The sequence below is a fragment of the Rhipicephalus sanguineus genome, chromosome 10, assembly GCF_013339695.2.
Source record: "Rhipicephalus sanguineus isolate Rsan-2018 chromosome 10, BIME_Rsan_1.4, whole genome shotgun sequence".
NCBI lineage: Eukaryota > Metazoa > Arthropoda > Arachnida > Ixodida > Ixodidae > Rhipicephalus > Rhipicephalus sanguineus.
This window is the reverse complement of record NC_051185.1, coordinates 57968541-58040629: the sequence shown is the minus strand read 5'-3', so window position 1 is coordinate 58040629 and position 72089 is coordinate 57968541. Positions and strand designations below refer to the sequence as shown.

At 43.5% G+C, this 72089-nt stretch overlaps 1 protein-coding gene and 1 long non-coding RNA gene across 2 annotated transcripts; both read right to left on the bottom strand.

Moving 5' to 3' along the window:
• Positions 1-41178: 41178 nt before the first annotated feature.
• On the bottom strand, positions 41179-46560 carry LOC125760168 (uncharacterized). The gene is made up of 3 exons (XR_007417807.1): positions 46459-46560; positions 44332-44455; positions 41179-42281 (listed from the first exon to the last, which is right to left on the bottom strand). It is a non-coding gene; the product is annotated as an uncharacterized LOC125760168 (long non-coding RNA).
• Positions 46561-48519: 1959 nt separating this feature from the next.
• Positions 48520-50816, bottom strand: LOC119372660 (zinc finger protein 574-like). Its single transcript, XM_037643116.1, has 2 exons — positions 49973-50816; positions 48520-49659 (listed from the first exon to the last, which is right to left on the bottom strand). The coding sequence occupies exons 1-2, from the start codon at positions 50613-50615 to the stop codon at positions 49655-49657; spliced, it is 648 nt and encodes a 215-aa protein (XP_037499044.1). The 5' UTR covers positions 50616-50816; the 3' UTR covers positions 48520-49654.
• Positions 50817-72089: the final 21273 nt, after the last annotated feature.

The window sequence follows — 72089 nt, the reverse complement described above, 5'->3', positions numbered from 1 at the left end:
GAGGGTTTGACCTCCTCCTGGCGAAATCTTTCACGGGAAAGTTCTTGATAAAAATATCTCGCGTGAGTCATCTCTTTCAATAAAAATGTCCTTACTGGATTGCAACCACTGATAGCTCATATTTGAAGGTACGAGACCAAAAAGCACCAAATAGAGCACCGATTATGCGAGATATTGGTGTTAAAGAGCATTGACACCTTGGTTTAAACAGCCAATTATACGCTAACAGACTCATGAGTCGACTCACTGAGACTCAGATAGAGCCGTGAGTCTGTGTCTGAGTGAGTAATATTTTGGTGAGTTTGAGTCCGAGTGAGCTCGGCTGGGAAAATTTTCAGTGAGCCTGAGTACAAGTGAGTCCGGTTGAAGAAAATTTTGGTGAGTCGAGTCCAAGTGAGCTCCAAGGGCAAAATATATTTTGTGAGCGAGTCTGAGTGAGCTCCACACTTTTTGAGGACCTATGGTTGTCGGCCGTCAAGTAATCTGATCATCGGCGGATCGCGTTGTCTTTTATACAGCAGTCATCGAACCTTCTAACGTTATCGCTGTGCTCGCAAAAGCTCTTGAATAAACTTGACTATTCATGTCCTACGCGTAATCTTAACAGAATGATCTCAAACAATCACAAAGCTTCCCAAACACTGTGGCGCGGTCTGTGCCGTGCGTTGCTAACAGCTTTGTGGCTAAAACCCGAATACATCAAAATAAAGCAATATATATATAACACGTGTGGAAATGTGTGTTGCCCCCCAAAAATGCACTGCTGAGGCAAGGATGTCGGCCTTTGTACTCCCAAGCAAGTCCATAAAGGAGCTGCCCCCTTTTTCTGTTGAAAAGGTCTGCTAGAAGAGAGCGCTCGCAAAGATAACAGAAACTCGCGACGCAGGTGGCTGTTGGTTGTTTACGTTAAAACCAAGTTAACAATTGGTTTCAATGTCGTGAGATGGGTGTTTTCGCATGCAGCTGTGCGACACGTACTTTAAAATTGATTTTAAATATGTTCTAGGCTATATTAGCCATTGATATTTTGTAGGTGATGCATGTGTATCCATTCATGTGTATCATGTGTATTCATCCTAACGAGGGGGGGGGGGGGGAGGAGATGAGAGGAGAGGGCGGAGACAAACCTCCTTCCCCCTTTTGAGCAGTGGTAGCCGAGATAACCTGAGAAATGAGGTGGTCGAGTCAGGCACTGAAGTTAGGGAGGGAGGGGGGGGGGGGGGGGTGCTGACACAGGCTTTGGTGGCGGCGATCGTCCCTACCGCCCCCCCCCCCCCGCCCCTCTGGATCCGCCACTGGTTGTAACCATAAGTTTCTTCCCAACCAGACAGACTTCTGACGAATGTTCACCACTTGTTAGAATACGAAACCCAAACCGCACCTGCGGCATTGTCAGCATCCCCACTGCCAGTGCATCACCATCACATTTTTGTTGGCTTGTCGATGACGGCGCGCCACATTCATTGTCGACACTTATTTCTTAGTTCTCTTATTTGTAAAACTTGCCTACATGTTTTTGATATTCCCGAGTCTCTCGCGGATAGCTGGGAGAACGCGCGAAGCGATTGAGCCAAAGTTCAACACGGGTCGCGGTGCTTTTGGGATCGTCGCAAAACGTGCGGACTGTCAAACGCTAAGTACGGCTCATGGATGAAGACCGTGTTGTGCATCGAGTGTTCCGTTTCATCTCCTCCCCCTTTCTATGAGTGCGCAAATGGGATGCACGCTGTCTGTTTCTGGTAGTTAGAAAGGCTGTGTGTAGCGTTTAGTCCAGATTGGAGCAAGTGCTAAAGTGCCGTCTAGACGGAACCGAAACGAAAGCGTCTAGCGTTGCGTCCAGTGCGACGTTTCAGCTTGCGATAAACCGGCTTCCAAGTATCGGAGCCCGTTCGGGTTCAGTGGCGTGCTGCCGAAGAGTCCGGCTCTTCACTACGAGGACCGAGGTTCGATTACGGAGTATCGACGGATTGTCAGATGTAATCAGTACTCCTTCCGATTTGCATCAAGCGCAAACAAATGTTATCATTGTTCAAACCGTTCGAAAGCGCAGTTCCGGCAACATCAGGTTGACGGCGCGAGAGTGCGTCTGTATCCACGATTTTCCGACCAGCATCAACCGACTACAATTCTCCCACTACCTCTCTTATTCTTTTATTGCTTGATTTGCAACTATCAAAACAGTATTTCAACTTAATTTACTTTTCCGGAAAAGTATGCCACCAGGATTAATAACTGCAGTGCTTCTTTTAGGTGTATGTGTTGTTTTACTATCACCCTATTTGTGTTGCAGATTTCAAGGGGAGAAGGAACTGTATATCTGACACTATGGAGCTTTTATTCCAATATCCCCATCACTTCATGCACATAATGCTTGTGCATGGTGATTAAGCTTATATATATATCTTCTGTGCTCCTACAGATCCGTCGTCTGTGCTCCTACAGATCTGTCCATGCATCCTAAGAAGTGTGGACGGAGCCGTGTTGTGCAGACATTGCCAAGAATCCTGTCATGAGCTTCCCAGAAAGCTCCAACTTCTTTGCTCTATTACGTAACATTGCAGTTTGATATGTGATTCATTTGCAGTTCACACCTTGAAAAATAGTTAATGCGCATGCATGAGCAAGCTTGTTTTCCACACGAACAGCCTTGACGATAGACTAGCAGGCAAACAATTTTTTTTTCCATTCAATACTCGTCCCCTCCTTTCCTTTCTTTGGTTTCTCTCTACACTGTAGAGCTTACTATGAAGTATGACATACTCGCGGTAATTTTTGAAAAGTCTCTGTGGTGCTTGCGCACCTTCGCTGGAATGCGGAGGGGTGAATGTACTTACAGTGAGAAAAGCAGTCTTGGTACAAGAGGTTTCCTCTGTAAAATATATCTGTAGGAAAGCCAGCTTACAGATGTTGCAAAGTGTGTTCGAGAGGGCACTCACTCAAGTGTCAATTGTGAAAGTGATACAACTGTTAAGCTTTTTTCCCCTGTATCGTTCTCTTGTTTCGACAAAGTGTAAAGGACATATTGTTCATATGGCCTGCCATTCTACTTAAATCATAAGAAGAAAATGGTTTTGTAATGGTGACTGATGTGCTGTTGTACTGGTAAAGAAAGAAAACACTGCAGTGTACCAGTGGCAACATAATTCAGTCTAGGTAGTCTAGAGATAGGAATTAGGCTCATCTTTACGTATCGGTTTCATAGATTGTGTATGTACACATAGTACTGTCAGTGATAGCTATTCTGATTGATGAACAAATTATCTTTAGGGCTCTGTTGTGTCATTTAGTTTGCATGGGTTGAAAGAAAAAACAGCCGTGAAACAAACAGTAAGTTCAATAAGAGAGACAACTTTTTGTTCAGTGAACAGAAATCTGGCAGCACCCTTCTCCAGCTGCAAATGTGATGCCATTCGTTCCCTGTAAATCTTCTGTATATACTTCTTATGTACTTGCAAATGCTTTTTTTTCCCCCAATTATGTATTCTGAGACATTTGATGTGTTCAAGCTTTGGTTCATGGTTTTTTTTATGCATTGTATGCATGCTAAATCTGAACTCATCTCTATGTATTGTGAGCTGTAATGTATGTATTAAGGGTAGTTATAGCACAATCCCTTATGCACTTGCCTCAGGTGACTCGAAGGCAAAAGCCATCTGCTGCTTTTCCTTCGTCGATTGTATTCATCCCCACCCCCACCCCCCTCCCAAAAAAAAGCCTTCTGCACCCAATGTGGTTTTGCACTGCCTCTGGGATCGGAGGCATTGGAAGCTCACGTGATTGATGCCTCACCACACCTCACGTGATTTTGCAGTGCCTCCGAGATCAGTCCACCTTCGACCAAGCAATGTTGTCGTGTGATGACGTCATCACGTGAGTCCGTTTGATGAGGCATCTAAGGCTTTCGCCTTAATAACAGTTTGTCAGGCATGTGCTGCATCTCTGCACCGATTATTGACACGTAACATGGGTAGTATGAGGCAATCGCACTCTTTGTCAAGAAGCACGGAAGTCATCCTCAATTTCCACATGTAATATCCATGCACCGTAACGTTGCGCAAGCCGTTGTTTTTATTATCTGTGTGTCCACTCTGTCACTTTGCAGATTCTCTGCCGTTGGGCTCCCTCGAAGTGTGCCACTCGCGTGTGTCCGCACACGGTCGGCTGCATTCCTGCTGGCTTTGCACATACGCAACTGTGCATAAGCTGAGATTGAAAGCCCACCTGCGGAGGCACACGGGCGAGTGCCCTTTCCAGTGTTACACGTGTCCAGCCCCATTCTCCGAGAGTGGCAACCTCAGGCGGCACGTACGCATCCTCACAGGAGAGCATCCCTTTTCCGTGCGTCCGCGGCAATGCATCCCTTTCGCGAAGAGACCACTATATTAGCCATATGTCCAGTCATTGGAAGAAGATGCCCTAAAGGTCAGACACTAGCATTTTTCTTGTATATCAAACGATCAACTGAATTCCTTTATGGTAGCGGGTGGTATACAAACTGAAAGGTTGCTGGCTCTCCAACGACAGCATTTCTTGTACCGGGAGGTAGTTGATTACACTGTCTGGGAGAATACTCTAGGAAAGGCCCTCCTCATCAGGCCCCACTGCCACAAGCGGAGGCGAGAGAAATTTCCTGGGACAAAGGCATTCTTGGAAAAGATTTCAAGGCCAGTAAAAACAGGGTGTTGTGTTACGTGCGTGCACTGGATTTTCTTACGTCGGTGGGCATCAATATCGCAGAAATATCTCGAAATCTATGAAGAACTGCTTGTGGCTTTTCATCGACATGCGATGAATGCTACGTTAAGAATGTCAGTTTTCAGCTGGGCCACATCGGCAGTGCGGATCGGACGTCGGTGTACCTCTACATGATGTGATGCTCATAGTGCGGAAGAAAAACTCGAAACAAGCTTTGACCGAGGTCGAGTGGCATTGAAGACACACAGGTCCTAGTTATGTTACCCTATTTGGCGGATGGTGGCAAGCCTCCACCCCACATAATGCTTAAGTAGCAGACACTGTGTAAAAACAAAGTTTCCAAGAAATGTTGCTGTGTGATGCTGGGAGAAAGGGTGGATGGATGAAGCATTGGTGCTAGATGGGATGAAGTCTGGTGTCGGCAACCCGGAGCACTGCTGGAGTTCCTATCGCTATTCGTGTTGGAAGCTTCTAGCTGTAACCCAGCCAATTCTATGAAATAACTGCTGTGCATATCTCTCACAGAACTAGTCATCGTTCTGAGAAAGGTGGCGTTCCAGTTGCAACCACTGGACATTTCCATTAACACGCCTTCTTAAAGATTGGATCATGTGCAGCTGCCTAGAGTGAATGTTGTCGGGAGACCCAAGAAGTGATGGTTACCAGGCAATTGAAACAGGCCTCTCTAGTGGTGCTTTGTAATTTAATTGTGCACACTTGAGCCAGTATCGGTGAGGAGCTCGTCAATTGCTGTTTTAAGACATGCGGCATTTCAAGCACACTTGATGGCCATGAAGATGACTTTCTTTGGGAAGAGATCTCCGACAAGAGACTGTCTGAAGACAGTGCCATTGAAATGGACACTGACTGAACGTGAACTGCAGTGCAAATAAATGCTTTGTGAGGTTTCCTCAGCCACATTACATATAGACAAAAACCTTTCTTTTTGTTTGTGTTATGCCCAAATTGCACCTTATAATGTGTGTTGATTTTTATGGCATATTAAACCGAAACATTTCAAAGTAAAGAAATTTTTCTTTTAGGTTTCCCACACAACATGGAGCACCAATATGAGGAGTCCAATGAACTGCAACACTCTACCAACAGAAACAGAACCCTTCTCACTGCATGCAAGAAAGCACATATGGCCCTTCCACCGAAAAAATTCTTAATCACTCGGTCAATAATATTGTAATGCCACAATACTGAGTTAAGTTAACATCAAGAAAAGACAAACTTAGGAATTCAGAGAGGAAAGGAGGCATTCTCTGAAACACACATGCACAGAGAACTATGCAGCAGATGTGATAAAATATGTACTTCAGGACAGCTTACCACTTCAATAAAAATTTAGATTTATTGATTTGGTCTTCAGTTACTTTAGAAGCACCTCTACCAGTGCACTCACTGATAAAACTTATCTGCTCTGCGAGTATTGGTAGCAGCACCATGGCCCTGAGCTAGTATATCTTCATCAATACAGAGGGAAAAAAAAGGGCGTACTATTGTACCGCGAGTGTTTGTACAGGAATTGACAGTGATCTTTGTCCTCTTCCAGATCTGTCCCTGCCAGATACAAATTGACCAAGAAGTCGTATTGTTTCGACTGTGCCAAGATTCCAGCTCACTGGCTTCTCGGAAAGCATCTCCAAATTCCTTTGTTACATGACACAGCAGTTCTGTATGTGGTTGATTAAGCACTGTGATAGCACCTAATATGACTGTTTCCCTATTACCATCTATTGCTTTTTGCTGTGAGATGATACAGGGGTTCAACGTGCTATTGATCTACTATTGTGATAATGGCATGACTGTTTGTTTATAGGCTCCATGAGCCTGTTACCTCTGTTATATGTTACATCAGTTTGATACATAGCATAGTTGGTTTTATTATTGTGACAGTGACATGACCCGTTGCCCCTATGCTTTTTTTCTTGTATGGGCAAAGTTCATGCTTGGCCATTTTTTCAAAGTTGTGAGAAAAAGAAAATGGGCTTCATGATGCTGACCAGTATTCATTTATCATGATAAAGAAAAAACTCTGTGATGCACTAGCAGACAACATAGTTCAGTCAAGCTGAAGTATTGCATGGAATTTCGCCTATCTCTAGATATCTGTTCAGTAGTTCGCATCTATTTTTTGGAGTACTGTCACTGGTAGAAACACTGATTGCTGAATGTGCTTTCTTCAGCATTCTCGAGCCATATTTAGCCTGCATTGAAAGGAGCAAGAAACAATTATGGATAAATGTACTTGTGGCAGCATCCTCCTCCACTAGAAAATGTAATCCTATTCATACCCAAGAAATGGCGTGTATTCCTTGTTTATACTTGCATATTTTTTTGTTTTTTATTGTGACTTCTTATTGGATTGTGACTTCTCTAAATGAGTTTATGATTATGTTATGCCATATAGCACGAGTACCATTGCATGCATGAAGTACTTCCGCCATTTTTGGCACAGTATCAAACTGTGTACTATATTTGATCCGTATCTCTATGTATTGAAAGCAAGAAATATGTCCTAAGTGCAGTTGGCCGAGTACAGAGAGATAATATCTCGCGTGACATCTGCTGCATCATTGCACTGTTGGCATAACATTGCAAGTTGAGTAGTATAGGTTATCACTGTCTTTATACTAAGAAGTGTGGTAATAGGACTCATTTTCTGAGGGCAGCACTCTCCCTTCGTTGTGTTTCATGGGCCCACTGTTTGCATCATTTCTTGTGTTATCTAGGTTCTTGAACATGCGCGGTTGTTGTCTATGGCATTATTTCATGCCTATCTATAGTCGAATACAACTTTAGAAGGCAGCGGCACATTCCCCCTCAAAGGCGGATGAACACAAGCCTGCACCATTGGTCGCACACTCGGGACTGTCGTCATGAGCGGGATGCCCGGTGGCTCTGCCTTCGGAGAACATCGGCGTGTGCATGAGCGGGACTATTTCTTTAGTCGCGGAGGTGATCGGTTGCCGCGCTTCGGTCGTCTAGGCGGAGCCTCTCCTGACTTCCTAAGTTGTATCCGACTATAACTCAGTTGCAAATTGAGCATCTCTTCTGTCTGTACTCCCTCTCATCAATGTAATTTCATTGTCAAGTTTTTTTTTTCTTCAAAACCACACATTTCTTGTGTTCCGTGTCACTCTGCAGGTTCCTCGCTGTCAGCGTCCCCGCAGTTGTACCAGTCGCTCGTGTCCGTGCAAGGATGCCAGCATTCCTGCCGGCTGTGTGACTACACGACCGAAAGAAGGGACCACATGTACAGACACCTGTACAAACATACGGGCGAGCGCCCCTTCAAGTGCCACCTGTGCACAAAGGCATTCACTCAGGAGTTCAAGCTCAACCAGCACATGCGGACCCACACAGGAGAGCGCCCCTTTTCCTGCGACCTCTGCAATGCGTCCTTTTCGCGAAGAGACCACCTCAATTACCATATGACCACCCATGCTAAAAACAAGCCCTGAAGATCACGTGCGTGAATTCTTTTGTAGATCAAGCACTTTATTTGAATTTTAACACCGGAGCTGTTTAATCTCAGAGAAACTCTGTTAGTGACGGACAAATATTATAATCGTCACGAACCAGCATGCTCTCTCTCTAACCTCTTCTTCATCTTCTGCTTCGCTCCCAGAACACGTGTGCCGATTTGTCTGGCGTGGGATGCAATAACTCTGATGGGTGAGAGAACGAGTGCAGAAAGAAAGGGAAGAAAGACGGAGAGAAAGAAACACAAAAAAGAGGTAGAATAAACAGAGGTCAAAACAGAAAGAGAAAGAGGAAGCAAGAAATAGAAAGGCAACGAAAGATAGGAGCGAGAAAGAGAAATAAATAGATAAAGAAAGCAATAGAAATAAACAGAAACGAAAAAGGGAAAAAAACAGAGAAAAAAAATGAAAAGAAACAAGGAAGGCCTCCCAGCTCCGCACTTCCTTCTGGCTTGGCACCACCAGTGTGAAGCTGCCTTATATATATATATATATATATATATATATATATATATATATATATATATATATATATATATATATATATATATATATATATATATATTAATGGCAATAAATGACACATATAAATTGTGTGAGGTTTCTGAGTTTCCTGAATTCCAGCAGTGCTGTGGCCTTGAGCTTCTAATATTACCTGGAGGGAAGTAGAATATGCTTTTCTTCGGGATTCCCTAACTATAGTCCCCCTAACCACCCTCTTATTTCGAGTTTTCATTATACACTATAGGTTTCAAAGGGCCATCTAGGGAGCACATTAATAAATGGGATTTTTCCAATCGGTTTGTTACTTGAGGAGTTCGAAGCAGTAAGCATGTGTTGTTGGTGTTCTGGCTTTGATAGGGATGTCTATATGTTTACAGACTCTACCCTTGCCTCCCACAAAACAACCAAAGAGTTGTGTTGTTCAGACTTAGTCAGGAATCCAGTTCATCAGCTTGTCAGAAAGTGCCCACTTGATGTCTCTTGTTTCCTGGCATTGGAGCTTTATTAAAATTGATTTGCCGCTGCAACAGTTATACGACTGTCCACCTATCGCTTCCTCTGCTTTTCCTGAGCTCCTCAGAGAGCATCTACATGTTGCTTTGCTACACGACACAGCCCTTTTATATGTGATTGATTTGGCACCGTGACTGCGGTATAACTGTTCCCTATTATACTACCTATGCGTGTTTGCTGTTAGACTTCACTGCAGCATGCAGAATTGCACCACAAGTCAGAGGCGTTCACACAAGCCTGTCGTCTTCAAAAAGCACAAGAGTGCGTTCACTGTCTTGTGGGCCGTCGAGAGATGTGGACGGTGCTGTAGTAGCTTCCCTGCCCTCCTCTCTCTCATCTTTTTACTCCCTTTCCCTAATCCCCCAGTGTAGGGTAGCCAACCGGAAGTTTTTCTGGTTACCCTCACTGCCTTCTCCTTTTCTGTTTTCTTCCTTGCTGTTAGACTTGTATAACACACCAGTTTGACATGTGATTTATTTATCATTGCGATAATGGCATAACTGTTTGTTTAATACCCTATGTTCCTGCTAGCTTGGTTGCATGGTATAGCAGTTATACATATAGTTGATTTATTTTTGTGACAGTGATATTATTGTTTACCTATTGCCACTATGCTTCTCTCTCGTTGGAATCAAGTGTATGGGCAAAGTTGTTTACGCTTGGCCATTTTCTTAATTAAGTTGCAAGGAAGAGATAAAGGCTCAGGACACTGACTGATGTCAAGCTGCTGTGGTAAAAGAAAACAATGTGATGAGCTAGCAGACTGTGTTCAATCAAAGTGGTGTATTGCATGCAGTTTTGCCTGTCTTTATATATCTGTTCATTAGTTTGCATCCATGGGGGGGCTAGTGTCACTGGTACTGAGACTTATTGCTGTGCGCATTTTCTTCAGCACTCTCAAGTGACATTCAGCTTACATTGTAGAAGGCAAGAAACAGTTATGCAATAGTGTATGTAGTGTACGATGAAAATTTACCACAGTGCTACCACAGTGCTAAGCTACCACTGTGTTAGCCTAGCACATACGGTGTCGCGCTTCTAAGCTCTAGAGCGCGAGTTCGGTTCCCGGCCACGGCGGCCACATTTCAGTGGGGGCGAAATTCAAAGAACACCCGTGTGCCCAGATTTAGGTGCACGTTAAAGAACTCCAGGTGGTCAAAATTAATCTGGAGTCCCCCACTGCGCACGCCTCATAATCATATTAAGGAAAGAAGATTACCTTTAAGGGCTCGTTTTTTTTTCTTTGTTAGACACAATATTAATGAGAACTGACGGCAATGCCAAGGAAAGTATAGGGGGTGCTATTTGTAGTGATTAGAATATAAATGTGAAGAAAGTAAAGCGGACAAAAAGATAACTTTGCCGAATTATTATTACTATGAAAATTACGTCTTCAATAGTGCTCAGAAATCTGGCAGCATGCTCCTTCGTCAACAAATGTGATCTCACTCATGCTGAAAAAATGCTGTGCATATTCCTTGTTTGTACCCATGTATGTTTCTCTTTTTTTTATCATTGTGATTTTTTATTTGTAATTTATTTTATACACTTGACATGCTTGTAAACATCAGTTTATGATATTGTTATGCTGCAATATGCATTTTGGCACAGTAGCAAAAATCTACCTGCTGTATCTGATCTGTGTCTCTATCTATTGCAAGCAGAAAGTATGTTTTAAGCATAGTCGGCCGAGTACAGAGAAATCAAAAAAAGTTCGGAGGAAGGTAGAAGCGTGAAGGGATGGAAATATGTCAACACGGGCTGTTGCTAAACTGCAGCCTTGAAGAAGACAAGTCCACTTGTTGGAACGTCGGCTGCAGCGACACCCCGTGTTGACGAATTTTCATCCCCTAGTGAGAAGTAATATTTTGTGTGAGACGTGGCATCATTGAAATGTTAGCGTAACAGTGGTATGTGAATTGGGTAGTACAGTTCACCCTTGTAACAAAGTATCATCGGTACCATAAATTAGTTTGTCATGTCTGATATTCAGTGTAACACTACAGATAAAATTGGGTCAAACAAATCGGCAATCTAAATCATGCAGAAATCCTAGATACAAAACTGCATTATTCTAGGCTTCAAGCTCTTTACAAATGAGACAACTTTACCTGTATTCTCGTGACATTTCAAACTAAATAGACTGGAATCATTCTCTTCATACGCTTCAGATGGCGCAACCAGCCAAATACGCTTTCTTGAGCTGTATTACCAAAATTTCCAGCACTTTTTTAACCACAGTATTAACCACATTTTTTAACATCACAACCATTTCTTTAACACCCTTTATATCTATTTTGATTTTCATGCTACCTTTCAGGTTTTGAGCCTCGTGTGAACCAAATACTTTATTACAGCTGATATTGCGGCAGCTTTCACGTTTTTGGTTTCATTATATGAATAATAAAAGTCACTGAAATGAAGCGTGACCAACCACAGTTTGTATTTAGTTTGCTATTACTGATAATTCGCTATATCAATGTTCGCTATAATGAGGTTCAACAGTACAAAATTATCGCTGTCTTTGCAAGAAGTGTGGTAATCTGTCTCGATTGCTAAGAGCAACTCTCTCCCTTCATTGGGTTGCAGTAGCTGCTGTTTACATCGCCTTATCGTGTTCCTTGCGACCTTGCAGGTACAGTGACGTCGGGGTATCCGCAGGTACAGCAGTCGCTCGTCTTCATGGAAGGCAACCTACGTGCCTGCCGGCTGTGCCCTTATACATCTGCTAAGAAGGACCATATGGTTAGACATCTACGCACCCACACGGGAGAGCGTCCGTTTTCCTGCGAACACTGCAGTGCCTGCTTTTCACAGAAAAGCCAGCTCGTTCGCCACCTGCGAACTCATGCAAAAACGAAAGACAAGTCTTAATGGTGAAGTACATACAATATTTTTGAATATTGTACACACTTCATTGATTGTCGAGCTTTGTTTTGGGACATTTTTGAAGAGTGCTTTGACTTTCTTTTTTTTGATGTTGGCAAAGTTCCTTCTTTCAAATAAAAAGAAATCCAGAAATCTTAAGCTTCGCTTAAGCAACTCTTAAGCTTCGCTTTTAAGAGTTGTACACGATAGCGATATCTAGCCCCATCTTCATCGTGCTCTATTTCGCTTGTCATTGCGTTCACTCGCCCAGCCAGCCACACACACGCACGACACACGAAAGGTAAAGGTTTCCGCCCTCTTCAACAGCACTTTTATGAAAACAGTGTACCCACTACATGTGTGTAAGAGAATGCGCACACTAATGTGTGTGCCCTTTGTAATGGGTGGCATGCTTTAAACCAGCAGCAATTACACGCGTTATACTTTTTTGAAGTTACGATGCACCCACTACGTGTTCGTAAAGGAATACGTGCAGTAATGTGTGTGCCTTTTGTAATGGGTGGCTGGCTTTAAACCACCAACTCGTTATTAAATTCACATGGTGGGACACCCAGTGGTAATGTACACTTGTACCATGTTTTATTGTGATATTACATTTCGTACTGTTACACCTGTACGCAGGACCCGTATGTTTGTGAAGCATAAAAGTTACTTTCAGTGCACTTCCAAGCATTGGCGTGGCTCTGTGGTAGAACACCTGCTTGTCACGCTGAAGGCCTGGATTTGATTTCACCTCAGGTACTGTCGGCCGCAAAAGCTTGCGGGATCTGCAGCGCATGGCGGAGCGGCGGAAAACTGCATTGCTGCGTCACCTACCGTGATGTGGCGGGTGTAGGTGACGCAGCAATGCAGTTTTCCGTCGCTCCGCCACGCGCTGCAGATCGCGCAAACTTTTGCCGCCGACAGTACATCATTTTTTATTATTTGCATCCATGGCGATTTTTCGGTCACGGACAATGATGATTTTTCGCTTACAACCAACGATGCCGACACTGACACCGGAATTTCTGAAACACGGGCTCTTAAACGCTATTGTGTTAATAATAGACATGGTGCACTGATCTTGCAGGGACATAATTGTCTTTCTTTTCATTCCAATCATAAATACTTTCTTTTACTTATTTATTAAACACATACAACACATACTGTGGATTTGCTTCATTATTCTACAAACTTATTGGGCAATAAACAGGTGTATATGTGTCTTCTTTTTTTTTTGCACACAATACGTTGCCTCGCTTATCGCCAGAACCAACCTCATCTGCACAATGCCAAGAAGCAGGGCTGCTGACCTACAGCAAGTGCACAGAGATCTCTCGGCATATGGCTACCCAAAGTTGTCGTTGAATTCGGCGGAACGCCAGCTGTCTCAGCCGCCAAGACATCACCGTGTGTTCCCAAAGAAAACGTGCCGCTATACTGTACATGCCTGGCATGAGCGAGGGTTTCGTCCACGTTCAACGCCATTACGACGTTGAAGTAGCTCATGCTCCTACACAGAAATTACGTCATCGCCTGGTAAATGTGAAAGACAAGCTTCCAAAAGAAAAGTTTTTGTTGTTTACCGGATCCCTTGTAAAGACTGTGATTGTGTATATATTGTCGAGACGGGTAAAACAGCATGTCGGACGTCAACAAGAAAAAAGTGTGTTCGAATGCCTTGGCAGAGCACGCAGAAAACTTGAGCCATCAAATCGATTAGGATAACGCCATGATTTTGGAAAAAGAGAAAAAACGGTCCTCAAGACACCACTTAGAATCCAGTCTGATTCAAACGACGGATAATACATTGAACCGAAATGACAGAACCCTTCCTCATATCTGCACCTGCCGCTTACGTCACATTTTAAAGCCTTCGTAAACGTCGCTTCACTCGTCCTCGATTTCATTGGGAACAAGGCTCCCATTAGGGGACCCGATATATCTTTTTTCATATTCTTTTTCATGGTCGGTGTCCTTTTAATTCTATGATGTTAATTCCCGACCAGGCGGGATTCCGTCAAAACCTTGACACAGCATGTGTTGCCAGGCTTGCAGTGTTAACTTAAGACTCTGTAATTGTGCCTTCTATGCAAGTGTACCTTGAGTCCCCATGCACTCACTTGTACATAGCATACCTTCATGGTGTCCTGCATAGTCTTGTATCTTGTGCTATGACATAATGACCTCTTTTTGTTTTCGAAATAAAATTTGTTTGTTTTCTTCCCGAGTTCGGGCTGTCTGTAAACATGGTTGTTCATCAAATGAAGTTGTTGCCTTGATGGAACCTAGTTATTGTATTCATAATTGACAAGCAAACAACAAATAGCACGTAATGTGGCGATTCTTTATGTTTACTCATTTGCACCTGTGCTTTGTCCTTGGAAGGGCATAGCAGAAAAAATGGGAATGTGTATTCCCGAAATTGCGGTATAAATACTAGGGGTGTGCGAATATTCGAAATTTCGAATATTTTTCGAATAGTGTTTGCTATTCGATTCGATTCGCACTGAAATTTTACTATTCGAACTATTCGAACTTCCCAAAGATTTAAGTGCAGTCAACATCCGGTTGAAAGTGATCCCTTCAGATTTTCAATATGCTTCACCTCATTACACTCTCGTATTGCGGCAAAGCTGCCTTTCAAGCTCCGTTACGGTCGAACTTAGGCAAGAGACAGTCAACATCCAATTAAAAGTGGTCCCTAGATTTTCAATATGCTTCACCTCCTCACACCCCCGTATTGCGGCAAAGCTGCCTTTCAAGCTCCGTTACGGTCGAACTTAGGCAAGAGGCAGTCAACGTCTGATTGGAAGTGGTCCCTAGATTCAGGGGCGGATTATCCAGGGTTCAAAGGGTTCAAATGAACCGGGCCCTCCGGTTTTAGGGGGCCCCCCAAGGGCCAGAAAAAATGGCCGACTTCGTTGTTTTGTTCGAAAAAGTTTAACCCTCCTGCTGGATTCCCCTGATAGAAACAGAGTGTCTATTTCAATAATCAATATACATGCTTCTAAGAGGTTGTTCATTGCATAACGTGCATAATCTTGAAGTCAGCTCACAGTTCTGCAGTCTGTGGTAAAAACCTTTTACTCGCCCAAGACCATGCATCGTGTAGAGGGAAGGAGCTGATCCAGCGGATGGACACATAGAGCAGCCTGACGAGGATTTTAGCAGCTACGGTCCAACACGCAATGCGAAGGCGCATAGAGAGTGGTTCCTGTTTGAAATATCGTTTAATGCGCTGAATGAAAATAACCGGTATGAAGCTGACGCATAGGTATGCTATAGTATGCCTTCATTATAGTGTAAACAACGTACCATGAAATATTTGTATGGTACGGAACTTCCTGATTATGCCAGGACTCCGAAGGAGTAATGGTTCGATTCTTCGCTTCTGGCATTGCCGTTCTGTCTTAATTCCTGCTTGGTGGTTATATAGGGAAACTTAAGAGACCATCACTTGGTAAAGGTTGTGCGCAGGAAATATCTACAACATATATCCACTATCTGGCCGCCAGCAGACCCTCACCGCAATTGCTTGAGCGTTGTGGTGGGGGTCTTCAACTGACCATCACTTTTGAACTTCTTTTAACCCTTTTGAACTTCTAATTCGTAAAAAGCTTGAAGGTTCTTTCCCTGATGTCCATGTGGCTCTTAGAATTTTTTTTGCTTAATGGTCACAAATTGCACTGGTGAACAATCATTCAGCAAACTGAAATTGATCAAAAACAGGCTTCTATCAACGATGACCGACAGCCGCCTCAGTTATTTGTCACTGCTGAGCGTAGATACGGAGGTTCTTAGGAGGGTAAATGTTGAAGAGCTGATGAACAAACTGTCTCAGCAAAAGACACGAAAACGCTTGTAGAAACGTACATACCTTCTTTCTCTACTTAAAAGAATAATGAAAACAGAGAACATGCCCCATTTCAAGGTTGCATTTCTGCGAAAGAGTTCACCAATTTTGTACACTGTGTTTAAAAAGAAATATTTCGTAAAAATATCAAGATATTCCGCAGTTTAAACGCAGAAAAGATGTGTGCAATGAATGTGTTTCCTTCTCCTATAGCCCTATGAAAGTGAATATTGCCTGCAAAAATGTAACCCTATTACATGTTTAAAAGCGACCGATTTGTGCATAAATGAAAATATGTGTGGTCGTTTTTCGAGTCTTATCAAAAACGTTTTTGTGAAAGTTCTACACGGATCTTATTTTTTATAGGCGCCACCTTATTTGGCCCACCCCCTTCCCATATTGAAGATATTTTAATTTTAAACCATCTGTATTACTTGTTGTGATCAGTAGGCATATACAATATGCATAATAGCACTATATCGAAATGCTGCCTTAGAAGAGCTTAAATGTGTGTTGTTGTATGAAATCAAAAGTAGCTAGACGATTGGTAGCGTATTTACTGTAAGTACGTGCGAACAGTTTCTGAAAAAGGCCCACCTGTCAACTTCGGCAGTGCTCGCACGCAGGCAACCAAAGCGTGCGCTACCGAATCAGTGAAGCTGAAGCAGATAGAGGAAGCTATTTTTCACAAAGGCGCTCCCTGAATTTCGAGGGAAGATGTGCTCTCTTGAAATAAGGGTAAACAACGCTATAGGTTAAGACAAATGAAAGAAACACACACGGCGCTTGGACTGCACTTCTAAGTGTCGTATGCATTCCTTCTTTTCATCTTAACTTCTCGCAGAGTTTAGTCTTCTTTCAATATGATCCAAGGAACCAGACAAATCTTAATGCTGTCCATGTGTCTTCGTCTCCTGATATATGACAATCTCTCCACGTGCTCCGCAAGAAAGAAAACGCCCAGGTGATATTACACAATCCGGAGAGGCTTAGAATAAATATGGCTTGTGTTCGTTGCAGCTAAATCTAAAAAGCGTCAAGTCTTAAGCATGACCAGATGACAAAGTGGGAAAGAAAGGGGGCGGGGCGAGGGGGGAGGGGCCCCCCTTATTTTTTTGAACCGGGCCCTCCACACATTTAATCCGGCCCTGCCTAGATTTTCAATATGCTTCACCTCCTCACACCCCCGTATTGCGGCAAAGCTGCCTTTCAAGGTCCGTTACGGTCGAACTTAGCCAAGAGACAGTCAACGTCCGTTTGGAAGTGGTCCCTAGATTTTCGATATGCTTCACCTCATCACGCCCCCGTATTGCGGCAAAGCTGCCTTTCAAGCTCCGCTTGAAAGGCAGCTCGTTCCAATATGGAGATGAAAGATGTGGCAGAGTTGGGGGCTCAATTAATGCTGTTTTGGACCTGAAATTTGGGCAGGAAGTCCGAAAAATCGGACGCCGAAGCTTTTTAGCATCCAAAATTTCAGATGTTCTTATATATCGACGTCTACGAGGCAGATTTGGAACTCCGGACTTGAAGGGAGCACACCTTTGTCCGCCACATCAGTTGGCCTTCCACAGCAGTTGAAAGAGAAGGAGAGGCTGAGGAAATGGCGTCTCTGCCTATCACGTATAAAGTGTTGTCGGCAACACTTTGGTTGCACCAAATCATGTACATAAATACAATTCGGCCTCTACATTTTGCCTCATTCATGATAAGAAAGACAACTATGAAATATGACCCCACCAGCGCTTCATCAACCTAGCGAAAAGAAACACTTTCATGTTGCGATCTCATAAGAACGTACTTAGGGATTCTCTGCAACTTTTTCTGTAATTTCACTTCGAATTATTCGAAAAATGTTTGAGAAATATTCAAAAATTATTCGAAATTATTCGATTCGATTCGCACTCAATCTTTATTATTCGAATTCGCTTCGCACCCAAAATTTTGCTATTCGCACAGCTCTAATAAATACATATGACACTGGTCTGTCAAAATCCACGCAAGTGCAAGAAGCATTGAAATGCGGTTCCCACTTGCAATACTCGTGGGTTAAAGAGCATTTTTTGTTTTAAGCATCCATTGAGTTGCCGAAAATAGCAGATACTCTCAGGACGTCCAATTGTAGTATGGCGGTAGCACAATTGTGTCCATTGCCGTACCACAGTACATGTGGTATGGCAGTGGATGAAAAGCTCAGAAAGTGTGCAGCTTGACCCTGAGTTTTATGGCACAGGTACAATGCAATACTAAAAGCGAATGGTGAGGTACGGGCACAATGGAGGCCGTATGCTTTGTTTAATGTACTCCATCCACTTCCCGGGAATGTTACACGAAGCTTCGATATGCAACAGGTGTTGATACAAAAGTTAGAGAGATCATGAACTGCGCATACCGAAGTATGTTTCAGCGGTGCAAACACACCCTACATTGCATAAACACACCAACATACAACGCTGGGATGAGTGCATTTTTGTACAGAGTGATAAACATCGGGTGTTTAAAACTAATCCGGAGCCCTTTACTATGGCATGCTTGCTAGTAATGCTGCAGTTTTGGCATCAAGAAACCCTGAAGGATTTATTTAGGTGTGTCGGAGGCTACCAGGCAAAATGATTGGGGGTGGGAGGATTGGTAAGCATTAATTTACACGGAAAGTGCATATGGAAAAAGATGGCAGAATAGAGGACCAGTGCATTCCCATTCCAGTCTTTTAGTGCCACCGTGGTCCCTTCTCCCATTTTGTAATAATGAAAATTAGGGTATGTCCGCTGTATGCAGATAAATCCATTACTGATGAGTGTCTGTGCAGCAATCATCAGTCACCATATTAATATAAGATCCCCCTCCCTGAAAGAAAAAAGAAAACGTGCCACGTGCCGGGGGTCAGATTCAAGCAAGTCATGCTTGTATTTGACAAAGCCCCTGAAGCCTGTGCCTAATTATATGTGGGCATTTTCATTTTGCCAACATAGTTGCCCTCTACAGTTTGTATTTCAGCTGGACGCCACCGCGCTCCGATCCGCATTGCAACAACGTGGAGACAGCTCTTGATACGAGCCAGATGACGTGTGTCCGAGCCAAATGTGCAGCTGCTCGCCAGGGCAATATAAGGCCACAGGGGTGTTATTCTGGACTATAGGGTGACCCAGAATACTGGGGGAGTGGCCAAAGCACTGTGCGAATACAGGTATGAAGGAACACTGGTATCGAGGCACCCTAGACCCAGTAGAGTTACTCTACAGGGGCGTAGCCAGAAATTTTTTTCAGGGGGGGGGCTCAACCATACTTTATGTATGTTCGTGCGTGCGTTTGTATGTGTGCGTGCCTATATACGCAAGCAAAACTGAAAATTTTCGGGGGGGGGGGGTTTGAACCCCCCCCCCCCCCCCTTGGCTACGCCCCTGTTACTCTATGTGCACCCTCTAGGTAGCAGAGTTTTGTGTCTGTCTTCCAAACACCGCTAGCACCCATGCATTGCAGAAATACTGATGTCTGGGCCAATTTTAAGTGTGGAGCACTTTAGCGGCCAGGGCTGCTGTCTCATATCATCTGCTGTCATCTACGTCGTCGCTTGGCATTACACAGGAAAAACCATGCATAGCATAGCAATGTATAATATAGCATGTGGGCAGGAAAGGGAAGTGAGGACGATGGTGTGAGGAGAAGGGGGAAGGTAAAGCAAGCAAGGGGTGGGAAAGGAAATTAAGTGAAGGTAGGGAGAATGGAAAGGAGAGGGTAAAACATAGCATAGCCACGTATAGTATAGCAAGGGAGTGGAAAAGGGGAGTGAGGGTGTGGAGGATGTGAGGTTAACGAAGAGGGAAAGCAGGGGGCGGGGCAGGGTAAGGCATAACATAGCAATGTATAATATAAAAAGGGAGTTCAAAAGGGAAGTGAGGATATGGATGGGAAGGGTAAAACATAGCATAGCTATATATAGTATAGTACAGAAAGGGGGTGGGGAAGAAAAGTGAGGAGGAAAAAAGGAGGAGGGGAGGGAGCGCCACTGCATCACAAATGAAGGTTTTCTTTCCCGCCAATGGACGCCGAGCAGGCTGAACGCCAGCGTCGCGACGCTCTCGACGCCACCGCTGGTGCAGCGAACTGGATTGATCGGTGCTTTTTTGGTTCCACAACTTTTCGTGACTGATGCTGGCACCAGTGACAACAAAAAGCTTGGAGGACGCTGAGAATTCGCCTTCAAAAGTAGAACGCGATAGCGTAATCGGGCCCCGTGCGTATCGCCTTCTCAAGTGCTAGCCTAGCTTCGATTCTCGCGGTGCATGCCTCAACCGTGCCGTAAGGAAATGGACGATTGTGCTTGTAACATTGGCCGTTTCAAACTATCCTAGAATGCGAATCGGCGATCAGGGTGTTGCGAATCAGTGTGTTGCCTACGCGAGAAACACCCACTCGTTGCGCAAATCCCATGTTTTGATGCATTCATATAGTGTTTTCTGGAACACCTGCTTGACGCACAGAGGGCCCCGCGTTTTATTCTCACTCGAACCCAATATTTTTATTATTTATTTTATTTGCATATTTCTGGATTTTTCGGTCACGGATAAGATGAGGATTTTTCGCCCACAACATATGACACCGGAATTTCTGCGAAACGAGGTCTTTAACGCTATCACGTTAAAAACTCTTGATTTTCCCGCAAATTTATTACGAAACCGAAACTGCGCTCAAACAAGTCGCGAGACGGCGCAGAACGCGCGTGGGTCGCGTTTTGTTGTCCATGTCTTCCTCCATGGTCCATGTGGACGCTGTGGCTGTGGTTGCTGTAGTGGGGTGTGGACAGTGTGGACGTGCTCATGGAGAAAGGAAAGATTAGCAGTGTAGTTTTTCCTTCCTCCGTGGGACGCGCCTGTTTTTCGAACTCGTTGAAAGAAAAATTTGGCCGCCATCCCGCCCTGCGAACGTGAATGTCCAACGAAGCTGTATCAAACACCACACATGCTGAGGGAGGGGTATGTTTCATTATTACTTTAGAGTAATATGGTAGTGATAATATCTTTGTGGTCGCTGTTGTAGACCTTGATTGGTTCCACGACCATTTTCAGCAAGACGAATTCGTTCCTTTTGTCGTGCATTGTATTCCCGCTGTTCATCTGCCTTCTTAGAATGAACTGAATGCGAGGAGAAGGAAGGGCCGTTTGACGTCAGTCGAAGCCCTCGTGTGAAGTGCAAAGCAGCTGCAACCTAATCTTTACCAGGAATGCGTGGGAGGGTGTTTCCATTGTTCATAGGCGCCTTTATCATCCATCACGCGGTTTTGGTGCTTGTTTTTTGGTTTTACTTATTGAAACGAATGAGGTCTATGCTGTATGCCTGATTGCGAAGAAAGATATGCAGTTTGCCTTCGGTTGTTAAAGGGCACCTAAACCACACACAGGTCGAAATTTAGTTGTGACGTTGCAGTTGTGCTACGCTGCGTTCGTCGGCTCGTCTGTGCACCTCACCGAATGCTCTTCCTCAGCGTCCGAGGTGAAAACGAGAGGTATGTTGATCTTTAGTGGACGAGTGGTGACTTGCTCAATTTCAATGCTATACCATTTCATTCATTTAAATTTTCTGTATTTATTTAATTATATTATTTAACACTCGTTTTATTAGTATTTCATAAAGAAATCAAAATTACCCCTAACATTTTTGCTTTACTATAGATTATCTTTTTCGCATATTCTTTTTATTTATTTTTTGTTCTATTTTTCTCACAAATTCTACTGCCGCACGCTTCGTGGCCGATCCCCCGTAGGGGGTTGAGCCATCCCCCTAGGATCCAACCAACCAATCCCTAAAGAGGCATCCGACTTGTTAGGAGACATCGTGAAAGGACTTGAAGCATGTCTTGCCTCGACATACTTGTTTAAGACTTATGATGTTCAAAAGTTCGACATCGAACTTTCGGATAGTCACTATGGCAAAACTGGCGGATGTCATTAACTGTAAATCAAGCGGCTCCTGGACCTGACCGGATTACAAATTATATGATTAAATTAATGTTTAATTTCTATCCCGATGACCTTTTCAATATATTGAACTGCTCCTTACAGTACACACGGGTTCCGAGCTCACGAAAAATTGCGAAAGTTGTGCTGCTAACGTAAAAATCAAAGTCTCGGATATGTCCTGGATAACATTCGGCCAATCTCGCTTACTTCAAATCTAGTAAACTGTAAAGATTATTCATGTTTGGCTGAGTAAACTTATTTCTTATCAGGGTATTCTTTCTTGAAGACAAATAGGATTTAGAGAGGCTTGCTCAATATGGTCGGCTAATGTTGATTTGGAAAGCCGAATTCTAATTGCAGGAGTATCTGGTTAGATTTCTGCATTAATTACATTAGATATTGCAAAAGCCTGTGATAGTGTTTAACACGGTATATTGATTTCTGGATTAGTTAGCTGTGATGTGCCAAATTAAATTGTATCCTGGTTACAGGAGTTCCTCTCCAAGAGACAATTCTTATGTTGTCACGAGGTGGTTACGTCTGGCTCATATAAGCAAGCAGTAGGTGCTCCGCAAGGATAGATTCTTTCTCCACTTTTATTTAATATTTTGTTATCTATCCCAGTTCATCAAGATGTTCACCTTGATGTCTCTGCCGGCAATATCGTATTTTTCTCATCATCCCGAGATATCAATACTTTATACCAAATTTTACAGTCTTATTTGGCTGCGATTGAGGTATGGCTTGACAGACTTTTTCTTGCTCAACGTTAGCAAATGCGCCGTACTTGTATTCCCATTATCAGGTCCTGTTTCTGTTTCACTTCATTATTGACACGAACAGATGCAAGTACCATCATTAAAATATCTTGGCATTGTTTATGTGGACAATTTAAATTGGCAACAGAAAACTGAATTAAACACTCGTAAAGCAGAACACGCCATGGGATTGTTGCGCTGGTTTTGTTACAAAAATTCAGGGATGCATAGAGCAGCTTTGCTTATGATGTATAAACTTTATGTGCGCCCCATTTTGGAATTCGGTTGCGTTCTTCTTTCCGGATCTGCTGCTTACAAATTAAGATCTCTAATATTGTTTGGAAAGCAAGTGCTACGTCTGTGTCTTGGACTACCGAGTTATGTTGCTAATAACGTGCTGTATTTGAATGCTCGAATCATGCCACTTGATTCAAGATTCAAGCATCTTACCATGCAGATATTTTAAAGCTCTACAATGCTACGTAGTTTGTACAGTTTTCACCTGGGGTGGAACTGGCTTAGATTTTTTTTTTTCCTGCCTGGACGTGACATTTGGGACGTCACGTGTGACCAGGTATTTGGTGGCATGCAAAGATCAATGGGACAGTTACAAAGGATGCACCCCACCATCCGTGACGTGCTGGCAGAAAATCACAGGAGACTGAGTTTTGACCTAACCACTTGATAAATAAGTTGAGAAAAAGCACGGCTTCAGTGTTTAAGAAAGGTAAAACCATAAGGAAAACACTGATGAAAAAAGCACACGTACACACGTTATATGTGCTTTTTTTTTGTCCGTGTTTTCCTTGAACTTTTACCTTTCTTAAAAGTGAATTACCAACATGCCCAGTCTGCCACGTGGTTTCAGAAACGGGTATTCTTTAATTGGCAGAGAGCTCCCTTGAGACAAGGTGCGCAAAATTGGTTTCGCAAAATTTACTTCTGTAACAGCCGTCTGCGTAACGAACTAATCTCTAGCCCATCCTATCGTTCTGCACGCATTGACCAGTCCCACAAAGCTGGATTTATTTCTTGTATTGATTGGTGTTCCCATAGTTTTATTCTGCAGAAATCACAGGATTGGAACAGCCTTCCCGGAAGCATCGCCGCCATTGAAGACCATCAACTGTTTAAAACAACACTAGCCAATACTGTGTAATTAGGAGCCAATTTGTACCTTTTTTTCTTGTTTGCAGCATTTTTTTGTTGTTTTTGCTTGTATTATTTGTTTACTCATTCCCCTTTGTAATGCAATTGGCCTTGAGGGTATCAATAAATCAAATATGTTTATAACATCAAAGAAATTGCACGACGAAAACACGGACAGAAGAAGACAAGTAAAAACACAGTGCTGTGTTTGTACTTGTCTTCTCCTGTCCGTGTTTTCGTCGCGCCATTTCTTTGATGTCATGGAACACCAACTAGGCCAAAATGCTGCTCTCATCAAGTTTATAACATATTTTTTCACATTACAGAAAGTGAGTAACCACATAAATGACTTTTTTCAAATAGTAACTGACTGAAGTTAAAAGTACCTGCTTTAAGTCATTGAGCAAGTATCGAGGTAATTGATTGAACTTGTGTTGTTTCATTACAAATGCCAATGTTCCAGCAAATGAAATTACCTACCTTGGCTATTTAGGTGCATGTTATGCAGCCCTTCATAGGCTTTTTATCTTCACTACAAATTGCTTTTTATAATTTGTGTCAATCCTATTGTGTCATTGCGAAAAACCTCTGCAATGACAATGAGAACCCGCACTGTGTGCCCACAGAAAAGCAGGCCAGTGTTGTGCTGAAACATTGCAGACAAGATTTCACTCACTTAATGGCTCGATTCTTACACATGTGTCCTCCTTGAAATGCACCACTTCATTATTACTGGTGCTGAAAAAAGACACTTTCGGTAGGTCCAGAAAAGCTGTCAAAAATTGCCAACACAGAGTGCTAAGATGATCATGCGCCGTCGTGGACGCAGCATTGTTAACATCAAGCGTCTCTAGCCATACTGTGATCCACTGTCAAAATTATCTATATCTTAAGCTAAAATGTTGGTCATTGTATAACTCTGTCTCCTGCCTGTACTTTATGTATGCTATAGTTCCATGGATCCATACTAGCATTCTGCTAAGGGTCCACATGTTGCTAACATGTTTTTGTTTTACTGTATTTCGTTTAATAATAATAAAGTTCAAAGTTCACTCATAGTGACGAGCTGCTAGGTCGTTGGACGGCTCCCTTTTTGTCCCCAGGGGTAATTGTACCGAAGAGTAACTCTACAGTGGGGCATCCTCGCAAGCACCATCTATGTAGTGGGTTTGTCTCTGCCATACATTGCTTGTGGACGCCGCTCATGCTCAGGGTCCGTGAATTTAGCCGTTAGTTGAGCTACCGGTCAACCCTAATGCCAACGTCCAATAAACGCCTTTACAAAACAAATACTGGGCACCATGATTTGTTGTAACGTTTGCATCCCATATGCTGCTGCATGGCGTCAACGCAGATGTTCTAATGCACACTTTCTGCCAAATACAAGCACGCAGATATGCGTCACCTGCTACAGCTTGTCTCCTCAATAATTAACTGGTTATGTGTAAATATGCAATGAAATTAATGGATCACTTGCAACATTAACAAGGCATGTAATTGATTACAAACAGTTAATGTGCAAGTCTTGTTGATATCAGTGGTAACACTTTGTGTAGGTTTACTGTGAGTGTTTATTTGTAATAAGTGCACCAGATCATACATTGGAAAGTGTAAATGTGCATCTCTAGCATGATTGTTTTTTTATACCATACCCCTTCACACATTACAGAAAGTAACCATACACGCATGCTTCATTAAACATGCAACCGACGGCAATTACGCATGACTGCCTCAAATTGATCAGTTATTAAGATGTCGTCAATCGAATTTGCGTTGTTTCCCAACCTTAACACTCTAAAAAAAATGTGTCCATGTCTATCAGTACATCCATGACAGTGGCTCAGCCGTGGGTGTTGTCTGGGTGTTTAAAACCCACCCCCTTGAAAGTTTTACATTTTGTTCATGCACAAATATGCAAACACATGCACAAAGGTAGATAAAGGGAGCGGGGGATCAGACCCCCTCCTTCCTGAAAAAAAAAAATTTCTGGTAGTGCTCCTGATGCTTTACAGCCCATCGCATGCTCTTCATCTTCGCTTAGAGTTGTTTTCCAAAATTTTTATATTGCTCATCTCATTTCATTGTGAAAACACCAGAAGAGACACTGAAAAATCACTCCATCTGCTTGCAGGAACAAAAGGACACCATGATGCAATAGCATTGCGTACAATATCATATTTACATAATGGCTGAATTCTCACATATGTGACCTCCTTGAAATGCAGCACTACATTATTGTTAGGCCTTAAAGAAGACACTTCTATCTGGTTCAGCAAAAGATAAAAGAACTGACCGTACTTGATATCCTAGCATCCACAACCAATCTGGCCATTTTTATCAAGCTATAGCATCTCCAACTCAAATAATTGGCCTATACATGGAGCTTAAGATGGAGGAAATAAATACTAAGCACCCCAATTTGCTTGTCTGAACATTGACATTCTATGTCCTGCTACATGACATGACCTGCTATTTTTCCCACGAAATTCAAGTGCTGAATTTGTGATCACTCATTAGAGCTGGTCTCTTCAATAATGTAACTACTTTCATGTAATTGATTACAAGCAATTTGTTAGGTGCCAGACTCGTTATTTCAAGAAGTGTACTGCGAGTGTTTGTGCTTGTTTTAACAGTGGTCTGTTGTTTTGCAGATGTGCCCATTCATCCTGCAGAACATCCAAGAAGTTGCATGCTTTGTACATTGCCACAAATCTACTGCACCAGCTTCTTAAAGAAATTCTTGGTTTTCTCGCGCTGTTTTGTAGCAGTTTAGCACAAATTTTTATTGTGACAGTGATGTGACCATGTTTACTGACTACTGCCTCGGATTAGATATATTGAAACAAGTGAAACCAGATATTTGTTGCTGGCATTGAAATTGTGAAGAAAAGAAGGGATTTCATGGCAGTGTTAAATATTCAGTCATCACAATAAAAGAATCTTGCCTCTCCTTATGAAGCACTGGTTCAAGCCATGTAGTTGGCAATGCATGCTCTTGTCTTTACTAGTGTGTTCAACAGTGCACGTGTTCATGCAAGTGTAGCTGAGAGTAATAATTTCGTAGATAACACTTTCAAGCGATTTCTTTTTGCTCTACAGTATCTTGACTATGATATTGAAATAAGTCTACAACAGAAAACTCCTTACTTTATTTAGTATATTTGGTCCTGTAAACCTTTGTGTTTGAGTTTTTTTTTGCTGTGGTTTTAAATCAGCAAATCTTGAAATTAACATCAACCAACCAGCTTCATGTGTTTTCTTCTTACATTATGTGCTACTAAGCGAGAAATGATTGTTTTCTAGATATACTTAAATCTAGTTCTATTCTGTTCCACTCTTGAATGGGGCACCATTCATACTTTTTATAAAATATTTGAACATTGGAGCTGTTTAAGCTTTCGTTGCGTCGTAGAGCATAGACCAGAAACGGCGCCTGGCTATGAAGTCACCGCGCATTGCCTAGCAACCACCTGGCACAGCTGCGCCTCTCCTTGCCTGGCTCCGATGACGCTCTGCATAGCATAGCGTAGCATAGCCATGTATACTAAGGAGTGGGAAACAAAAGTGAGGGTTAGGAGGAGGGAAAAGAGGGGAGAGGGCAAAGCATTGCATAGCCGTGTATGGTATAGTATAGCAAGGTGGTGGGAAAGGGAAGTGAGAGTGAGGAGGAGGGGAGATGGTAAAGCATAGCGAAGCCATGTATAGTATAATATAGCAAGGGGGAAAGGGAAGTAAGGTGAGGAGGAGGGGCGAGGGTAAAGCATAGCATAGTCTTGTAGGGTATAGTATAGCAATAGGTTTCGAAACATAAGTGAGGAAGAGGAGGAGTGGAACGGCACCAGCTCTGCTGTTTCCTCAGTCTTTGCACCACTTGTGCATAGCTTCCGCAATTTCTTTCACCTTTCATGTTATTGCGTGTTTATTTTGTTCATGTTATGCTTTTTATATCATCACTACATTCGGTGTTCACATGACATGAATACAGCGATGCCTAAAATGCTTGTATTGCTTTGTTAAGTTGATTAGCATGTTGTGCAGTGTTACACATTGAAACACTTTGATTGTTCGTGCATGTTAAGATTGCTATTCATTCAGGATTGCCACTGATATACGTTGATAAAGTGGAATGTGTGGTCGTGCAGCCGACTGAAAACCTTATCTGGGGAATAAGTTACTTCTAGTATTTTGTGGTGTCATTACCCTTTCGTGGAAGCAATATAAGAACATTAATAGGAAATGTGGGAATGATGCTATTACATATAAAGAAACGATTCCTTCTGTAAAGCACAAGAAATGTGCCTGTATTTTTCACCTACGGACATTTCGGTGCCATTCTAATCCTTGTGAATGCTTCTTTTTTTTTCATATTTTTTAATTTGTTTCATATTAAATTCTTTCACTCATATATCATTTCATATGCTTCATGCATTCAAATATAATGTTATGCTTTTTTTTACTGTGAATCAGTGGGCAGATGTCTTTTCCGCAAAGAAATTTGCAGTAATTAGGTAGTTCAATGCGTTTGTGCTTACCGCAGTGGCACATCTAGAACGGTACTTTTCTATTTAGAAATAATATCGGAATTGCATCTAAATCAGGCCTCTATGTATTGGCAACAGCTTCTTGCACGTACTAGGTATAATATGTATGTACAGAGAAATGGGAACATAACGGGTCAGTGAACCAATACCAGTTCAGTAACATGTAATTTGGGTAGGCCAGTGTCATCACATACTTGAATTACATGTGCTGCAATCCTTCTTTATTACCTAGTGGCGAAGTCCAGTCCCATACAGTGTGTGACACATGCTTTACATTACCTTCCTGTTCTTGTGGCTTTGCAGGTTCCTTGTCTTCGGCATCTCAGGAGCAGTACCATTCACTAGTGTCTGTACAAGGCCAGCTGCATTCCTGCCGGCAGTGCACCTATGTGACAAAAACCAAAGGAGATATGAAAAAGCACCTGTGCAAACACACGGGCGAGCGCCCCTTTCGGTGCAGCGTGTGTCCGGCTGCATTCACCCAGAATACCAATCTGGTGACTCATATGCGCACCCATACAGGAGAGCGACCTTATTCTTGTGTCCACTGCAATGCATCCTTTTCGCATAACACCACACTCAGGAGCCACTTACGCACCCATACAGGAGAACGACCTTATTCTTGTGCCCACTGCAATGCATCCTTTTCGCAGCGATCCACCCTCACGCATCACATGCGCATCCACAGAAGAGTGTGACACTTTTCCTGTGTCCACTGCAGTGCATCCTTTTCGCAGCTATAGCCACCCTCACGTACCACATGCACATTCACACACAAGAGTGTTCTTTGTTCCTGTGTCCTCTGCAGCGCATCCTTTTCGCAGCCAACCACATCGGAAAGCGTCCTGCGGCCACTGCAATGCGTCCTTTACAAAAATACGGAGCATTATTCGCCACCTGTCCCATTTTCGTGCAAACAGGAAGCCCTGAAGGTCAAGGGCACACAGGATCCTTATTGCTGGGCTTAAATGATTGATTGATTCATTTTTTCAATGTGCATAGCAACGTCTAAAGTGCCTTCAAAATTCTTGGGTCCCTCAGCTATTGAGTTTCTTAAGGTATATACATATCTCAGAGTGGTCTGTCATTCGTAATGAGAAATTCTCAAGTGTCTTTGAGTGACTGTCTCCATGCCAGAATTTCGAGGGTTTGGCCTACTTTGAATGTGCATTATGTAGTCTTGTGCTGCAGTGCTGAGCACAGGAAGGTAATAAACTTGAATCATTTGTAGGTGTGGTAGCTCATCCATGCATGTCAGTCTCATTGATGTAATCTCAATATTCTTGATTTTTTCCCGCATTAATAAACGGGCAGATTTTGTCGGCAAGTTTCTTCCAACAAGGAGCATAGCACGTGGTAGATAAGGCATCTATACATATAAGATCGCGAAAGGAGCCTATTTACCACTTCCATGAGCCCCGACTATCAATATGCTCTTAAAACCGGTGCTCTGATGGTGTTCTTCAGGCTAGGTGGTTCCAGGGCGCATGCATGGGCATCTTTACAACAGCTAGCCTGACTTTGCAATGTTTCATTTTGGTTTGTGCAGATGCGTCCTACTTACGCAGAAGTGTCTGTTTGAGCATAAAAAATAAACATTCAGCACGAAATCATACGATGATTTCAGGTACAGGTGGGTGGTTATTTTGGTCGGTGATATACTATGATGGCATGAAAAAGATTTAGGGGTGGGTTTATGCCCTTTAAGTTTATTCTGCAAGAGAAAGAACTGTATGTAAAAATGTGTACGTACAAGACATTCCAGCAGTTTTTAGCCAAAGAAAGCTTAAAGTGGATGCTTGGGTGTGTTGGTACGACATATTATAAAACAAACAAACAGGTCAGTGTTTGAATCAGTGACTAAAAGAACATGCTTACAGCGCTTCAGCAGCATCTGGTGACATTAGCATCCACTGCGGAAGCTGTGGCTGCGTTCCCGATTTCCAGCACTGTGCGGTTGTCATGCGTCATTGGGACCAGCTGACTCGAGAAATCCTGGAGGCTTTAGAAATGGCAAGGCTAGGCAGTGTGTGCATGAGCAAGCCTTCGATTACTTTGTCAGACAATGAAGTTGATTGCCTTTCACACGGTTGTATGCGCAATGTGCATGGTGTGCAGGGGTGATGCTGACAGGTTGTTTATATAATTTTTTTTCTTGTTCCTTCCTTCTTTTTGTTATAGATCGCGCAAGTATATATTGCACGGTTTTGATGAATAAACCTTTGTTGTAAGTCAGTGCTGTTGTTTGTGTCCATTTTTCTGGTGCTCAGTCCTTTGCTCCATTTGTTTTTATAGCTTTAAGAATCCCTTTTTCTTTCGCAGTGTGGTGCTGCGTATGTACAGTGATCAGCATTTGAAATGCAATGATTGGCCCATATAGCAGCCGCCATTATGCGCCACCATTGAATGCTGGAAAGAGTGAACTGACTCATTATGGCACAAAATAATGACGCGTCTTGGTCCTGGTGTATGACAGACATGAACTCCACGGTGATCTACATCTGCCAGTGCTCATCGGTGGCACAAAAAAAAGTTACACCACTCGCTATCCGGTCAGTCGCTGAGCTCTACATACATATATAAACTGTAAGTACCTAGCTGGTGCAGAGTTGTTTTGTAGGCTTTAATTCGTGTCTCCTTTATGTGATAATATCAACAAATCACTTAAAGAGATCTCAGGCGACGGTTAATGGGGTCCTGGACCATTTTCCGAACTAATCATCGAATGACTTCAGTATCGGAGTTTACTGCACACATTTTTCAAATCCGTCAAGAACGAGCGGAGTCGCAGGCACTGCACTGCATTGTCTCTGCACTCCTTGCTTGAGTAGTCGTAAATCATTGTCACTTGCAAAGCAAAAATCACGTACAGAAGGACCGTTCCGATCAAAGGATTTGGTCACTCAGCGTGGTAGTATTACAGGACCGCACTTTTCATTTAGAAATGCATGTTTTTTTTTTTAATGATTATGCGTAAAGTGAAAGTTGGAACAAATACGGAACCGAAACCGTCCGCATTGTCAGCAGCCTACCGCTAGTGCATCAGCACTGACACGTGACGGCGCCGCGCACATTCTTCGCATTGTTCTACATTGTTCGCATGTGCGCCGTGCATTTTGCGAACTTATTCGAATAAGTTCGGGATGTAACGCTGGTGACACATTTCTGACGCGGTGGAGATTGGTGTGTGTCGCCGGCCGAACTGGCGATGCGGCTATCTGTGTGGGCGAGAACACCGGTCGCTAGGTTTTCGGAATCGCGGTATGTCGCATATGCACAAGAACGTGTTGTGCATCGTCCGTCATGTGCTGTGTTGACGATGAACAATGCGTGAAACAGGTGCTGTTCCGCGAAGGTAACGTATGCGCGGTTGTTTCTAACAGCGGAGCTGCTTAAGCTTGTAGTAACTCCGCGTGGCGACCGCAAAATGTCTGCCGGATAGCCCCACCCCACTACCGAGTGCAGCAGGCGCGAGGGAAAGCGAAGACAGTGGAGCGAGAGAGCGGTGGGGAGGAAGGTCGGAGCCGGGGGTGAGAGAGAGCAAAGCCGAAAAAACCAGGAACGCCGAGCCAAGGAGCCGGGAAGGAGGGAGGCGAGCGAAAACCGCTCGGCGAAATGGAGAGAAGAAATGAATAAAACGAAGTAAAATTTCTCGGCAAGGCGGGATTCGAACACGGGTACTCGGGTTCTCAAGGCATGAGTCGTAACCACTCGGCCATCCAGGCACGCCAGCAGAACACGCATTTACGGGAACCACATGATTGCGTTGCTGTGGGCGAGAGAACGAGAAAAAGAAAGAAATAATGGACAAAAATAACGAGAAACAGAGAGACCGAATGAAAGCCTAGCATAACCATGTATAGTATAGCAAGCGGGTGGGAAAGGGAAGTGATGGTGAGGAGGAGAGAGGGTAAAGCGTTGCTATGTAAACTACAGTATAGCATTGGGGTGGGAAAGGGAAACGAGGATGACGGAAAGGAGGAGGGCAAGGCCACCAGCTCCTCACCACGAGTGCATAGCTGCCCCAATTTTTTATGCTTCGTAATAGAAAAAAAAATCTGGGGGTTGCTTATTACTTTCTAAGGAGGTGTGAAAGTGAACGCCTAGTTGGACCTATAGTGATGTGGAATGAAGCTCTAAGCCCACGCGGTGACTCATGGGCATCGTGAAATGGAGTTTTCAATGTCCGACAGCAGCGCAAGAACCTAGCGAGCAGAAGCAACTCAAATTGGGCTCGGCCCCGACTAGACAGCGAGTGCGACTCGCGGTCTTCCCCTGTCTAGAATGCGCATGCTTGGCAGGGCCATTGCTGCAAGACTGATGCGGAGCACACGTCTCACCTTTCACGCCCCTACTGCGCTGCTGCTCAAGTGAATGGCACAAAAACAAAGTGGACGAAACAGACGTGCAGCTCATGCTATTTTTATAGCTAGGTTCTGGCAAATAGCATCCATCAGCAGAAGATACGTAGAACAACTTTCGACGACCCTCGCAAAACGCCCACTCGCCATAGGTTCCCCTCGCCACCCCCGATGCCTCTTTCGCTAGTGTCAATAGCTTTGATATCTGCTCAAGTGAATGGCACAGAAACGAAGTGGACGAAACAGACGTGCAGCTCATGCTATTTTTCCAGCGAAGCTCTGTATAGCTAGGTTCTGGCAAATAGCATCCGTCAGCAAAAGATACGTAGAACAACTTTCGACGACCCTCGCACAACGCCCACTCGCCATAGGTTGCCCTCGCTACCCCTGATGCCTCTTTCGCTAGTGTCGATAGCTTTGATAACTGCTCAAGTAAATGGCACAGAAACGAAGTGGACGAAACAGACGTGCAGCTCATGCTATTTTTACAGCGAAGCTCTGTATAGCCAGGTTCTGGCAAATAGCATCCATCAGCAGAAGATACGTAGAACAACTTTCGACGACCCTCGCACAACGCCCACTCGCCATAGGTTGCCCTCGCTACCCCTGATGCCTCTTTCGCTAGTGTCGATAGCTTTGATAACTGCTCAAGTGAATGGCACAGAAACGAAGTGGACGAAACAGACGTGCAGCTCATGCTATTTTTCCAGCGAAGCTCTGTATAGCTAGGTTCTGGCAAATAGCATCCGTCAGTAAAAGATACGTAGAACAACTTTCGAAGACCCTCGCGCAACGCTCACTCGCCATAGGTTCCCCTCGCCACCCCCGATGCCTCTTTCGCTAGTGTCGCAATACTCGGTGACAGCACTTACGACCACTGGTTGTGCCTCTTTGCCACCTTTGTCTCTTGACGTAAAGATTGCACTAGCACTGTTATTAGCAGTAGCCTTTTGGACTTGCTGTGGGACACACACACACCATTTGCTTCGTGGAAGAACAATGGGAAGTGAAGGAGCGCCTACGGAGAAGAGCGAATGGGCGCGAAAACAGCGTTAAGCCGCTGTCTCACAACGTGCAGCAGATATTTAGACAAGCACAACGTGCAAAGATATTCTAGAGAAGCTGAATATCATGCAGTAACAGAAAAGATGCCACGAGCATTAAATGTGAAATTAAGTAGTACCGGTCATGCAATGTGTTCAGCCAGACAACAACTTTTAATTACCACTAAGATATCCGTGCAAAATCGATAAATTTAGCTAACAGTGTTTTGTCTTCGTAATATTTCTTTAGGTTTGTTTCAGCATTATGTGAAAGAATTGTGAAGTGTTTGCGTACACTGTAGCTGTTAATTTCAAATTATGCGCTCCATAAAGCTACAAATTTCGTTGTAGTTGCCCAATACCTTAGGTTGTTCTTCTAGTGCCTTTGGTGTTCTTTAATATGCATGCACGTAGGTTGGTCCCAGACACATTGAACACAAAGGGCACAATAATGCGATAACTGTCTACATGCCTACAGTATATCTTCAATGGAAACAAAAGAAATTTGTGTGATTGTGCTGCGAGTATTTGTGCTGACTTTTACGGCTGACTTTCGTTCCCTTAACAGATGTTACATGCCTCCCACAAAATGACCAACATTTATTCGACTTTGCCGGGAGTCCAGCAGACCACCTTCTCCTTCGGAAAGCATCTAACTTATTTAAGCTCTATGTTACAGCAAGTTCGTAAGCATGCGATTGGACCATTGTGATGGCGATAAGACTGTTTATCTATTATCACTTCTGCTGGTTTGCTCTGTCATACAGTGCAGCAGTTTGATATGCGATTGATTTACTGTTTTAATAGTGAACATGACTTTATCCACTACTACCAAAGATTCTCTTCTCTTCTTTGAAACAAGTGTAATAGTAAATTGGCCTCCCTCACCGAGATTTTATGAAAGCACAAGAATTAGAAAGGCTTTAAGTTAGCTGTCTGATATTTAATTATCATAGGTGAAAAGAAAAAGAAACTCTATTTGCAGCTAATGTAGTTCAGTAAGGTAATGTATTGGGGCGACTTGTAGCACACCTTAAAAATATGTTCAATTAGTTCAGGAACAAACAGTGCTAAGACACTTAGTGCTTGGAGAATTAGCCATCAGTATCAAGAAACCCGTTGAATAGAAATTTTTCAAACCAATGAAGCTTTTACATTTTAAAATGATGTTATATTAGTCTTATTAAGTAGGCAGTTTATGAGTGTGAATAATTGCTCAGAGTTGAGCACTGCAATGCTGCTATGTTGTGACACATTACAACTCTTTCTTGAACTAATGTGTTTATGGATACAAGAAAAATTTTGTGTGTAGTAAGTGTAAGCTGGCCTTGATAGTGATGTCTATACCTTTGCAGATATGTCCATGCCTCCCAGAGAATGACCAAGGAGCTATGTTGTTTGGATGTTACCAGGAATCCAGCTACCGGCTTTTGAGAAAACCCCCAGCTGATATCTTTATTTCGTAAAAATTGATGTACTGTTGTGACAGTGATGTGACTGTTTACCTATTGCAAGCAGTAAATATGTTTTAAGCATAGTGGACTTTGTACAGAGAAAGAGAAAACAAGTCTGGGAATTTCCACTGCTTACGTGAAATTGATGCTTGTGTTGGGAAGTAAAGCTCAGCACACTTGTCTAGAACACTGGAGCAGCGCATTCCGGGCCGCATAAACAGCATTTACGAAGAATGTGTGGTTGAGGTAGCCCAAATATACACTTGCACTGCCACCGATGATGCGTGATGAGATACGGGCTGTCTCAAACCAGGCGTACTCGGTAGACATCGCCGGTGCAGTCCAAAATGCGCTGCTCCGGCATTCTGGACAATCATGTTGAGCTCTGTACAAAGTTGTCACATGCTTTGTCAAGAAACAAGAGAATCCTCCTCGATTGCCAAGTGCAGCACTTTTGTATCATTACGCTGTATGGTCCTATTGTTTGCATCATCTTCTGTCCTGCGACCTTGCAGCTTCGCAGCCGTCGGGGTCCCTGGAGCGGTATCAGTGGCTTTTTTCATAACGTGATGAGCTGCATTTCTGCCAGCTCTGCCCTTACACCATGTCGACCACATATGCTTGATACCAGTCTTCTGACAGCAGCTTTGCTAAAATTTATTCACGATTATGACAGTACTTACCTGATGCCTTCTTTTCTTTCCTCTTGTCTGATACAAGTGCGATGGCAAACTTTGTAGAATGGTTTCATTGCAGTGCTTGATATTTAGTTGTCAGAGTGAAGTAAAAAGTAGGAAAAAAAGTGACTTCGGTGTACTAGCAGAGAATATAGTTAAATTAATGACAAATATTGTATGCGAGATCTGTTTCCGATATTTATTGCAAGCGGTAAGTATCTTTGAACTTTGCTGTGTGTGAAGATAATACTTTATGACAGGCGTGTTGAATCATTGCACTCTTAGTGCAGCATTGATGTGGTGGTTGGGTAGAACAGTGTTGTCGCATGACCTGTTGCGGTGGTATATTAATGAGAACTAACAGACAATAACGCCAAGGAAAGTATAGGGGGTGTTAACTGTAGTATTTAGAATATAAATGTGAAGAAAGTAAAGTGGACGAAAAGATGACTTGCCGCCGGCAGGGACCGAACCTGCGACCTTCGAATAACGCGTCCGATGCTCTACCACTGAGCTACGGCGGCGGTCATCCTCCCGTCCACTTTCTGGGGTATATATGTTGATTTAAACCTAGGAGTGTTAGTCAGCGCCAATCACAGCCATGGCGGCGAGTGTGGAACACTCTTTTCTTGCCTGTTGGCGTCACGTAGCACGTGATCTTTTTACGAGCTGGCAGCTGACCAATAATCCCTCGCATACTACCTGAAGGCATTAAGTCTGCCAGGACGAGACCCTCGCTATGAATGAAGGAAAGCAGATGATTTTTCAAGGGCTCGTTTATCTTTGTTAGACACAATATTAATGAGAACTAACAGACAATAACGCCAAGGAAAGTATAGTGGGTGTTAACTGTAGTATTTAGAATATAAATGTGAAGAAAGTAAAGTGGACGAAAAGATGACTTGCCGCCGGCAGGGACCGAACCTGCGACCTTCGAATAACGCGTCCGATGCTCTACCACTGAGCTACGGCGGCGGTCATCCTCCCGTCCACTTTCTGGGGTATATATGTTGATTTAAACCTAGGAGTGTTAGTCAGCGCCAATCACAGCCATGGCGGCGAGTGTGGAACACTCTTTTCTTGCCTGTTGGCGTCACGTAGCACGTGATCTTTTTACGAGCTGGCAGCTGACCAATAATCCCTCGCATACTACCTGAAGGCATTAAGTCTGCCAGGACGAGACCCTCGCTATGAATGAAGGAAAGCAGATGATTTTTCAAGGGCTCGTTTATCTTTGTTAGACACAATATTAATGAGAACTAACAGACAATAACGCCAAGGAAAGTATAGGGGGTGTTAACTGTAGTATTTAGAATATAAATGTGAAGAAAGTAAAGTGGACGAAAAGATGACTTGCCGCCGGCAGGGACCGAACCTGCGACCTTCGAATAACGCGTCCGATGCTCTACCACTGAGCTACGGCGGCGGTCATCCTCCCGTCCACTTTCTGGGGTATATATGTTGATTTAAACCTAGGAGTGTTAGTCAGCGCCAATCACAGCCATGGCGGCGAGTGTGGAACACTCTTTTCTTGCCTGTTGGCGTCACGTAGCACGTGATCTTTTTACGAGCTGGCAGCTGACCAATAATCCCTCGCATACTACCTGAAGGCATTAAGTCTGCCAGGACGAGACCCTCGCTATGAATGAAGGAAAGCAGATGATTTTTCAAGGGCTCGTTTATCTTTGTTAGACACAATATTAATGAGAACTAACAGACAATTACTTTCTTCACATTTATATTCTAAATACTACAGTTAACACCCCCTATACTTTCCTTGGCGTTATTGTCTGTTAGTTCTCATTAATATTGTGTCTAACAAAGATAAACGAGCCCTTGAAAAATCATCTGCTTTCCTTCATTCATAGCGAGGGTCTCGTCCTGGCAGACTTAATGCCTTCAGGTAGTATGCGAGGGATTATTGGTCAGCTGCCAGCTCGTAAAAAGATCACGTGCTACGTGACGCCAACAGGCAAGAAAAGAGTGTTCCACACTCGCCGCCATGGCTGTGATTGGCGCTGACTAACACTCCTAGGTTTAAATCAACATATATACCCCAGAAAGTGGACGGGAGGATGACCGCCGCCGTAGCTCAGTGGTAGAGCATCGGACGCGTTATTCGAAGGTCGCAGGTTCGGTCCCTGCCGGCGGCAAGTCATCTTTTCGTCCACTTTACTTTCTTCACATTTATATTCTAAATACTACAGTTAACACCCCCTATACTTTCCTTGGCGTTATTGTCTGTTAGTTCTCATTAATATTGTGTCTAACAAAGATAAACGAGCCCTTGAAAAATCATCTGTTGCGGTGGTGTAATAGTTATGGTGCCCGACTGCTTACCCAAAGGTCACGGGATCAAATCCCGGCCGTGGCTGCCGCATTTCGATGGAGGCGAAGTGCTAGAGGCCCGTGTACTTAGATTTTGATGCACGTTAAAGAACTCTAGGTGGTCGGAATTTTTGGAGCCCTCTACTACGACATCATCTTTCATGATTATATTGTGGTTTTGGGATGTAAAACCCCAACAATTATAGCTTTGTCAAGAAACATGGCAATTCTTTTCAATTGCAAAGTGCAGCACTCTTGCATCATTATGTTAAGTGACCTATTGTTGCTTGAGAGAGAGAGAGAGATGAAAAAAGGAAATCCTGTGACGTCGCAGGTTCCTTGCAGTCGGAGTCCCTGGAGCAGGAGCAATCGCTTGTGTCCATGCTTGGCCGGCTGCATTGCTGTCGTCTGTGCACATACTCGACTATGAGCAGCAGCCACATGAAATCACATCTACTAAGACACACGGGCAAGCGCCCTTTCCAGTGCCAGCTGTGCCCGAACGGATTCACTCAAAGGTTTCACCTTAATCGGCATATGCGCGTCCATACAGGAGAGCGCCCCTTTTCCTGTGACCGCTGCAGTGCGACCTTTTCACATAAACATCACCTCATCGGTCACATGTCCCATCATGCAAAGAGGAAACGCTAAAGGTCAGAGTGTGCAGTTTTTAAGGCAAAAGCCTTAGATGCCTCATAAAATGCGAATAACTGACCATCGGCGGCGTCAACACGAGTGATGCAAAAATATCATCATATGATGTAACCATATGATGTCACTGTGACGTCACTGTAACATCGCATAATGTGGCATAACTTAATGGCATCATTACATGACATCATCGCTTTGTCAAAGGTGGGCCGATCACAGAGGCAGTGCAAGACAGGCGAGGTGCAGAAAGCTTGCAATGCCTCTGATCCTGGAGGCGTTGCATAACCACGTTAGTTGCAGAAAGCTTTCGGAAGTGGGCCAGGGAGGATCAATGCATCGACTGAGAAGAAAAAGATAGCTTTTGTCTTTGAGTCATCTTAGGCGAATGCATAAGAGACCCAGCGAGTTTTGTAAGATCGGAAAATAGACTGATGTTTTAATGGCAATAGGGGATGCATAAACTGTGAGAGCTTCCCAGCTTCACCAAGCATAACTGTTATGTGAGGGCAAGTACACTTCACTGTCTATGAAAATATTTCATTTAAAGGGCCCCTCATGAAGTACCACTGCTAATTTCTCATTATGCATGAGAAACTGCAAGGTACCATCTAGGGAGTAAAACTTTTTTTTAAAATTGCTGTACTTTGATGCAAGAAAAACGACAGTTGTGGAAAAAGTTCAATAATAAAAAAACATCTTTTTTTAATGGACAAGAGTCTGGCAGCATATCCTCCATCATCTGCAAATGTGATGCCATTCACACCCTAAAAATGGTGCGTGAGTTTGTTACTACTTTCAGATATTTTTCACATACTGTTTTAGTATTGTGTTAATATCTTTGATTTCATACACTTGATGCATTCAAGCATCGGTAGGTTATTTCGTTCTCCTGCATCGCATGAAAACTGCTAAGCCAAAAATTCATGCGGTGCTTCATAGTTCACTGCATTATGTTACATGCATCAAGCGCACCAACATTTCGGTACAATATCAAAAGTGCATGCCAGATCTGACCTTTGTGTATAGCAATCAGTAATGTACGCATTAAAGATTTATGGGAGACGTGTGCTGCATCATTGCACTGTTGGCATAACATTAATTTATTTATACATACTGCTAATCCCAAGAAAGGATTATTGCAGGGAGGGCAAAAATATACAATACAGAAATGCAAAACAGATAATGAAATTATACCGGCAGACTAATTTTTGTGAAATAGTGTGGAAGTATTACAATGTAGCTGTTCGTGAAGAACATGCAACACTAGACAGACAAGAGTATACTATTGAAAATAAAGTTACACAAAACACAAGGGTTGCAATAATGTGGAATAGGTTACATAGTTTTTTTAAATACATATGTCATACAATTATTACAATAGAAGAAAATGGTTTAAAAGAAACTGGGAACATCAAATAATAGGGACATGTGGTATTTGCGACACAATGAAATAGGGCCAACGAATCACATTTGTGAGGCTTGTGAATCTCGCAAGAAGGCAAAAAAGTTTATAATGTTGGACTAAGAGTAATATGAGAGGGTAAGTTGTTCCATTCCTTAGTTGCGAGTGGAAAGAATGAAAATCTAAAACAAACGGTACTAAAATGGTAGTTTTGCAGTGTTTAGGTATGTTTACGACGTGTCTGTCTTGTCTCAGATTTAGACAGGTTGTGGGAGCTATCTATAAACAGCATCTTATGCATTAGTTGGTAAATTGCTTTCAGGCGAGCTAGTCTGGCGTGATTTTGTAGAATGAGTAATCAGTTCATTAGTTGAGATGGTGAGGCAGGTAGGAATTCAGTGATTGCGCACGTCACCGCTTGCAGGCACAGTAGGCGCCTTTTTTTGTGGACCATGCCTTTTTGTTAGGCATTTTCTACCTACGTAGGGGAATGCACCACCTTTTGTTTTATATGTGTTCTTTCTTTGCAGTTATATGCATGCAGCAATACTATGCATCCTATCTTGTTTTTTGGAGAGGGAATGTATGATGCCTTTTTTCCTTTCTTAATTTAGTAAATTAATAGTTAATTCCTAGCAAGTTAATAATCTTGCTCGCTGTTGAAAGCACACATTGTAACTTCCAGTATTTAATTATTTTTGTGGACGTATCAGTTTCTTTCAGCTTTTAGAGATAGGCACCACTGACACGCACTGTCTGAACAGAAAACTACTAAAAGCAGAATTTTGTGCGTATGTGTGTGTGTGTGTGTGTGTGTGTGTGTGTGTGTGTGTGTGTGTGTGTGTGTGTGTGTGTGTGTGTGTGTGTGTGTGTGTATATATATATATATATATATATATATATATATATATATATATATATATATCACCTCAAATAGCTTTAGACATGTGAGGACATACTGTGCCACGGTCACCTGCAGAGTCAGTTTCTGTGTTTCTTTCTGTTGTTCTTTTTCTCTTTGTTCACTCATTTCATCATTGTTCAATGTGATCCTTCACCATACATAAACCTGCATTATCGCGTGATGTACATATATGAAATGATGTGGGGTTATTTGTTGCTAAACATTGTACAGCCTTAAATTTTTATTTCATTTCAATTCATATTGAATGATAGTTCTTTAAAATTTCTATTCAACCTGCCTTGAAAACTTAGCTCTTTGAACACTCATATGAACCTCTACTGTTTCACCTGCGCCATGCATTTGGGCAACACTCGAGTGGACATGAAAAGAAAGTTAAATTGAAAATTACGAGCCAAGTCCTGTTAAACTACGAGCGCAGTTGCTTGAGCAGTGATGCCTGCACTGCTTCAGCTTAGCACACTTAAGTTGGTGGACAGCACTATGCAACTTGTCAAAAGTAAGGTTTACTGTGCCAGACCAGTTTGTGAACCTGTTTGGTGTAGCAAACTGGTTCAAAAGCCACTAGACTTCCATTGCTGCAAAGTGGAAGTGAAACTGAACAAAATGACATGCTTCGGTCCCAAAACAATATACTTTTTTTCTCAGTTTGAAACACCTGCTGTACACCCACTTATCAAATGCTCATCTCATGAATGTTGCTAAGACACATTGGGCCTTACAATACGAGAAGCAGACCCTGTATGTGCCGCCTCATGTCTTCTTTTATAATACTGCCTGGTGAATGCCTTTGGGCAGAAGCAACAACGAAATGGCTTGTCACCGGAATGCTCTCGTAAGTGGCGTGTGAGGCTCTCTTTCTGGTTGAATGTCATAGGGCAGAGGTGGCAGGAGTATGGTCTCTCGCCGGTATGAATACGCACGTGTTTGGCCAGGCCATACTTGTGCGGGAACACTTTTCCACAGTAGCTGCAATTGTACAATCGCCTGTTCTTTGTCTTGCTCATCCATGTAGCAATGGTGTCACAGTACGTGTGATGCTCCAGTGGATGGCTTCCCTCGCTCGGTATTTCTTGAGGAAATGGCCCCAGCTCGAAAGGTGTGGTGAAGAGCACTGCAACCAAGAATAAATTATGCAGGTTGAGCAGAACACTACATCTGTTGACTTCCTGTGCCATTGAAGGCTTGCAGTTTCGAAGCTGTCATTTTTCACACATTACACAGTCAATCAAAAGTTCTGCATTCCACTTAAAGGGTACCGACAAGAAAATTTTCAGTTTTTTTTTTTTTGCATCAAATGAAAGACCAAGTCCTCATAAGCCTAGAAAATGTACTCATAAGCGTGAGTGCACCCTGAAATATTAATTGCTTGTTTTTAAAAGCTAGTTTTGGTTTCTACCGTACCCTGACGTTGTGATGTGGTACGAGCTTCTCGTCACGTGCTTGCGCAAGATATCGTGACATTTCCACGGCCACTCCGCCGCATGGTTCCGTTGGTGATGAACAAGCGGCCGCTTTGCATGCTTTTGGCGACGCGCAAGCGAGCATCTTGTATGTTTAGGTATCCGATGTCATCACAACTAGCCATACTGCAGTGTGAAGTCACCAGAATTGACACTCTAGCCTGATGTCATGTGAAAATTGACTTAAATATAAAAATAAAGTTCTTATCAGCATTTACTCAGCTTCACGCTTGCTCAGCGGTCTCTGTACACAGGAGATTTGTATGTCGGAGTAAACTCAGGTTCAAATATTGGTGTCTGTACCCCTTTAAACACTAGAGGTCTTTCGTGGTATAGTCTTTCAGAAATAGCCTAAAATCTGCCCAAAGGTCCATGTAAGCAGCACAACATCCATTTGCTACAAATATTTGGGCCGATCATTGTAAAAACAAGGTACGCAGTATTGTGTGCAGCAATACATAACACTCTCGCACATCGGCAGTGTTCTTGTACTTGGCGACATATTGCGAGGTGCCTGCCATGCGTGCCATCCCACCTCATGCCTTCCGGTGCCACGTGCTGGCAAACAACAGTGAAATGGCCTCTACTCCCTGTGTGTTCGCATTTGACAAGCAATGCTATCTTTCTCCATGAATGTGATGGGACACAGGTGGCAAGAGAGTAGTCCCTCGCCTGTGTGGTTATGTAGGTGTTTTTTGCCACAGTAGGTGCTCTTGTGTGGTTCCCGATGCTTTCTCTTACTCATGCAGGTAGTTGAATGAAAGAAGGGAATATTGAAGGGCTCGCTTCTTTGTTTTGACAGAAGCTTAACGAAAAGCAGAAGATAATGAAGCCAAGGAAGGTGTAGGGGATGTTAATTGTACTGTTTTAAGCGTATTGTAAATGTGACACAGACGTGAAGAAAGTAATGTGTACAAAAAGACAACTTGCCACCGGCAGGGACTGAACCTGCAACCTTCGGATTACGTGCTTGATGCTCTACCAATCGAGCATCGGGCGCGTAATACAAAGGCTTGAAACGAACACAAAGGTTATGAGCAGGAAACTGTATCACTTTTCTTCAGACACCAGCAAACACTATGGCTCATTATCGTGAAACTGACAACATCCATTTGCTGAAAAAAATTTGGGCTGATCATGTGTACAAACAAGGGATACAGTATTGTGTGCAGCAAAACATAACACTTGCACGCACTTGAGTAAAAGCAGCACAAGGGAACACGACATAAGAAAGACAGACAATGCTTGACCACATGTTAATGCAGGCTTGCCGACATGAGCATTCAAGGCATCAGCCATCTGTTAATCATGCATTTTGTAGTGCTGTGAACAGTCGAAGCTTGTGCACAAACTGGATCATGAACAATTCTTTCGAGAAGTTCATGATCATGGGCGTCCGGAGGGGGGTGCAGCTGCCCCCCCCCCCCCTTGGAATTTCGGATAATAATTTTCTATGCAGTACGTAGCTTCAGGATTGCCAGCCAACTTTGCACGTTACACACTACTATTAACTAATATTGCCGGTGATGTCACGGCAGTGAAAGAAAAGCTACCTCTGTTGGATGCGAGCCCCCTCCCCTATCCCCCCCCCCCTGCAAAAAGTTCTGCGGACACCCTTGTTCGTGATCATGAACTTCTCATTTCAAGTGACCACACTGCTGGAGAGGCAGCTACTTTGGTGCCACTCTAGCACTGACGCACTTATTTATGCCATTCTTTGTTCATTTTCCTGTACGTGCAATGTACTAGTATCAATCAGATAAGATTAATTTCCGTGAGATGAACAGAACTCCGGTATCTCATGTTGCTACCATTGTTCCATGACCTGAAAGAGAGACAAAGATGTGTTATATTGGTGCAGCACTTTTCATTTAGTGCAGCCAACACAGGTAGAGCGTAAAGTTTGAAAATAAAGCACATCTAAGTGCGTTAGTCGAAAGTGGTGCAACTATGGCTCCAAAGCTTAGTTTACTTGTAGCTGTGTTCATTGCTTTGTGAACAACTTTTGCCAACAATCCACACTACAGTTGACACTCATTATCTGAACACAGTTTTAGCGCAGTATTGATTAAAACCACTGTCACAAATGCAAACTAAACTTTAATCAAATGCCCCATTTGCAACTAACTTGTCTTCTGCATCAGTCAGCTCAGTGAGGGGAACAATGACAGTTTGTCAGTTAGTCTCGCAAACATGAAGGGGCCAAAGGGCATTGGGCAAGACTGCACCATCGATATGCAACTGTTAGGCATGTGTATTGTACATAAATGAATGCTCAAATTATTGAAAGCCAAGCAATATGGTTGCTGCTGTGTCATATTCTTTTTTTTTTTAGATGCGAAGTATCTTATGGCGGAGTTCAATCCGGTGGTGGTGGTGGTGTGCGGCGTGACCACCCTTACTGCGCATGCGCATACCCTCTCCCTTTCCACTCTTCCTCTGAAACTCGGGCTAGACATGCCGAAATTCTCTCCTGCGCAACGCCGCGACGAGTACCAGCGCATGCGCGTCCCCTCCACCTCTCTCTCCTCTCCTACGCTGCTTCCCCTCTCGCACGCCTGCCGACAGCGTTCCCCGCTCGCCCTGTGAGAATTAACGGCCAGGCTAGAGGGAAGACAAGACGCGCGTAGCGTTCCTCTTCGCGTTCCACGACGCGAGTGCGGTAGCATGCCCAAAGAATGCCAACGGAACGCGATCGTGCAGGTGCTCCGGCTTCGCATCGCCTCATGGTCCCCTTTAGCGGGAAATGGTGTAATTTTTTTTGTACAAAAGAAGCTAAGGTGGCATCGCGACTACCACATCAAATGGTGCAAGAAGTTCAATAACATGATGGCGCTTCTTTATACTACACAAGAAGTTAGAGCTCTGAAGAAACAAAATGGGTGCACCTACTGAGGGAGCGTGCATGCAAAGCAAGCAAGGACGCAAAGAACTTAACGCAGCTGGCGACGCCACATTTAAGTTTCCGCAAACTGCCACCTCGCATGCTCATTGGGAAGCAGAGGTCCAGCCTAACCAGTTTAAAGAATTTTGTTCCGGAGATAAAGGCGCCGAAATACAGGGATGTATTTCGGTGTAGACTGTATAGGCACGTAATTAAACGTACCGTTCAGCCGGTTAAAATTTCTTCGCTTGTATTGAACGGTCTTCGCTAAGAGGAAATTATAACAGAACTTTAATATATCCAAACCGAAAACCTCTAGCGTAGCCCCCGGGGGGCGGGGGGTAGTCGAGCTTCCCACCACCTCCTCGGCTACGCCAGAGGTTTTTCACGAGATGAAACACCGAAAATTTTCAATTTGCATGTCTCTATATACACGCACACACAAACGCACGCACGAACATATATATATAAATATATATAAATTCCGGCTACACTACTGCAAAAAACGATTATGTGTTGTTTTCGCGATGCTCCAAGAATCGGACCACTAAAAACAAAAGTGCCCGCGGGTGCGTTGTACAAAGAAAACAGTCATAGCCGTCGGCGCTCTATTTGTTTATCACGTCGTTCTGCAACTACTTGATTTCGATCAGATTTCGAAGCATTTATCTGCAGCTACGCCAGTCTTGATAGGCATTGCGCGCAGCAAACCAGCTTGTATACACAGTCAAGCACGGATGCGTCACATTCACATATATATAAAAAGCGGTGATGCTAGTCGTAAAACATTCACTTTTGTAATCGCTTTCAGTAATCGCATACGTGTGATGGCTGAGTGCATAACAGTGGGGTGGTTCACTGGTTGCACGACTTTGACGAGGCGTTGCTTTGACTTGTGCACTTATTAGTCGTCTTTGGTCACAAACACACAATGTTGCGCTTACATCTTGGCACACACGTGGAAAAAGGGCGACGCGAAATGTTGTTAAAAGGCAAAGCCCCCCTAAAACTGCCAAACACGAAACTACACGCACACACCACCTCTGCAAAACTCGCGTCAGATGATACTAGTAGCGATGGTGCTTTGGCGGGCGTACTGGAGCAAAAACGGTTTCGAAATAAGATGGCTTGCATTGACGTCACTGAAACCACCATGTTGGAGCACCAGCATCTGGAGACACGGCGTTTGCAATGTCACATTAAGACATTAATGCTATCAAAACATCACATGCAGGTTCTTTCGTTATTCAAGCACAGAGACGCTCATGCCACGTCGTTTTCACATTGACACAATTCGTCATGAAAACGGCCATCGTGGAGTTTAATAAAGTACTTGGAGCTAGAAGTTCAGTTACCTTTGGGTTATGTGAGCAGCAGGCCACGTCATGCTTGTATTTATCGCATGTACACTGGGCCTATGCGAAAGAAAATTTATTACTGAAGCATATTCTGTAAACTCCAAACTGCTGACGATTGCCAGCATTTGTCATTCTCTGGCAACATTGCCTCTGTACCGGAAACGCGCCCCAAAATTTTTCCGGTTCCACTACAGTCAGAACTACAAAAAATTACACCATCTCCCGCTAAAGGGGACCATGAGGCGATGCGAAGCCGGAGCACTTGCACGATCGCGTTCCTTTGGCGTTCGTTCGGCATGCTACCGACCTCGCGTCGTGGAACGCGAAGAGCTACGCTACGCGCGTCGTGTCTTCCTTCTAGCCTTGCCGTTAATTCTCACAGGGCGAGCGGGGAACGCGGTCGTCAGGTGCTCGAGGGGGGGGGGGGGAGCGTAGGAGAGGAGAGAGAGGGGGAGGGGACGCGCATGCGCTGGCGCTCATCGCGGCGTTGCGCAGGAGATGGGCACACCATCTCCCGCTAAAGGGGACCATGAGGCGATGCGAAACAGCGTTTCGGCATTTCGAGCCCGCGTTTCAGAGGGGGAGAGGAGAGGGTAAGTGGAGAGGGGGAGTAGAGAGGGTTTGCGCATGCGCAGTAAGGGTGGTCACGCCGCACACCACCACCACCACCGGTTTGAGCTCCGCCATAAGATGCTTCGCATCTAATATATTGTCCCCTGTGCTTTCCTTGGCCTCATATTCTGTATACTTTATCAGGTTGCATCTACGAAGAAACGATCCTGTCAGACATGTCCCTTTTGTTCCTTCAAAAAGAGGGCCTCATCACTGCAGATATGATGCATTTAGCTAGCATGCGAGGGCTTATTGGTCAGCCGCGAGCTCATAAAAATATCATGTGCTATGTGACGCCAGCTAGCAAAAGAGTGTTCCTCACTCACTGCCATGGCTAAAAGTGGCACTGGCCCACTCCTAGGATTACACACGTAGAAATCTCCAATAAGTTAAACGGGAGAACGACTGCTGCTGTAGCTCAATTGTTATAGCATTGACCGTATGTAATGTGATAGTTGTGGGTCTGGTCCCCATCAATAGTTGTTTTTTTTCGTAAAGTTTAATTCATTTCTATTTATGTACAATTACTACACTACGGTTAAAACTGCTGCTTTTCTTGACCTAATTAGGTTAATTTGTGTTTAACAAATAAATGATCACCTCTAACCAGTTCCCCAAGTATTGTGCGATCGCATGAAGTTATGTGGAATTGTTCGAAAAACCTATTCTACTCTCTGCCGTATCATAAAGATCTAGAGATATCCAGCTGCTCATATGTTTAGATAGGTATAAACATACCTAAGTATACCATTAGCATTGTACCTGGTAAATGCAAGTACTTTAATGAATACTGTTGAATATTAGGGCTAAGTACATACTTTTGTTTCCACCTTCTTCAGTTCGTGTCATATCAGCGTAATTTGATTCAAACACTTGCACCAGAGCCAGCATTACCTTTATCAACCAGATTCATAGGGACGTGATGCTGCTATCTGAAGCAATTGTGCATACCAGTCGTTATACTAAAAGTCCTGATGTCACATTTCAATCCATGAGCACTGTACTTCAACTAAAAATTAAGGTCATTATTGTTAGAAGTGAAACAACTTTTATTTCGAAAAGTATACTTACTTAGAAGTACAAATGTAATGATGTCGCTGGCAATTAACTGCACAGTATCACTCACTCGCAACATTTTATTTTGTCCTATACGTATCAGTTTTTTGTAACATTTGCAGACATGCAGCAGTGATGCACATTGTTCACCAGGGCGACATATCGAACATGAATTGAAAAGTGTTCCCGAACCAGAATTTTAGCCGGAAATGGACGCGAGCCCAAACCAAATCTGAATCGTAAATACTGTATCACTTATCTGTTAAACAAAGCAGTTGAGACGTCAGCTTTGGATGTGCAATGACACACTGTACTGCCATCTGCCACTGCGATCAGTATCAGTGTTTTTGTGTTTTTATTAATATCCCTCATTTGTGACTGACTCATTCTGAAAATATTTTCATTAATTGACAGTGAAAGTTAATGTATTTAGCCTGTTGAGGTGGAGCACTAGAACATAGACATACTTTCAGTGCAAATTGAAATTTCTAAGGAGCTAGCGAATTCATTCCCTAATGAACTTGCACAAACAATGTTTATTTAGAACAGTTAATTCCAATAACCACTGAATGTAAGTACACTAACATCAGCATTTCAAACTTTTATTTTGCCTAAATGGAAGTTGAGTGAGATAATGTACATTGAATCCGAACCCCTGTAAACGTTTTCGGTTCGACACCCTGCTGTATAACCACTCACCAAATGCTTGCCACATAAATGGTGCTAAGATATTCACCCTTACGCACTGGGCAGCCTACCATGCATGTGCTGCCTCATCTTTTTTTTTGTACTTTCGGTGAGTGCATTTGGGCAGAAGAGACACTGAAATGGACTGTAGCCTGAGTGTACTGTAAGTGGCCCACGAGCATCATCTTTCTGCATCATTGTCATGGGACAGAGGCAGCGGGAGTATGGTCTCTAGCCGGTGTGGACACAAACATTCCGGTCACACTTGTGTCCAAATAGCTTCCCAGATCAGCTGTATTTGTGCAGTTTCCCGCTCTATGTCTCGCTCATGCTGGTAGCTGGAGTGTTGCTGTCTGTGGGATGCTGAAGCAGATGCCTCCCCTCACTTGGTATTTGAGATGGCCCTTGACTCGATAGGCACGGTGACCTAGACTGCAAACAAAAGCGTATATTGCATGTTTTGAGCAAGACTACGAGCCTGTAAACTTCCCATGCCATTAAAGCACATTGGCTTGCTGGCTTGAAGCTGTCTTTTTCACACATTACATTGGAAGCCAGAAGTTTTATACTCCAATAAAACAATGGGTGTCCTCAAGGGACAAGGCCTTCAGAAATAGCTTGAACCACTATGTACCCAAAGGTCCACGTAAACAGCAGAACATACAAATGCTACAAGAATTTGAGCAGATTATATAAATACAAATATACATGGCGTTGTATTAAAATATACGTAACACTTACTCACCATATGGACGATGCTCTGGCATACTAGGTGGCATATTGTGAGGAACCCGCTGTAGGTGCCACCTCACCTCATGTTTCTTCTGCTGCCAGCTGGTGGCAAATGCCGCTGGGCAGAAACGACAGTGGAATGGCTTCTCGCCCGTATGTGTTCGTACATGGCGTGCAACGCTCTCTTTGTGTGCAAACGCCATGGGACAGAGGTGGCAGGCGAACGGTCTCTCGCCTGTGTGGGTACGCAGGTGTTTTTCCAGGAAGCTCTTATGTTTGAACCCTTTGCCGCAGTAGCTGCACACGTGCGGTTCCCGGCTCTTCCCGTCACTTGTGCAGGTAGTTGTGGTATCACTACACACAGGACCGTCCTGTAGGTGCATTTCCTCGTTCAAGCCTTCATGAGGTGACAGCATGGAAGGTATGCTGATGAAATCTGCACGCACAGGCAGAAATGTTATGAGCAAGATGCCACCTGTTGGCTTCATATGCCAGGAAGTGCTATGGCCCACCAGTGTGAAACTGACAAGGGAGCAAACTGCCACACTTGAGGAGAAACAGCACAAAGGGACAGGACAGGGACAGACTATGCTGGCCCACATGTTGACACATTTAGTAGTGTTTGAATATTGGTCAAGGCTTGCCAACATGAGCATTCAAGGTGTAAGTAGAATTGCAGACACAATTTTGTCATATTTTCTTGCTGCTGGACAGATAAATTAGGAAATGGCATACTGCATGAGAAACAGTCTGAAATTAGACAATAATATTGGCCAGTCATACAAGAGGAAAGTATAAAAAGCTTTTTCAATACCCTATACTGTTTCAACATAGTATTTCTAAAACTCATACTGAAAAAAAAAGAAGGTAAACAGACATGAAAACAAAGGCTCAGAAAATGCAGTTTTTCAATGTAGCATGAAGATGCGAGCTTCCACAGCACATTACATTACACTGTTACTCTTTAACTTAGGCCTGAAGCTTCACCTGTTGAAGAAGCTCAATAACATAAAATCGCTAACATTGCATGTTAACTAAATCATGAGTGTTAGCATGGCTCTGAGTGCATCAGAAACATTGACAGAAAGGACAGCTGTGAAGGCAGCACCAGGGTGTTAGCTAACAGTAAGTCCACTTTTACTAGAAGGCATGTTCAAGAAGTCCAACTTAACTCACTCACTAGGTGACACTGCAATACCAAAAACATTTGACACCTAAAAACATATATGTGTCCTCCACAGACAAGCTGGAATACTGCAATCAAAAACACGTGAAGTGTTTTTCTAGTATTTTGTACTGCTGTGAATAGTACAAGCTCATTCACCAACTGATTAATCAACAGGATATAGATAACAGCTAGAGCTGTGCGAATAGCAAAATTTTGGGTGCGAAGCGAATTCGAATAATAAAGATTGAGTGCGAATCGAATCGAATAATTTCGAATAATTTTCGAATATTTCTCAAACATTTTTCGAATAATTCGAAGTGAAATTACAGAAAAAGTTGCAGAGAATCCCTAAGTATGCTCTTGTGAGATAGCAACGTGAAAGTGGTTCTTTTCGCTAGGTTGATAAAGCACTGGTGGGGTCATATTTCATAGTTGTCTTTCTTATCAAGAGTGAGGCAATGTAGAGGCCGAATTGTATTTATGTACATGATCTGGTGCAACCAAAGTGTTGCCAACAACACTTTACACGTGATAGGTAGAGATGCCATTTCCTCAGCCTCTCCTCCTCTTTCAACTTCTGTGAAAGCCCAACTGATGTGGCGGACAAGGGTGTGCTCAAGTCCGGAGTTCCAAATCTGCCTCGTAGACGTCGATATATAAGGACATCTGAAATTTTGGATTCCAAAAAGCTTCGGCGTCCGATTTTTCAGACTTCCTGCCCAAATTTCAGGTCCAAAACAGCATTAATTGAGCCCCCAACTCTGCCACATCTTTCATCTCCATATTGGAACCAGCGTTTTCTTGAGTTAATACATTTGCGACTGTAGCGGAGCTTGAAAGGCAGCTTTGCCGCAATACGGGGGTGTGAGGAGGTGAAGCATATTGAAAATCTAGGGACCACTTCCAATCAGACGTTGACTGTCTCTTGCCTAAGTTCGACCGTAGCGGAGTTTGAAAGGCAGCTTTGCCGCAATACGGGGGTGTGATGAGGTGAAGCATATTGAAAATCTAAGGACCACTTCCAACCGGACTTTGTCTCTTTGCTATAAGTTCGACCGCAACGGAGCTTGAAAGGCAGCTTTGCCGCAATACGAGAGTGTAATGAGGTGAAGCATATTGAAAATCTGAAGGGGTCACTTTCAACCGGACGATGACTGCATTTGTTTTTGGGAAGTTCGAATAGTTCGAATAGTAAAATTTCAGTGCGAATCGAATCGAATAGCAAACACTATTCGAAAAATATTCGAAATTTCGAATATTCGCACACCCCTAATAACAGCACATCTCAGTCTTTTGCTTCGGGAAAGCACATTGCAGGATAGAGAGCACTTTTGCTGCCATTGTGGTACTAATGTGCTTACTTATGGTGTTCTTAATATTGGTTTTGCATAGGCAATGGGATTCTGTTGACCTGGTAAGACAAACTTCAATGATATTAACAAATCTTTAGAATCTCTTCATGTTGCTGCCATAGTTCGATGACCTGAAAGAAAGGAAATGCTGTGTCATAATGGAGCAGCATTTTTCCAGTAGCAGATTCAATAAATAAACTAAGATAAAGTTTGATGACAATCAACACAGAAAATGTACTAACGGGAAAAGCTGCAGCCATGACCTGAAGGCTTTGTTTGCTTACACAGATCTTCGGGCTAGTTGGTTCACTGCAGTAATTGAGGTCATAATGCTCAAATGACAGGGTCGTACTGTCGTTTTTCTTGTGCCTGTCATTTCGGTGCCACGACCTCAATTTGTTTGCTTATAGCTGTTCTTGTTGTTTTGGGAACAACTTTTGGCAGCAATGCACATTTTACATGATGCAAGTGAGAGCCATTACCTCCCCACACATCTTTAGCACAAAAATGATGAAAGCTACCATGTCACAGCTCACAGATCAGTCATCCAACTTAGAGTGAAATCAACCTCAAAAGGACACTGAAGTTCCATGTGTTGCCTACCAATGATATCAGAAAGGCCGTACATGGCATTCGAGTTTATATCAGATCTTAGTACAAAACATTATACAGAATAAACATGTAGAAGGAGGTCGACAGCACTAGGCTGTAGGGGAACCCCCCGTCAAAATAAAAATAAGTTGATTAGCAGTAACAGCAATGTTACAGTAAAGCTGGTGCTGCAATAGAAGCTAAAATCAATTAAAGGTAAACAATAAATAAAATAAGTCCCATCAAAATCTAAATAAGTTGATTAGCAGTAACAGCAATGTTACAGTAAAGCTGGTGCTGCAATAGAAGCTAAAATCAATTAAAGGTAAACAAAAACTATATGACAAACTATATTCTCTAAAAAATAAATATAAACCTAGGAATTTAGTAAGTAAGAGGTCAGTTGCTTTTTAAATGAACTGGAAAGTGGTTTTTAGCTTGTTGACTTTCATTTCCAGTGGTCAACGGTCTTCTGCAAGTGGTATAAAATGTGGTTTAAATATCAAAGGTCATAGCAATGGCATGTTTTTGAGTGCACCTTGTCATTCAATGCCTGTTGCATATTTGTTACATACCTTACACATGCAACCCTTGCCTTCGCAACGTTTTCTGGCTTAGGTGCTGGTTGTCACATATTCATGACAGACAATTTTCGTCCAGTGCAGACATATAGCGTAATCTAACAGCAACTAAGGATATTGGAAACCATTGCTTGTAGTAGTGTTTAAACACTTTCGTAGTTTAGTACGAATAAAAAACATGATTTAATGCTTGGTTTCATTTTCCAGTACTTTTCGTATAAAACCAAGAAATTTTGAAAGCATTTAGTGAGCTTCAAGGTCCACCTAGCTCATAGCTAAGGTCCATAGCACATTACCGAATCCACTTCATGTCCGAGAAATTTTACCCAAAGGCTTCTCTTCATTTCTCTTTAGTGTAGTAGTCCACTGACTACTACACTAAAGGCGTGACTGTGACCTACTATCCCTAGCAAGTTGCAGACAGTTGATTGCAATCCATTGGCTGCCTGCAACTATAGGCCAAGGGTGCATCTGCAATGGCAACACCAGACACTTGCAAGCCACGGAGACAACAAATACAACCAACACAAGTGACTGGGATGCCAAGGGCAGGCGGTAATTATACGCACAAAGCGTAACGTACACCTGTCTGCAGAAAAATTCTGGCAGATCCCACACATTGTGGGAATCAATTTAGTGCGAAGCAGTCAGGGAGTAGTGGCCAATGCCGGATTTTTTGGCCTTGAGCCAAGTCTTACGAGGTAGATTGACGTCATTGTGTAAATTTAGTTGTGTGCACATCGTGAACATACGAAGCATGTCGACTACACTGACACCTAAAGGGTAGCTTATGCTTCAACGCAACATCTGCCCTCACGTTAGAGCACGGAGATGAGTTTTCGAGAAATGAAGTGCATGCTACAGTGCGATGATGTGGGCATCACAAGTAGCATTCGCTGGCGTATTGCTGCGGGGACGACCAACGCTATAGCTTGCCAAGTCATAGGAGTACATGTGTACCTTTTATTACATTGTCACAAAAGCGGATAGCCTAAACACTGCAACCACAACTGACGTTTAGACAAGCACGGTCACCTGAACTGCTTAATAACAGATTTATTTACAATCTACCACGTGGTTGCTGGCTAAGGGTAGTTGCAACGTGTTTGTCAGTGCAACGTGTTTGTCATTGGCTGCCTGCAACTATAGGCCAAGGGTGCATCTGCAATGGCAACACCAGACACTTGCAAGCCACGGAGACAACAAATACAACCAACACAAGTGACTGGGATGCCAAGGGCAGCCGGTAATTATACGCACAAAGCGTAACGTACACCTGTCTGCAGAAAAATTCTGGCAGATCCCACACATTGTGGGAATCAATTTAATGCGAAGCAGTCAGGGAGTAGTGGCCAATGCCGGATTTTTTGGCCTTGAGCCAAGTCTTACGAGGTAGATTGACGTCATTGTGTAAATTTAGTTGTGTGCACATCGTGAACATACGAAGCATGTCGACTACGCTGACACCTAAAGGGTAGCTTATGCTTCAACGCAACATCTGCCCTCACATTAGAGCACAGAGATGAGTTTTCGAGAAATGAAGTGCATGCTACAGTGCGATGATGTGGGCATCACAAGTAGCATTCGCTGGCGTATTGCTGCGGGGACGACCAACGCTATAGCTTGCCAAGTCATAGGAGTACATGTGTACCTTTTATTACATTGTCACAAAAGCGGATAGCCTAAACACTGCAACCACAACTGACGTTTAGACAAACACGGTCACCTGAACTGCTTAATAACAGATTTATTTACAATCTGTACCACGTGGTTGCTGGCTAAGGGTAGTTGCAACGTGTTTGTCAGTGTTTTTCTGCTACATTCATATTACCAACTATACCAAACGGTACATCTTTCGTTTGTTCAACTCATGCAAAGTGTCATATAAAACCAGCAGCACGGCATCTAAGGTGCCGCACTGCTTAGCTCGAGGGCGTGGGTTTGATTCCAGGCCACAGCAGCCGCATTTCAATGGGGATGAAATGTAAAGAACACCAGTGTTCTTGGATTTAGGTGCACGTTAAAGAACTCTGAGTGGTCGAAATTAATTCAGAGTCCCACACTAAGGCACGTCTCATAATCGTATCGTGGTTTTGGCACGTAAAACCCCAACAATTATTATTATTATAATGTCTTATCAAATTTTTAATGTACGTTCTCGCCGTTCCTGGACTGATGTTGACTGTTAATCATATGTGGTGCATAATTGCATACCACGGGCCACTGTATGTGCCACTCGTGACTCGATGGAAGGGTTTCATGACGTACGCAACAACCATGTCACATTATTCATACCATGACCTGTTAACCATGTTCATAATAAAACTCATGTCCTCCTACGCCAATTTAAGGAGACGCCCACAAGAGCACCCAGATGTAGGCAGCCAGATAGACAGAAACGGTCAAAGTGCCTTGGGTTCACTAAAGAATGCTTCGCATTTGAGATGCCAACCATTTGCACTGTTTTTGTCAGTTGGTCATCACTAAGAAAAGTCTATTGTTGTCCATTCTTTATTTTAAGGTCACCATTACATTTAATTTCGGTCACAATTTCTTATTGCTGTATGTCCTGAATTCACGTTATACACAAAATATTATTGAATTATGTAGTGATTGAAATGCACTATAATTTTTGTTCTCCCATACCTTTATTAACATACGCTCGCACAACCAGTTAACTTACACGGCAGGAGCGATGATGGCGGGGAGAACAAGGGCGCCGCAGCCCTCCCCAAAATTCTTGCCTGCTCCACTTTTGCACCCTCAAAGCAAACATTGTAAAAACACAACACATAATTTGAAGTGAATGACAGTGTGCACAACACGGACGAATAGAGCACGATAACATGAGTGCTGACTAATCATGTTTGTCTTTATTACACCAAGGCAATATATAGAAACAAAAACAGCCTGCCCCCCTGTGCGAGACCACACAATCAAATCTAAACAAAGATGATGAAAGAATCTTTTTAGTCATGATTATAGCCTTTCTAATCGCAAGCCTAAGAAACGCCTTCCAGGTACGTGGTTTCCCTTTTGCTTAGAGATATCAGGGCCATGTTGACAAACTGAAGAACCCTTTTTGTGGAGTGTGTATGCTTCCTCTATCACTCGCACGCTTTCTTGATGATGTCTGCCCAAAACCCTACATGCATGAAAGTGTGGCGAGAACCTGCAGGCTGCACAATGAAGAGCCAAATTGTTCCCCTGCTTCTGGCGAAAATTGTTCTTGTGTTCTCCGAGACGTGCGTTGAGTCATCACGTGGTCTGGTCGATGTACGTTTTTCTAGAGAGAGAAATCTGGCCCTTCATTGTGCAGCCTGCGGATGCTCGCCAGACTTCAGTGCATGTAGGGTTTTGGGCAGACATCAAGAAAGCGTACACAATCCAAAAGAAGAGTTCTTCATGTGTCAGCATGTCTTCGATATCTCTAAGCAAAAGGGAAATCATGTACCTAGAAGGCACTTCTTGAAGGAGTACTGACACCATTTTTTTAAGGCGAGTTTACTCTGCCATACAAGTCTCCTGCATACATAGATGGCTCTGAGCAAGTGAAGCTCTGCAAATGCTGATATTTTGACATGGATGTCAGGCTCAAAACTTCCAAAACGAACGCTTTTTACATCACTAAAACATTCAGAATGGACACTCGTACATCACCAACAAAGCCACGGTGTGGAGTGGCCCAAATGTTGGTTCTTCTGGTGTGGAGTGGCCATGGAAATGTCACAATATGTTGCGCGAGCACGTGATGAGAAGCTAATACAGTGTTGGGACATCAGGGTACAGTAGGAATTGAAACTAACTTTTAAAAACATATTGTAATTACTTTTTTCAGGGTGCACTCAGGCTTAGCAGTACATTTTTTAGGCTCTGGAGGGCTTGGCCTTCCATTTGATGCAAAAATCTACAGCTAAAAATGTTCGTGCATGGACAGGCGCAATGCGCCTGTCCGTGTCTGTTTCGTCTTTTGTCCAAGAAATTTTGCGCAAGAAGTAGGTGATCATGGAATACCAACGAGCTCGAACCCACATCTTGTTAAGCTTTCATCATCCTTGTTTAGATTTGATTTTGTAGTCTCACACATACTGGACAGGCTGTTGTTTCTATATATTGCCTTGGTGCAACAAAGAAAAGTGTTGTTAGTCAGCACTTGTGTTTCCGTCCTCTTTTCGTCCGTGTTTTACGCACTGTCATTCACTACAGATCATGCAACGCCAAACACCAACAGCCCAACGTCGTTCCCTTTTACAATGCATTTTTGTCTTCTGCAACGTTCATGAACTCATGTTGATCGTTTTGTTGGAGTACACAAAACAAGACTGCTGTTCACAGCCCCAATGTTGAGTGCGGCAGACAGCGCAGTCCATCTCCACTACTGTGTCGCGTTCCCATGCTAGAAGACAGTGCTGCTGGCCGCAAAATTCTTGCAAAAGCTTGCTGTCACTGGTCCTCGTTATCAGGCAGGCTTCACAACAGTCGAGTGGATCACCGGCTGCACTACTTTCACTTGTCTTCAGCCACAAGCACTGTGTAAGAAACTATTTCTTACACCGTGGCCACAAGCAACACATGGTTACGCTTGCACTCCACCTTGGCACACACACGTGCGACAACAGAGAGATGCACACGGCTAAAGCTGTCAAAACACAAAACACCACAAGGCACCACTGTGAAAGTGTGCTAAAATTAGCCAGTCAAACTGATGAGTCAAAGGAGGCTGTGGTCCATGGAGGAAGGAATGTTGTGGTCAAACATGGTCGATGTTGGCAGCGGTGGCCCTTTTGTTAAGTTCTTCATTTGTCAGATACTTTATGCGCGGCGGTGCTTGTTGACAACCATGGAAACTCAGCGGTAGAGTGAGCTAGAATACTTCTAGGTCACTCTGACAGCGGTAATGCTATTCTCAGTAGTGATGAAGTAATGGGGTGGGGGAGGGGGGAAGAGAAAAACTGGCTTTGAGAACATTACCAAAAGGGTAAAGATAAAAACTTGGAAAAGGACGAAGCGTGAAGTTTGCACCCACCGGTGCACAAGCCCACATGAAGCACAGTGTTTTAGGGTCAACATTCAGACAACCCAAAGGCGAAAGCAGTCTTCTTGTTTTTCTTCTCAGTTGACTGTATTGATTAACAACAGCCTCACCTCTGTTGTTATTGAGTTAACAGAGGTGAGGGCTACATCAGCTTTATACAGCTTCACATAGCATATATCTAAGTGGCATCAAGAAAGCTATGCCTTTGGTTGTTGTTTTTTTATTGTGCCATAACTGACCATAACAGTATGCATGCAGGAGAACAATGTTTTACAAATGAGTCATGCAAACTGATTGCCTCACACAGGGAGGTTGTTATATCTCACGACTTATGTGTTGTCCACTGAAAAGTTCACTTTGGTAGCACGCACTGTTGCCATAACGTTAAAGCAATGTTTGCAATGCAGAGACAACATTCGCAACATTGCGGCAACGTTGCATCAACAATAGGTCCTACTAAGGTTACTTGTGCTCATGGTGTTGAGGCCCAAAGGACATCACATAAAAAGAATACACAGTTTTGTGAGTCTTAGTGTTCACAGAGCCACACAGACTAATGTTCCACCCTTAAATCTTGAGCAAAACACCCTTATTCTGTGCTACAATATATCTAGTAAATGCCTAATATATCGAGCCAGAATTGCCTTCTGAACAACCGCAGTATTTTGTCGGTGCAAGCATCAATGCATGAACCAATTAAATTAATTAGATTTATACTTTCCGAGTACATCTCGATCCCCAGCTGCCATCATGTAATTCCAAAACTAGAGCACTTATGATATAGGGCAATCCTCTTTTAAAAAATAAAAATTGTTTAGAAAAGTATTAACTTAAAGATATGAAGTAAACAATTTTGTTCACTGTTAGCCACACAAACAATGCCTGCAAATTCTTATTGTTTAGGTGTCATGTCAGTTTTTGACATTTGGCGGGTGGATGACCTAAGGCTCGTTGTACGAACCCGCTAAAAATAATTCAGCGACTCTTTAATTGAGAGCAGCCAAACGCACATGCACCGCTTCATGCCTCTTTTGGTACCTGATGCTAGTGAATCGTTTTTGGCAGAAGCGACACTGATATGGCCTATCATTTGCGTGCACTTGTAAGTGGCGCTTGAGGCCCTCTTTCTGCGCACACGTCATGGGACAAAGGTGGCAAGAGTATGGCTTCTCGCCGGTGTGGACACGCAGGTGTTTGTCAATGTCGCTCTTCTGCCAGAATAGCTTCCCACAGTAGCCACATTCACGAGGTCGCCTGCCTTTCCTTGTGCCCTCGGGGGTAGCTGTGGTGTTGCAGTGTGCGAGGTGCAGCATTGGACGCCATCCCTCGCTTGGGCATTGTTGAGGGGATGGCTCCAGCTTGACAGGTACAATTGCAGGGACTGCACACAAAAATAAACATGTTTTCAGCAAGATACCAGATTTGTCATGTGGGGTCTGAGCGATAAAGCCGCCGCTCTCGAAACACACGGAGACAGTTCACGCGGTCGTGCAACAAACGTGGACGTTTATTAAACACTTCTTTACATACGGCGAGCTCGCCGGCCAAATTAGTAACACGCTAAAACTTATACGCTGACAATGAATACACACACACAATATAAGACATACATTACACCATAACATAAGGCAACATAAGACAAACAATACAATACAAATGCGGCAGCACCAACGCACGACTCACCACGAGGGCCTGAGGGAAGCAAGCCGCGGTACTGTCCCCCCCAGACCCACCGTGGCGTCTCTGTTTACGTGCCAAGCATGTGCGTTGCAAACACAGTGGCCGCACCCATGTTACGGCAGTCGCCTTTACAGGGGGGTGATAGCACCCCACAGTCAACTTCCATTGCCACTGAAACTTGGACTTTCGCATGTTCATTATCATCATTGTTAAGGTGTTTATTTGCCGGCACTCAGCGATAATACGTAATGGCGACAGTCACGGCAAAGCATGGGCTCTCAGGGCGGGCGGCGTCCTTTCAGAAGCCAAAGAGGACGACCCACTAGAAGGTGCTCAAGAGCGCAACCCATTACCAAGTTCCAAGGCTTCCCTACATCAATTATTTACCCTTAAAGGGCCCCTAAACCACCCAGAGGTAGAAATTTAGTTGTGGTGTTGCAGTTTTGCACATGTCTACAACGAACACATAGCCGCGACAATTTTGCGAAATGGTGCCGTAATAGCACACGTTTGATGATACAAAAGAGGCCCTCGCTCGTTTCGCTCTTTCCTTCGCCATGCTCCTTTCGTCAGCTCGTCTCTCCTCCTGGCCGAGTGTTCCTCCTCACCGTGAGAGGAGGAAGAGCAGCAAGCGTGCATACCAGCGAGCGGACAGACAGGTATTGTGGATGACGAGCAGACGACACGTTGACGTCACGGCCAATGTTGAAGAGATGAGGAACGCCAAAAGGCAGAGAGAGGAGAAGAGATTGTTTCTTAGAATTCATGGGGCGGCCACAGCTCGTAGCGCTGCCAAGTTTGGCATTGTTGATCATGACGGCATTCTGAACTCGATGCACGTGTTTACTTGAACTGTTAAAAAATTATTAGGGGCCCTTTAAGGAACCTTAATAGGGCGTTACATAGGGGGAAGGGGGGTTAACAGTATTGAAATTACACATAATAGAGCGAATGTTTATAACAAAGAACCAACTACATAACAAGCCCAGAGCACACAAAAGAAAACAAGATTTCAGAATTTATGTTTGCCAAAAAGAAAAAGAAAAGCAGCAGACAACAAGGAGGGGAGGGAGCAAATAATTTTAAGAAATGATAACAGATGAAGAAGGGCCTTGTAGTAAGAGACTGACAATAATTAGGACATTGAAACACAAGTCAAAGTGGTTCACAGAGTATAATTTAAGACAATATTTTAAACTATACAATGCCAGTATAATTGAAAAAGGTGCAAGAAAACAAAATGTGTGTAGTTCGAGTTATTTACCAAAGAGTGTAGTTAAGGACTGTGTAAATTTTTCTGGATTTCTCTCAAGAGCAATTGCTTCGGGAAGGCAAATCCAGTTTTAAATGGCTGCAGGAAGAAATGATTTGTTAAATGCTAGGGTCGAACCATAAGACACAAGAGTTGTCCGTGATAAAATCAAGGACGATTCCACCAAGGTTACTACCACCAAGGTTAGAGCATGATGAAAACAAATGCGAGCACCGGAACACAAAGGCGTCACGCAGTTCCCATTTCTTCTTATCACAATAGTACGAGCAAAATAAGACTTGTATTTAAATATAAGGGACTGGTAACCACAGAGAATGTGTCATGAGATGTTCGCAGAAATGAAAAGACTATGAATTGTAGTAATAGAATCAATCATGCTATTCGCACTTCACAAGAATGTATGTAATGGCACCTGCTGCTAGCGCCTTGGCACTGAGCATAGGAGGCATTCAAGATACGGCACTATACATAGTCAGCTGTTGCTTTGTGCCACCGTACTTGACTCTTAAAATGTCAGCCTTTACACTACATACCCAGTTGCACTTTTTCCTATGCATGATAAACAAAGTTCACAGTTCACGCTGAGAAGCAGCCCTGCCTTAGTGACAGGTGCAATATCGCCCCACTGCATAGCGGCATGCTCGAGTGCTTTTGCATGCGTGCGAGTTTGCAAGTGAGACTACACAAAGTTCTACTGCCTCCCTGTGGCATATAAATAGCTGTCGACTGATTCTGCCATAAATTGCCGCCAGCAATTCACCAACAGCACTACTGGCAGCACTACAACACACACCCATCACTGTTCCAAGCACGTTTCTAGCATACGACTTGATCCCTACACAGTTCTAAAGATTCAGATGAAACACTGCCTGCATCAATTTCCAACTTTACCACGGTATGATTGGAGGTTCTAACCAGTAAGCACTGCACTATAATAAAGCAATGTTTATATATAAATGTGTGTATGTATGTGTGTGTGTGTATACATATGTATGTAAAAAAATCAGTTCTCAGTCTCTTTTAAGTACTTCAAGCAACAATATTAAAGCATTCTATGTAACTTACAATAGTAACACACATATGACAACATATAGAATACAATGCATACATAGAAATCTTAATGACAAGTATTGGAAAGGGAATGTGAAAGTGCAGAAGCAAGAATAAAAGCAATTGAAGAAGTGAGCATTTTTTTGGTGGGATAATTGATAACAACCCATTTGTATTGCTTTCACAGCCTTTCCACCACCTTACAGAATTGCACAGAACTCATTTGCAATATGCTGCGTCCATGTGCTTCGAGTTGTTGACTAATTTGCCCTTACACTGCCAATTGATAGAATCCTGGTTAGCTAAACTGGTAGAGTGATCACCCCGGAAAGGACTTTGTTCTGGGCTCGATCCCTGGACCAGGACGAATTTTTCTTCAACTAAGAACATTTCCTTTCCGAGAAATTCGTATGGATTTCCTTGTGGCTTCGTACTACAAACGGGTGATTGTCAACTATCCCTTTCATAGCTGCAACAGTTGTAGCCATAAGGAAACGTCTGGGAGGAAAATATGTATGAAGGACACAAGAGCATTGTGAAGTTTGCAAGAGTGGCATCTCACAACACATCACACTGTGAACATCATGAAATGACAGATTATGTGAACTTTGGTGTGTGAAACCACAGTTGCAGTTGTAAAGCTGCACTGGTGACATCACCTAGCACCCTCCAAGTTTTGTAACCTTATTCCACAAATTTCCATCAAATTGGTGGTGGTGGGACAACTTGAAATGTTCCTTAAATAAACTGCCATTGGTTGCTCCTGTGCTTCTTGTGAATCTCTGTGTAAAAGAAAACGAGGTCACTTTAAACATTTACTGAAGCTATATGCCAGTGAAACACAATAAATGAAGGCATGGACAAGTGAAAAGAGCGGCAAGGTACTACTGTGTTCAATTGCTAAATATACAGTGAGCGCGCAAAGTTTAGGGACCATAAGACACAAGGAAAAGCTTAATATTTCTGCTGTTTCAGCAGGGAGCCTAGAATTTAGATTGATGGCCTGTTTTAAAACGCGCTAACCTGTGCAGTTTGACCGAATACAGTCACAAATTGCTGGGAAATTCAAAGTTTTCTCACATCTAGCGGTCTCTAAACTTTTGACGCCAACTGTACCTTGTTGCTTGGTAACAGCTTGCGCCAACAGTACACACTACACAGTCTTTATCAAATGTATATATAAACTATGCTTTCTGGGATTACCAAAGTGACTGCACGCTGTTTTAGGGAGTTAAGTTCCAATATCCAGGGGATTAAAAACACTCATACTAAGCAATGAGGGGTCTGGAGTGTCAGAAGCACATCACAGGAGCCACACCACGGAGTCAAAGGACACATGGTTAAGGCATGAAATAGCTTGCATACTTTCACAAAGGCGCTTTTAGCGCTTGTGTGTGTCGCATTCTCCTGTATTTCGTCCCCTGAAGTTTGCGCTATTTAACTGTTCAAATGGAGTACCAACTAGCTCAAACACGCACCTTGACAAAAGATACACACTGTCATCATATAACTGACATTCATTACCCTGATGCAGCATTTGGCAGATGAATGAAGAGAAGAACTGCATAAGAAATTCTCTAAAGCCAAACGAAACAAACTTGATGGGAAAAGGGAGTGGTGCAGTTCTACTGGTTGGGTTGATGAGTTGTAACTGTCATGAGAGCTATGCTACGTAGCATCTCATAGAGCCTGCAAAACAAAAGGTGATTGGGTTGCACAAACTTCAGTCTGTAGGAGAGTCGATCGCATGATCTATACTTATGGCATATATATGTAATGCACCAGACTGGCACAAGCAAGAGGCGATGCATAAGTAGCAATACCAAGCATCACTTATGCATGCTTCCTTGGTGTTGTTCCATAGTTTGCTATTTGCAGCATTTTTTCACACAAAACTTAAGTTACTCACGGACTGAAATGCGAATAGTTTTTTTTTTAAGTATAACGACTGCTATGTGCAATTGCTCGTGATAACCGTGTCGTGTCGCTGCAAATCTGGCCACCAAAGGTAATGTTGACTTTGATGTAAGTGTGTGAGTCAAAATTACGCCAATATGACGCGAACTGTAAACACTGGCAATGAAAGTGCGATCTATACTTAGCCCTAAGTTTCTTTTGTTTCAATCCACGAGTACTGCATACATTCCTGTAGACTTATTATATGCATAGATGTTGCTCCTTGCTGCACACAAACAAAAACAGCTTGGAAGTCTTCTTAAGAGCTTTCATTGTCATCTGAGAAAAATGCATACACTAAAAAAATTAGTGTTGGGAGCGTATGGACCACTGAACAGCGGAAACTTTTAGTCCATGCAGAAAGTAAGTCTAATTGGCCACTTGACTTGTACAACAGATTTAGAGCTATCAAAATTTTCATGCTGCAAATATTTATGTGAAAAAATAATCTGGACTCTTCATGTTGCAGAGAGGTGCCTCGGCTTGGCACATGGTGTTGTGGGTGCTCGTTCCTAGAGAAAGCAACCTTTTTTTGTATTCTCTTTTAACCTCTTCCCCATTGATGCTGCACCATGTTCTCTTGTGGGTCGCAGAAATAAATGTTTTTACTATATTCATACGACCACTACTACTTGCAGTGGGGCCTATTTTGCAAGACAAACAGCGCAGCAGCAGCTGCCACAGAAACTTCGCGCAGGCACGCTAACAGAGCGTCGGCAAAAGAACGGTGGTGTAAATTCAGAAAAATCACAAGGGGGGACACACACTCTGCCATGATGGCCATACTGTTATTATAAGCAGTATGGCCATCTTTATTTTTATAAAAATTAAAATTGTGCTTTGAGACAACATTTAAAAACGAGCATGGGGTCCCAGCTTGCGTACTTGCAGCATTGCTAAACAGAATTAGTAAAGAGCAGCTTTTTAACATTACAGAAACCTCATTTAAAGAACTTCGAAGACTGTTTACCACAATATCCTTGCCATGAACTTGCTTTCAAAACGTCGTCCTCTATTTGTTTTCGTTGTGTTCTCAAAGGAAAAGTTTTTGAGTTTCTTTATGTTGTCTATGCAAGCACGCTTCCTTCTTGCATGGAAATAAGCCATGTGCTATATGTGTAGGGTGGCCAGGACACCCTCAAGCTGATTGATCAGCTTTTTTCCCCTGGTCTCCCGCAACATTATTGTTGTAAATAAATAAGTAAATAAAAATAAATAATAAATACTCTATAGATGGCTTGCAAGTGACGTCAAGGTCACTGCTTCCGAAAGGAACTGGGATTCCACGATGGCGACTTTGACGATAAACAAGTTGCGTCTAGTGAAAACGACGCGGCAGGAACGTCTCTGTGCTTGAATAATGAACCTGCATGTGATGTTTTGATAACATTAATGTGACACCAGAAACGTCGCGTCACCACGTGCTGGTGCCCCAACACGGCGCTTTCGGTGACGTCAGTGCAGGCCATCTATGAAACGTCGCATCACCACATGCTGGTGCTCCAACACGGCGCTTTCAGTGACGTTAGTGCAGGCCATCTATAGATGGCCTGCACTGATGTCATCGAAAGCGCCGTGTTGGAGCACCAGCATGTGGCGACACGACGTTTCCGATGTCACATTAATGTTATTAAAACATCACATGCAGGTTCTTCCATTATTCACGCACAGAGATGTTCCTGTCGCGTCGTTTTCACATAGACACAACTTGTTTGTCCTCGAAGCCGCCATCGTGGAGTCCCAGTTCCTATCAGAAGCTGCGTCCATGACGTCACGTGCAAGCCAACTATTGAGTCTTCTCTGGAACCGGCCGAACGACAGTTGCAATTTCAAGTCTCACACAGCTAAGGAGTAGTGAACACAGGTACACACTACAGAATGAACAGGCATTCAAAAACAGTTGAATGAACTGTCAAGCAAATGAAATATACGATGTTTGAAAGATAAATCTCAAAGGGGGACATATGCAAGGGGTGTCCCCCCACATCCTGAACACAAGGGGGTCAGGACCCCCCTTGCCCTCCCCCCCCCCCCGGGATTTACGGCAGTGAGCAAGTACAGTTGGGGTGACGTACGCAGCGTCGCCTCTCTCGGTAAACTCCATTCAGACATCGGTAAGGTTTGTGGCACCGACAGCGAAAATCGCCCGAAATGCGGCTCTGGGCCTCTCTTGTCGATACATACACGGTCCTCTAGCAAGAAGCTACGCAATACCAGCGTCGCCGTTCGGCAGGGGCGGAAATTTTTTTCGGTTCAACCATACTTTGTGTATGTTCGTGCGTGCGTTTGTATGTGCGTGTGTATATATACGCAAGCAAAACTGAAAAATTTCGGGGGGGGGGGGGGTTTGAACCCCCCCACCTGGCTACGCCCCTGCCGTTCGGATTTAAAGGCGCATATGAGGTCATTTTCCTTCTCTGTGACGTAACATTCGTAGAGGCGAGTCTTTTTGAACAAACGCGCTGGGCACACCATGGAACTGGAGCGCGCACGGTTTGCCCCCGCATCCCCATTTCGTGCCGCTCCGAAGCGTTTGTTTTGTGTCTGGGCCTTGTGACGGTTTGCACACACAACACCTTTTTCCATTGAGCCACACATTTACAGCTGCTTTCACGCCACTAAAGCACAAACAAGAGAACCGGTGTCATCTGCTATGTGAGGCCTACTGGAGTTTCGCCGCACTGTGTACAAGTGTTTCCAAGCGCTGCGGCGTTGCTACAAATCGTTTGCACATAAGAACATGCCAACACACTACATACACAACACAACATGTTGACCATGGAAGAACAGTTCTTTTCTACCTCCATGATTACTGTATCACTGTATCCATACGTTGCTTGTTGATGCTACAGCGATGGAGCTTTTCGAGCAACGGAGTTCGTCCGTGTTCAAACAACAAAATTTGGCAGAGGTGTTGCGTGCCCAGAATCATGATGGTACAAAACTCCCAGCTAGACACGGTAACTTGTATAATCCTTATAAGTTCTGCGATTCGAACTAATGCCACATCCCCAGTTCTAGGCACCCTATCCCCAATAAACATCCCTCGGTTGTTTGAGCACACGAAGTCATATTCAATATTGGCGCGTCAGATACAAGCATTTCACATGGAGTGTATTGGCACAAAACACCTGCAGTGTTAGTAGGTCAACTTGCGCCACTGCGCGGAGAAGCACAGCAACTTTCGACGTACCACGTGACGCACGCCAGCATGGCCACCAGCGGTGTGCGCTTATCTTGTTTTCGAAGTTGTGCTCAAGCAATTTTTTCCCCAGCATGTGTCGTTCCCCTCCCGAGCGGTATGCATCGTGACACAGTGTATCTCCTCGCGATGGTGTTCAGATTATTCCCAGTGGTATGCGTCGCTTCACGTGCAAGCGTGAGAGAGCGTCTTCAAAGGAGAACATCTCGCCGCTTTCACTTACTTTGCCGCTGTTGCGTGTCTGGTGATGGTGTTTGTGCGTGAGTGTTTGTTTTGTGTGGCACGCTGGGCGTTCCTTACGGTGCTTTGGGGGGCCGCCTTCGGTAAGCGTGCATGTTCTTTACGCATCTCTTCGCCAAATAGCAGCCGCCTGCCTCCTCAAGAAAGTCGGGCCGAACTCCTTGTTTTCAAAGATCCATTTGGCTGGCACCCTGCAAGGCGAGTGTGTGTTTTCAAAACGTGGCAGTAAAGTTAAATAATGGCATTGAAAAGAAAGTAAAGCAATCGGTTAGAAATTGAGTGCGTGGAACCATGATCTTTGCCGTTATCCCGCTTATCGCAGTATGTGCTTGCGTTGGCGACGAGGGTCTGATAAGCAGCCGCTGCTTTCGTGCGTCGCCGATTTTGTCGCGGGAGCAAGTTCAAAGCGGCGTTGCCAATGTCAGCCCTAGTTGCCAGTGTCAGGGTCTTACAGATTGTCGACGTAATTGTCAGTAGCCCTGTACGGGCATTGAGCTTTTCGCACGCATGCACTCAAATAAACGAACCGCCGTACACGCACAGGTTTTAAAGCGCGCGCATTGCAAACGCGCAGCGCTACACGAAGCGCCACGTCCTGTGTTTCATCAGCCCCATGGAAGTGCAGGCATGTTACCGAAGCGCGAGTTGTTAGTTTGCAGAAAAAATTCCTGCGGTTAATGTTGCACTAATGTGGTTCTTGTGTAGATCTTGGTGTAGTTCTAAATCCCGCGCTAGATCATGCGCTAATGTTCGAGTGTAGGCACTGGCGTAGTACTAAAGCCCGCGCTTAAATGCAGCTCCACTACCAAGGAACCAGAGGAAGTGCTTAGCTTGTGCATAGAAAGTATATAGGAGGCTATGGCTCGGGCAACCCAACGATTCCCTTGGCTATCGCGCGCTTGCCGAGGCGGTGGCGCCCTCTCTTGCACGGCGCGGATATTAACTGGGTGCTTCATAAGCTTTTTTTTTTTGCGATTTTAGGTAAATTATTGCGATGAATTCTTGGTTATCTTTGTAGTTTATATTATTTTATACCTTGTAAGCTTATCTTGCACTGGTTTTGACCATTGTTAGCCTTGTTTTAGGCCTGTATTTACCACTGCGTGACCATGCGACATGAGACGGTGAATGACAAGCCTAATGTGCTCCTCACTTAAAAGAAAGTGCACGGAGCTGACTCTTTCGGCGCTAGATGAGAACCTCGCCAAGTGCACCCATCAAGTTCTTCGGCTGACCTATGCCTATTTTACGCATCTTGGTGCCAGATAAAAACATGGGTTTTCGTGTGAACACTGTCAGTTTCTGGAAAGGGAAAATAGACAACCACCCGTTGTAGCACGAAGCCACAAGAAAATCCTAACCCTTCCGCCACCTTGCGGGATTCCACAGAACTGATTTGCAATAACTGTCAGTTTCTCTTCATTTCAATGTGCAAGTATAACAGTAGGAGGTCCCATAATTTGAGATAGAGTTGTAACTTTCTTGGGAAGAAGTTTGCAGAGTTGATTCGAGCACATGTCGAGAGCTTGCCATGTTCTGTCATTTGTTTTCAGTGCAACAGAGCCAAGTGCTCACATCTGGATGCCTTTGTCATCTGCCTTTGGAAGCTGTTGTGTACTTCTGGCCTGTTCAAAGTACTTTGTTCCAAAAGCCCATTACCATAAGCAGGCAGTCTTCATTGAAGCTCGCTCCACTTTTTTCCCATTTTTGTTATGTTTACGGGTGCATTTGTAGTGGTGACATTGCGTGTTAAGCATTGATTGAGGAACTAAACCTATGTGCCATGGTAAGTGGTGTTTTACAGTGCATTTGTGCATGAGACCTTTACTCTCGCTCAAAGCAGGGCTTCCTCTAGAGGAGGGTGTGTGGCTCTTATGTCAGTGTTGTACACATCCCTCTAAAATAGGAACAACACTTCATTTTTTCTAAATCTTGAAACGAATTTCCAGTACATGATCCTTTAATGTGAAAGGAATGCATTCCAGTTACATTTTGAACATCATAGCATGCCATTACAGTAACATTACATTTGATTTTTCCAAATTATGTATAGTGTCGCATATTCCTGAGGTGAAATAATGTGAGCATTTTAAGACTCAACTCCAATTGCGTGTATTATACAAATTTTAACATCGCTGGCAACACGCTATCTGGAGGTGAAAAGAATCGAAAGAAACGCGCATAGAGGAATTCTTTCCAGGGAACACCGGACACACTCCAGACATGCCTAACTTCAACTTTGTTGCTCTTCTGTTACATGTGCAGCACATCTGGCACTTTCCACTTCGGTCTTCCTGTGCACAATAGGATACTGCACTTCGGATTGCAAATAGAAAGTTGCTCACATGCACCAACATAATTCAATTTTTTGCACAAGAAACTGCATAGAAAGGAGCAATACATAGGCATTTAACAAATGCTAACGTGGTATTAACAGCATGAGTGCAAAAGAAAGATGTCCAGCATACATAGTCGCAACTTGTTTGAACTGAGCTGGAGTTTCATCTATATGTCGATGTCTGACAGATGAGCCTGAATGCACCATAGTCATGTGACATTCAAGGGGTACTTCTTTGTGCCTCACACATTCGCCCATCTGCTCTGCATGATGTTCTGTGTATGTGCGTGCATCAGTTTAATGCCATGAAATGTTTACAGAAGGAATGTCATTTCTTCATACTCTTCACCATTACAGTTCCACCAACTCTTATTGGACTGATAGTGTTCGTCTGTTACTCTCAAAAGGAACTACTTCCAGGAACGTCGTTCCGTAAAATGCTGCTCTGTGTTTGCAGTTTCGAGTGTTTTAACTCCACACAGCTGTTTCGTACTTTGCAGGCAAAGTTGCCACTAAGTGATTGACAAGCAACACTTTTTAAATGCCCTATATACTCAGAGACGCCTTTGTGACAGTATGTTGCAGATGAGTAAGTAGCCATTGCACTGTGGTCTGTCTTGATAGATTCAGACTATGCTTCTGTAATAATCATAGGCTGGTAACAACATAGAAAAAGCTGTGAAACATTTTTTTTATTAGAATTTTTCAATCTATAGCGCCGACTAAGTCCTACATGTGACACATGCTGTAAACAGTGGTAGGTGAGCATGATAGTGGTTCATGTTCATGCACTACCGTTTGCTGTGCATGCGTGCATGCGTGCATGCCACGTGCATACGCCAAGGCTTGACATGGTCCCGCTGTTGCCTCGAAGGTAGCGTCGCTTCTCAGCATCAACTTCACTTACTTCGCAATGAGCAAAGAATAAAGTTAGGATGCCTAAGAATATACAGACTGTAATTTTAAGCACAGATTGTGGTGTGCCTAAACAACAGCCGACTACGTACAGCAATCCAAGCGACTCATTCGCACAGTATCAGGGCTTGTTGCCAGGCAATGCCATGTGCTGGTTTTTGTGACTTTCAAACGCAGTTTAAGAATACAAATACTATTCATATCCTGAAAAGAAAACTCGATTCTGACCCTATAATTCAGTCTTTCCACTTACACCAGTTACTTGTGACACATTCTGGCTGGGTTCAGTCCCTGTTAGAGGGTGTTTGTCAATACTTATGGGAATTTCAAGCACGTTAGTGACCTCAAAGAGGATGTGTCTAGATGGTAACGAGCGCACGAGCTTTTGAAAAATACGTAAATGTATAGAGTGCCTGTATGTGCATTTGAGAACGCCTCTGCAAACTCTTGTGAAACACTAATGAAGTTAAAAATACAAGGGGGCTTACTGTGTAGGAAATGGGCATCATTAATCAAAGTACCTCTTATACAACTGTTTTACAGTAGCAAACAGTCATATTGCAGACCCTGTGTTTTTTTCTCCTGGCTACGGTTACATGCCTTGAAGGCAGAAATGATGCTTCTCTCGGACAGACTCCTTAACTGTAGGTTGTCTTATTTTAATGTGTTTTGTTTGACAGTTGACATTATTGAAATTGATTTCTGTCACTAAGTTTTTCTTTCTCTCTTGTTACAGTGGAAGTATCAAG

Coding starts and splice junctions, on each gene's coding strand:
- LOC119372660 (XM_037643116.1), bottom strand. CDS start 50,615: ATGCTCATGTTGGCAAGCCTTGACCAATATTCAAACACTACTAAATGT.